This window comes from Colias croceus, chromosome 12, assembly GCF_905220415.1.
Source record: "Colias croceus chromosome 12, ilColCroc2.1".
Taxonomy (NCBI): domain Eukaryota; kingdom Metazoa; phylum Arthropoda; class Insecta; order Lepidoptera; family Pieridae; genus Colias; species Colias croceus.
Genome location: NC_059548.1, coordinates 891,574 through 950,546, shown reverse-complemented (window position 1 = coordinate 950,546; position 58,973 = coordinate 891,574). Strand labels below are relative to the sequence as shown.

The 58,973-nt window shown below is 33.8% G+C and overlaps 6 protein-coding genes across 8 annotated transcripts; 3 read left to right on the top strand and 3 right to left on the bottom strand.

Moving 5' to 3' along the window:
* Window positions 1-4,094: 4,094 nt before the first annotated feature.
* On the bottom strand, window positions 4,095-13,527 carry LOC123696169 (putative inorganic phosphate cotransporter). Its single transcript, XM_045642225.1, has 11 exons — window positions 13,453-13,527; window positions 10,294-10,433; window positions 9,445-9,624; window positions 8,870-9,008; window positions 8,330-8,547; window positions 7,169-7,318; window positions 6,599-6,731; window positions 6,058-6,182; window positions 5,361-5,483; window positions 4,950-5,088; window positions 4,095-4,258 (listed from the first exon to the last, which is right to left on the bottom strand). The coding sequence occupies exons 1-11, from the start codon at window positions 13,472-13,474 to the stop codon at window positions 4,170-4,172; spliced, it is 1,458 nt and encodes a 485-aa protein (XP_045498181.1). The 5' UTR covers window positions 13,475-13,527; the 3' UTR covers window positions 4,095-4,169.
* Window positions 13,528-14,031: 504 nt separating this feature from the next.
* Window positions 14,032-14,484, top strand: LOC123696196. Its single transcript, XM_045642256.1, has one exon. It carries the CDS (start codon window positions 14,032-14,034, stop codon window positions 14,482-14,484), a length of 453 nt encoding a protein of 150 aa, XP_045498212.1.
* Window positions 14,485-18,743: 4,259 nt separating this feature from the next.
* LOC123696149 (nose resistant to fluoxetine protein 6-like) lies at window positions 18,744-27,909 on the bottom strand. 2 transcript variants are annotated; one of them, XM_045642194.1, is made up of 14 exons: window positions 27,887-27,909; window positions 26,750-26,893; window positions 26,024-26,315; window positions 25,209-25,397; window positions 24,546-24,625; window positions 24,140-24,333; window positions 23,213-23,327; window positions 22,789-23,003; window positions 22,241-22,431; window positions 21,689-21,824; window positions 20,916-21,102; window positions 20,387-20,529; window positions 19,882-19,984; window positions 18,744-18,909 (listed from the first exon to the last, which is right to left on the bottom strand). In XM_045642194.1, exons 2-14 carry the CDS (start codon window positions 26,871-26,873, stop codon window positions 18,815-18,817), a joined length of 2,064 nt encoding a protein of 687 aa, XP_045498150.1. In that variant the 5' UTR covers window positions 26,874-26,893; window positions 27,887-27,909; the 3' UTR covers window positions 18,744-18,814. The 2 variants fall into 2 exon arrangements, with proteins under 2 accessions (XP_045498150.1, XP_045498149.1); XM_045642193.1 differs by lacking the exon at window positions 27,887-27,909 and adding an exon at window positions 27,080-27,121.
* Window positions 27,910-28,515: 606 nt separating this feature from the next.
* LOC123696195 lies at window positions 28,516-29,833 on the top strand. The gene is made up of 3 exons (XM_045642255.1): window positions 28,516-28,524; window positions 28,834-28,980; window positions 29,541-29,833. The coding sequence occupies exons 2-3, from the start codon at window positions 28,857-28,859 to the stop codon at window positions 29,831-29,833; spliced, it is 417 nt and encodes a 138-aa protein (XP_045498211.1). The 5' UTR covers window positions 28,516-28,524; window positions 28,834-28,856.
* A 1,397-nt stretch (window positions 29,834-31,230) lies between these two features.
* LOC123696151 (O-acyltransferase like protein-like) lies at window positions 31,231-36,294 on the top strand. Its single transcript, XM_045642198.1, has 9 exons — window positions 31,231-31,418; window positions 31,864-31,978; window positions 32,421-32,635; window positions 33,133-33,323; window positions 33,560-33,695; window positions 34,113-34,299; window positions 34,405-34,547; window positions 35,671-35,773; window positions 36,092-36,294. Exons 1-9 carry the CDS (start codon window positions 31,341-31,343, stop codon window positions 36,178-36,180), a joined length of 1,257 nt encoding a protein of 418 aa, XP_045498154.1. The 5' UTR covers window positions 31,231-31,340; the 3' UTR covers window positions 36,181-36,294.
* A 359-nt stretch (window positions 36,295-36,653) lies between these two features.
* On the bottom strand, window positions 36,654-54,499 carry LOC123696150 (nose resistant to fluoxetine protein 6-like). Of its 2 annotated transcripts, XM_045642196.1 has the most exons (14): window positions 54,338-54,499; window positions 53,517-53,793; window positions 51,613-51,795; window positions 51,105-51,184; window positions 50,527-50,720; window positions 50,001-50,115; window positions 48,584-48,749; window positions 48,387-48,435; window positions 47,069-47,259; window positions 46,159-46,294; window positions 38,897-39,083; window positions 38,560-38,702; window positions 37,976-38,078; window positions 36,654-37,342 (listed from the first exon to the last, which is right to left on the bottom strand). In XM_045642196.1, exons 1-14 carry the CDS (start codon window positions 54,459-54,461, stop codon window positions 37,272-37,274), a joined length of 2,019 nt encoding a protein of 672 aa, XP_045498152.1. In that variant the 5' UTR covers window positions 54,462-54,499; the 3' UTR covers window positions 36,654-37,271. The 2 variants fall into 2 exon arrangements, with proteins under 2 accessions (XP_045498152.1, XP_045498151.1); XM_045642195.1 differs by lacking the exon at window positions 48,387-48,435 and having other exon boundaries at window positions 48,535-48,749.
* Between the last annotated feature and the right edge of the window lie 4,474 nt (window positions 54,500-58,973).

Here is a 58,973-nt window from a genome sequence, read left to right as displayed (position 1 = left end):
TTTTGGTTTATTATGTCACATTTGTTTTACTAAATTAAAATGATGAAGAAAAGCAGTAATTAAGATAATTCCATACAAGTAAAAAATAAAAAACTCTTCAAATATTATAAATTGAGAAATACTGTAAAATAACTTTTAATTAATTAATTTACAATTTCCCTTCATAAAATACTTTAGCTAGGTGAACCATGTTGGAAAACTTTGTAAATAACCTGCGGTAATACTGCATTTTCCGGGATAAAGAGGAAGCTATTTTATTATCCGGGATCCATCGGTAATCTTTATTACTTCTTCTGAACCTTGTATAAACAATTTCATGAAATATTTTTGAATAGAAGTGGATAAAAATTGTTGTTTTGATAATTACGTTTTTATATATCTTTGAAATAATAGGTACTTAAGTACTTAAGTAGATGAACTTGGAAGACAGACAACAATAATAGCCAATTTTTTTTTTTAATTTTTTTTATTATTTCAATTAGCAAACCATTAATTGTACAGACCTATAGAATATAATATTATACTTAGTATCTTACAGACTAACACACATAATAAAAAAAATGTGTGCGTGTACATGTGTACACGTGTACACACGTAAGAAGTGAAACTTCTTTGACCTTATTTAAAAAAAAAAGACGGGTTGCACTCCGGAAGTGCCGGCAGAAGTGAAAACGCGCGTAGTAGAGAGGGGATAGCTGTCTACTCTCCATCCGTCTTACGCTTTTTCGATCAGGTCACGTGTCCTGACGAGAGTTTAAGATTTTATACCCATTACAGAAAAAGTGCTCAACGCCGCTAAAGAAGTTTTCACTTCAATAATTTACTACAAGCAACTTTACAGAAATACGTCGTACGTAGGGATAAGAAAGAGATGTCGCGTAACGGAAAAATGTCACGCGTAACGAAAAAATGTTACACTAAATTTTTTCCAACCCCGATAAAGAAGTTTCACTTCAATAATTTATAAGTCATAAGCAACTACACTAATAACAATTCACGGCACTGAATATTATATAGATATACAAATATTTGTATCGGGAAAACCACAAAAAAATATATTTGTGTAATGCTGCTAAATGTACATTATGCTGTTTACTGTTGTATTTTAAAAATGTGTATTTTATGGCGCCTAACGTCAAATTCACGGCAACGTAAATTAGCTTACCGCTCGCGGCTTCGCCCGCTTTGATTAAAACCTAATAAATCATATACTAAAACCTTCCTCTTGAATCACTCTATCTATTGAAAAAAAACTTCATTAAAGTCCGTTGCGTAGTTTTAAAGATTTAAGCATACCAAGGGACAAAGACAGAGAGAGTGACTTTATATTAAGTAGTGATTTTATGTTTCTGATGTTCTTTTCTATATATTTTGATATTCAGTCACAATATGTATTCATATGGCGTATTCATTGGTCAGTCGGTTGGATGGTCGGTTATGTAACAATATAACTTAATATTACAAGGTATGCTTGGTTGTTGAGTCAATCCTGCTACATTAATATTGCATTTAACCCGTTAACACAGTATATCAAAAAACACGAAAGCCAAAAGAATATTAAATTACATTCTGATAATTAATGAAATACAAATAAAATTACGCCCAGTTATGGTATAAATGGAGCAGTTATCAGAGTCAAACGGAATGATAAATTACGTAACTCGTTTACAGTTAAATAATAATTAATCAAGCAAAATAATGAATAGTTTTAATGCTTTCACGGAAGGTATCGCGGGATATTCCTTTGTAAGTGATGTAATTCAGTATGGTAAATATTTTAAAATGATTTAGTTTAACCCTTAATGATACAATATTATTAGACTCAACACGCGAGGCCGGGTTGAACATTAATTATTTGAATGTAATCAGAATGTACTGCGATTCTACACAGCTACCTAATTGATTTTGGTAGTTGATAACAAATCGAAGCAAGTCAACGACTATTAGCAATGTGAGGGTAGTTGGGCCGAACGTCGTATAAACAACGTCCGTGCCCCTAGGCACGATTCGTACGAATGCGCCACGATTCAAAGGAAAGCGGAATTTTATAGTATTCTACAGCGAAGCATGTTTTGACAGGAAATAGTGACAACTATTCATGCGCAAAATTATCTAACAATATGATAATATAATATATTTTATAACCCTCTTGTTTTTAGACAATAGATTTTTTCTTCTTTATTCGGAAAGCGGTCAAGCATAAATAACAGAATTTCATATATTTCATTAGATTTAGAATCACGTAGGCTTCAGTAAGTTCGGAAGGTTGGGTCCTGTCAGACCTGATTAAGGTATGTTAAATGTTTAAACTAAAGCCCTGGAAGAGATTTAAGAGAGGTTTCCTAAGAAAATGGGAATGTGAAACATATTGTGAAAAGGGCAATTTTTTCTTTTACATTACCTACCGAATTCCTAAACTAATATTCTGTATAAATATATTTATCAGATTGTAGGTTGTATTAAATACATTCAATACAAATATTATGTTCTTTAATTCATACCTATTAATGTTATTAATATAACTTTAATTTTGTAATAAAAATAGTGTCACATGTATAACAATTAATCATGAAAAGATATGCTGTTTACATATTACAAGACCATCTTTTTCAATGTGGTTAAAAATGCAAAAAAAAAATGGTTTTCGAACCCCCATTTCTATCAAATTTCTACTAATCGATAAAAAGTATTTATGTAAAAAAGCGTGTGTGTCGAACATACCTATCAGAAGTGAAACTTCTTTGGCAAAATTCAAAGATCCAAAATCGTCGCCTTAGTTCAAGAGGTGACGGTATTGCCATGACGCGACCTAGAAGTTTTACTCTCAAGAATAGAAAAAAATCGATCACGAGGCGGGACTCGAACCCGCATCCTTTCGCGCCATTCCGGGGCGGATGCCCCACCAACTCAGCCACTCGTGACTCGCCAGAGCGATCGAATTTATTCTATTCTTACCAAAATCGTCGCCTTAGTTCAAGAGGTGACGGTATTGCCATGACGCGACCTTGAAGTTTTACTCTCAACGCGCCTAAAGTAGTTACACTTCAAAAATTACCTTAGCCATGATTCAATTTATTGTCTAAATAGTTTTCAAAGAAAAGCCCGCATAGTTCCCAGATTTCCGGGATAGAACCTATCCTATGTCAAAGTTACTCTTATTAATTTACGTGTGCTTAATTTCATTGTAATCGGTTAAGTAAGTAGTATTTGCGTGAAAGAGCAAATATACACATCTACACAATATACACATACAATATACATTGTACATCCAGGCTCACAAACTTTCGCATTTATAATATTAGTAGGAAGGATTCAATTGATTTGTTAATGCATACATCTAGCAATTAATTCCCAATAATTAATTAATTTAAGGGCCGATTTTTCAATGCTTGGATAAAACTTATCCGTCCAATAAAGTATTACACGATAATATTAAAATGTCACGTAAACTGTCAAATACGGGCAATTAGAATACGTTTTTAAAATGGTAGTTTTATATATTATTCGACGAATAAGTTTTATCCAAGCATTGAAAAATCGGCCCTTAATTAACAATTACTGTTCTTGTTTGTTGATTGACAAAGTGATTATATTCATGAGACGTTTGACAACATTATATCCTTATCATGGATAATCCGGTATGATCTTGTGTAAACTACGGAATTAATTTACCTGTTCATGAATTATTAATAGATATTAACACTTTCAAGTAATTAATGTATATCACCTATTTTGTACACTTAGTTTATTATATAAGTTTTAATTCTAATACGCTTTAGATAACTTTAAGCTGTATCCCATTGTAGTTTGTAATTGTACACATTTTGTTGGGTTGCGATCTGCTCGTAAAATTGATGTGGCGCCTATGGACCCGGCAAGATCGTGGCCTGTTGTGTGTATTTAATTTGAATAAATAAATATAGTTTTGGTAAACAATTATTATAACCTCTTCCACAATTATTTAAGAAAAAAATATTTCTGTGTTATGTTTCTTTACTAAAAGTTGTATATAAGTAGTAAAGTAGTTATCTGTTTGAAATTGATTCCTACATCAATCTTTAGATAAACATAAATGTAAAATAAAAACATTTTTGCTTGCTAGGAAACATTTTTATTTTTATTCGTAAGTTTTTATATAAAATACAAAATAGTTTAATAAGCGCAAATCTTCAATTATCTTCTTGGGGTAGTTTTTCTTGTTCATGTTGTACTTTTGAGGCGTCTTCGTTGTTAATTTTTAATGCTGGCTTTATTTCCTCTGAAAAATAATAGAAAGTTACATCTTGAAACCTGGCTTGAAATTTAATATTTTAAATAAATTGGGATCTAATTCACGGCGCAATCTGTCTGGAAATAAGAAATCATAATACGACCCCAGTAAATGAATTGAATTGAATGATATCTCTGATTATAATAATTTGTAACGCTCAAATTTTAACACGCACAATATAAGAATACTATCATAATATAAAGTAGGTATAACTGTATAAAAAAGTTCCCTACTAATCGTAGATGTTGATGACATTTTATCTATACTTTAATATTATAAATCTAAAGAGTTTGTTTGTTTGTTTGAACGCGCTAACCTCAGGAACTACTGCTCCGATTTGAAAACTTATTTCGGTTTTAGATAGCCCATTTATCGATGAAGGCTATATAGGCTATATACCGGGTGTAATCGTTAAGTGTGCGCAGGCGATTATTCCGTAACTATTACAGATATCAAAAAACTTTAAACCGATATTGAAAGTACTATATACCTAAACAGTAAAATGATAATAATAACTTTTTAAAAATAAAACGAGAAATATCCAAAAATGTTACATGAAACGCTCCCACACTTAACGATTACACCTTGCATATCACGAGCGGAGCACTGCGGGTACAAGCGCAGGGCACAGCTAGTAATTGATATATTGATTTACGTCACCATGAGTCGAAAAACTTACCAGGATCTTTTTTGTCCAGGTAATGTGGATCGTCCCATTCCTGTCGGTCAGCGCTGATGAAGATCACATAGAGAGTATTAGTGACTATACTCAATACAGCCGCTGCTAAAAATACTATTTTCCAACGACTAACATCAGTCTGAAATAAATGAATTATCCTTGTTATAGGAACCGTAGAGGAGAAGTGAATTTTAAAAGATATTGTAAATAATTCTTGAATAAAATGTATTTAATACAAAAAGTCTGACACCAAATATTGTATTATAGGCTAAAAGTAAATTATAAATTTCGTAGTTTAAAAAAATATAAACTATTATGTATACATATATTACAGTATTTAATTATTAAACTAAGAATTTTCTATTAATCTTAACGTTCTTCATTCAAAAATAGGTAGCTAGTTATACTTACAGGGTCATTCCTTAAAATTAAACTTGTCACAATAGGAGTGCACACTGCACCCATAGCTGTAACAAAGTTTGTGAGAGCAAGCATAACTCCAGCGTAGTTCGGTGATAGATCTAAGTGGCTCATCTGTAAATTAAATCATAAACATAATATATACTGGCTATAAATAAAACTTTTGATACAATTAAAAAAAGGTAATTCATGAAGTTATACTTCTATGGCGCGATGGAGAAAAATGATGAGAGTGAATTTTTACGATGCGCGCGCACACCGACACCTAAATTTAACAGCATGAAGTTAGTTCTAGGTGGTATGAAAATTGATAACTATGTTCAAGTTGTATATTCTAGTATTTTTTCTATACGCCAAAGAAGATTTAGTTATAGTAGACGCCTATCAAACTGTAGGATATTATGATATTAATTATATATCTCTTATTATTTATTAGCTGTGCCCCGCGGTTCCACCCGCATTGCTCCGCTCCTGTTGGTCTTATTAGCCTATAGCCTTCCTTGATAAATGGGCTAACACCGAAACAATGTTTCATATCGGACCAGTAGTTTCTGAGATTATCGCGTTCAAATAAACAAACACTTCAGATTTATAATATTAATTAGTATAGATTAAATCTCAATAATGATTATGATACTAAAAATAAATACAATGAATTATAATATATTAAAATAAATAAAATTCTTACAACATAGCCAGCATTGGTGAAACCGCAAAGAGTAAGCGTCACTGTCAACATTACTAAAGCTAAAGTTTGACTATCCGGCCCAATATAGGATAATCCTATTAATCCTATAGTCACACCGGTTATACCTGGAAAAAAAATAAACACCAAAATAATTTGTATAATTGGCAATAAATTCAAAGACTTAAATCATTTTTATCGATCGTTATAAGATAATTTTTATCGCGTAAAAATGATTAAATTCTTTTATTTACAACTGAATGAAGCCGGCTACTCACGTACCTGCAGCAGAGGCAATATTGGAATTGCATCTTTAATTGGCTCCCTAATTATTGTGATTTGTATAGGCAAGCAATTTAGAGAACAGCTGAAATTGCTCCGACCGCCGCGCCGTGCAGCCGAGATTGTTCCAATATTGCCCCTGAGGCAGGTACGTGAGTAGCCGGCTTTACTAAACTCATATAAAATGAGTATTAACAATTGTATAAAATAATATAAAAATACCATACTCATGCATTTACTTAAAACATTACTTTTGACTTACTTATAGTATTGAATAATCGCCGCAAGGTAACTAATCTCAGGAATCCCTTATTGAACATTTTTTCACATGCTAACGTAGAAACTATGATACCAATTAACATGCCAATGTACGGGAGAGCGGACAGCGTTGCACTCTGAAAACGAAATCATTTATTCGTATGCAATTGTTTCGATAATAGTTGAGTCAGAAATGTTTGCTACGAAGCAGTAATCCTCGAGCTAAAATGAAGGAATTGGTACACTTTGACCACGAAACTTAAATAAATAAAAGTCCTATCAAACATTTTCATTTATTATGACAAAATAACAATATATTGGTAGGTACTGTAGTTTAGTTATGTTAATTAATTTAAAAACTTATAAAATTAGCGAAGATCAATTTTGAAATTGTAATTATAATATTTTCGAAACTGCAAGAACCATTACAATAGACCATAGCCTATAATATTGTTAAAACTAGAGGAGCTGTTTTTAAGTTTAGTTTTATTTATCGTCTATAAACCTATTGTTCCAAAAGATTGATACCCATAAAAATACAACAAAAATTAGGTAAAAAATAAGATAAACTTACATTAGTCAAACTGATTTTCAATCCCTTCTCCAAGTAGGTAGGCATGTCAACAAAAAACAGTATGTATACAATGGAACAACCAACATGAGCAGGCAAAACTGCCCAAAAAGCTTTAGTGGTCAGAATACGACGCCACGGTGTGTGGAAACTCTGAAAATTAGCATTATTTTAAAGGCTAAATGTGGGAAAGAAACAAGAATAAACACTACATACAAAATCCTAAAATAAAAACATAATATTATACATCCACGTTTCTATCATCAAAATCATTTTATACATAGTATCGAAATACTATAGCGTATTTAATCATTAATATGAATATTACGTAGAGCCGGCTATTCACGTACCTACAGCAGGGGCAATATTGGAATTGCACCCATAATGGGCTCCTTAACTGTGATATGTATAGGCAAGCAATTTAGAGAACAGCTGAAATTGCTCCAACCGCCGCGCCGTGCAACCGAGTTTGTTCCAATATTGCCCCTGCGACAGGTGCGTGAGTAGCCGGTTTTAATCAAAGTAAATATGATATGTTTGTGTATTCAATAATAATCATGTTATAATCCTATTGAATTCGTAGCGTTTGTATACAATACATCTATTCAAATTGGGATAGTTGTTATTCTATTCATTATCTATTATTTTATCGTGTTTTTATATAATTCTATCAATACTTTCTCTAGATAACAAAATACATGTACTTCATCCTTATTCATCACTACTAAAACTGAATTTGATAAAAAATCTGACCCAGGAATAAATTAGGGTGACCCACTCTTAGCACGGGGTAAAACAATAGTTTAATTATTACCAACATATCTAAAATCAGCCAATCCGTTTCGTTACAGATAGTTTAGTGTAATTATATTGTGACACAAGCATTTAATATAAACAGATTTAAAACAATCAACGCTTTTACGTCCTTCTAAATTTTCATTGTCAGAAGTCGAATGACATAAGGCATTCATTTGTCAAATTCACCTTCATTATAAATAATCACTACATAGTATAAAACCAATCATTTTCTCGCTATCAATATTATATCCTTAGGTACCTACGCTTGATTATATAAAATAGAATGAGAGAAGGTTCTTCAATATACTTTTTTAAATTTTACGCGCGAAGGCCCTACAAACACCTAGTAAAGTATAAAATACTCACTTTAGAAGTGGTCGTGTTTAGACCGCTCTCAATATATTCTTGCTCTCTAGCTGACATAAGACGATGCTGGCCCGGAGTACTTGCAGCAAAGAAGTGCCAAATCAAAGCATTCGCGAACATTATAGCAGATATTGTGTAGAATATCAACTTCCAGCCCATAGTTGATGCAGCTAATAAACCAGACAGAGGCATTGCTATGACGATGCCTATTTGGCTACCTGTTACAAAAGTAGTGTTGCTTATAGTAATATTCGACAATTGTTTATAAATAATATTTTGGTTTCTAGATAAATATAAATTATCATGAGCTGACTTTTATAGAAAAGGAAGCACCTTTTGTAAGTGTCATAATCCTCTCAATACATTTTTTTGACGAAAACAATGTTTTTATAGAATGAAATATAAGAAGACAGTTGACGGTCTATTGATATTAAAGAAGAAAGTTGAAAGGATGATTAAATAGGTAAATAAATAAATAAATATTATTATGTATAATATGAACAAAGATATTATTATGACCATATTGACGTATATTTTTACCTGCATATACAAACCCCGTGTAAGATGTCCTCTCATGTCCAGGCAGCCATCGCCCAAGCAACGTTTGACTTGCTGGGTATAAACAGGCTTGGCTCAAACCCATAATCATTCTGCAGGCACATACTATTTTCCAGCCACCCTGGAAGTAAAATAATGTATAAGTAATGTATTAAAGCATGTATAACAAACGACAGACAGTACTAGAGTTTATAGTACGTAGATAGATAAATAAAATGTTAATTCAAAAACACCAAAAAAAAAACAATGACAATGACAGAAAGTAGGTAGTGGTAGAAATGGTACATATTTGAAAACGGTTGTAGCTGGTTTTATGTTGATTTTAATATGATTCATAATAACTTGCAAGGAGCCAAGGAAGCCTATTTTTATGGAATTTTGACTTTACCATAAAATTGTTTTTAAAATCGGAAATACTTACAAATATTTTCAGCTTAGTAAATTTAGTAACCACAATTACCGGTATCATAATATAGCCTCAAGGGCACTCGTTCTTTACTCATATTTTAAGATACTTGAGTCTTTTTTTACCATTCCTAAACCTGAAGAACACTCACCACTTTAATAACCGAAGGTAGGAAACCACAAATGAAGCCATTGGTTAACAAAGCGACCATCAACACCAGTTTCCCGCCAAACCGCTTGGACAGGAGACCAGCTGGTATCTGCATGATCATGTAGCCCCAGAAAAACGAGGACAGTATGAGTCCTTGTGTCTTTTTGTCCCAATTGTATATCTGGAATTATTGGTTTAAGTTAATTGAGATTTGAGCTTGATCTAATAAAGATTTATTCTTATTGATATTAAAGTTAATAAACGTAGAACTTATATGCATGGCATCTAGGCGCTCGGTAAAGACGAGCCAAACGACGTGTCAAGGGCAATACCTTTTTTTTTTAAAGTGGGGAAATCTTCCAAAGATACTCACGGCGCCGGCCACGGCCCAAGGGCACTATCTACATTTTCGAAAACCGTTTTGCCAGATTTTTTACCCTTATAGCTCTGGTTTACACTAGATAAACTGATGAACAATACTTAATTTTATCTTAGATATAGATATAGAGATCATTAAGTTATAGCTTGTAGAGATAAGACGTGTAGAGTTGGATGCTTGTAAGCTTGGCTCTACATTAGATCTCAGATATCTTTTACAGTGTAAACGATTCTTGGAAACATTTTACATGAAAATATTCTTGTGAAATCGTTAAACGTAGTTGACTTGACCAAATACTTTATATCCTTGCGTATATTTAGGCTATTATAAAACTCTGATGTTTTTCCTCATTGGCCTCAAATACATTGATAAAACTGTTTATACAGCATTTATCAAAGAAAAGTTTTGATTTTAAATTAAATCTTTACTTTATGATATTTGTTTAGATCTAAAATGTAGCAGCAATCTTACCTCAACCTTGGAATCTTTTTGTCTGTTTGTATCCGTCATAGCCAGAACCGCTACGCCCATACTGCCCCGTGCGATAAACAACGTCATCATATTTATGCACATGCATAGAATTTGTAAATGTCGAATCCCAAATCCATACTCTGTTAAATAATAAAAATATTTTCTAAATTAGCGATGGTAAAAGGAATTTACGAAAACGTTTTGATTTTTTAACTCTCCTGGCCAAAAATATGAATAAAGAGCAAAGGAAATATAAATATATGGAAAAACCCCTTTTTTACTTTCATAGATATAAACATCTGCAGTGTGCACAATAATAATTAGATTTAAATTGAAAAATTCGGAAAGGTATTTTATTTATTCGACTTGTTACATGCTTTAAATGTTATATAATTATGTAACATATTAAAAAAAATATATATATCTTTATTGAGTACAAGAATTAATACAGTACAGTTACAGTGTGGCTCTGTCTTCCTAGCTAGGAAAATCCTGTGTTAAGGAAGACAGTTCCTTCCCAGAGAACATGTTCAGTACAAAACAAAGATTACATTAAAAAAAAAACAGAGAAAGTAAAAAAAAAAAACATATAATAAATACAGCTGCGCGTTTACAATTTTTTACAAGTATAGTGTGCGAGTTTGTTAGTGTGAGTGTGTGTGTGTGTGTGTTTGTTAATGTGTGTGCTTGTGCATGTGAGTGTTGTGTGTTTCTGCATGTTATATTATTAACATCTATCCATTATTAATTATGAGCTGCTCTATTTCATCATAGTCATAATTGTCAAGCCATTTAATGACCGCTTTTTTAAATAAGCTGTTATTTAAAGTCCTAACTTTTTGGGTCCTACTTATAATATTGTAAAACTTAGGGGCAGCAAAATGAAAAAATCTTTTAGCAAACCTACTATTAGTACGCGGCATAGGGAATCGGTCTCTTCTTTTATTAACACTCAGTAAGGCTGGAACTGTCTGTGTATGGTATCGTCGTAGGATTTCCTTTAAATATATTTTCCGTACGCTTAATAAGTTTGAATCCTTAAATAGATTTGTAGTGGGATATCTGAATGGTAATTTTAATGCTACTTTAATAATTGCCCTCTGAACTCGTTCGACATGAATAAGGTGGGACTTAGCCATGCCTCCCCATGCACATATGCAATAGTTTAAGAGGCTTTCTATTAGTGCCTTGTATGTTAGTAAAACGGTATTTTTATTTACTACTGCTCTTAGATTTTTAAATAGAATCCTTCGTAATCGCGTTACTAGATAAGAGGCCTGAACATCCCATTTTAAGTGACTGTCTACCTGTATACCTAAGTATTTGGTGTGCTCGACTCGAAGTAGTTTCTCGCAATTGCAAGTGGTCTACAATCTGGGAATCCTATTGCATGGGAAGGTATGAATTTTTATTTCAAAATCAGGTGAAGGAGAGAGAGAGGTGATATTATTAAAGAAAGAAAGAAAAAGTTTATTTACTGGCACACAGCCTCACAAGGACATTATGAAAACAATTTATACAATACTTATATGGGAATAAAAATACACGTTGAAGTGTGTTAGTCTGTGAAGCATGATGGGATAAAAAGGGAAATCACTCGGTGAACATGTGTGACGTAAAAAACAATTACAATGTCTAGGGTGTTCCTAATACCTACATCCTTTATAGTGAAAACTTACTATAAACACACTTTTTTATACATTTAGGAGGTAGAGCATAAAAATAAGTATTATATTAATAATATTTCTAGAATATAAGCACGTAAACTTAGTTTATGTTGTCATGTTTATGACAATTTCTCTCTTTTCCCACTTATTTCCTAATATACTTGCTTCGTATAAATAACACTATTATATCAGAACATAATATTATATGCTTTAATTGGACATCAAAAAAGATAAAAATAATAAAAGAAAAGTATTTCTCTTTCTATTATAAGAAGCACGTGCTAAAAGTTACTTCAAGCTTGTATAGTCAAACCTAGAAGACGATCAAAACGGAAAAAAATCAAATACGTTGGTTTAAACTGATTTAAAACGCAATTTATTCGACATGTATAACATTATATAAATGGATAACACAGCATTTATTATCATATAACAAATAATAATCATTGTTTGAAGAAAAATATTATTTACCTACTTATGTGATCTTATATTTATTACGTAACAATATGCGATAATGTTGAAATAGTACAGTCAAAATTATCTACTAAAATATTTTCATAGTCATCAACAATATTTAGTAGATAATTTTGTTGAGGTCTGATACATAGTGAATCATCACTACATAGTATAAAACAAAGTCGCTTTCTCTGTCCCTATGTCCCTTTGTATGCTTAAATGTTTCAAACTACGCAACGGATTTTGATGCGGTTTTTTTATAAGATAGAGTGATTCAAGAGGAAGGTTTAAGTATATAATATTCTATTAGGTTTTTTAGACAAAGCCGCGGGCGGTAAGCTAGTAATTAATAAAAAGAGCGTGTGTGCCGAGCATACGTGTCAGAAGTAAAATTTCTTGGGAAGATTCGAATCGTCCTTACTCCATGACGTGACGGTATTGCTATGACTCGACCTTAAATTGTATTCTAATCGCGCCCAAGGAAGTTTTACTTCAAAAGGAAATACGTGTATTATTTTGCAATTTGTAATTTATAAAGAATAGAAAAAATTCGATCATAAGTCGGGATTCGAATCCGTCATTTATACACATAAAATGGAAAACATACAAGAAAATTCGATTGCTCTGGTGGGATCACGGATGGCTGAATAGGTCAGGCGTTCGCCCAGGATTGGCGTGAAGGACGCGGGTTCGAAACCCGCCTCGTAAACAATTTTTTTCTATTCAATATAAATTTATATTTATTGAATTTAAATAGAAGTGTCGACAGTAATCAAACCATGTTATCCATACACATTACACATAATATATAATGTGTGACCGCAGGGCATTGCTAGTCAATTATAAATTTGTTATCATAGCACAGAAACATACAAACACACATAAAAACATCACTTGCTTTCTAACAAAATGGGTAAAAATAATCATACGTGATTATAGAAAATATTTTTAAAACCGAAATGGAACATGTAAAATTAATATTTTTATGGGATATTTAAAAATTAATTCAAGCCAAGCCTAAGTTTAAAATACTTACTTTGTACTTTCTCTTCGCTCATTTTATTTAATATCACAAATATCACTATAACGTGCTACTGTCTGCTTCTGATTGAATAATGTGTTAATATACAAAACCCGAGTTTAACAAACATCAAACAAATGTAATCCATATTACAATAAGATAAGGGTAGAAATTGTCTAGCGCAGTTGATTTAAGATAATTTCTAAACTAATAAGAATCAAGGAACTCTATTGTCAACAAGAAATATTACGTAAATGTGATATAATGATGTGTGATTAATTTAACTAAAATTTGCGACTCTGTCTGCGGGAGTTGTAAAACAATTTTCCTCATACAACTTTTTTATAGAATTCTACGTGATTCCTACTGAATGGAGGAAAAGCTTCCTAGTCCCATTTTTTAAAAACAAAGGTGACTTAAGATGGTGTAAAAACTATTGTGCCATGAAACTCATGTCACATACACTTAAGATATGGGTGAGAGTCATCAACAATCGACTCCTGCAGTTGGTTAATATCACCGAAAACCAATGTGGCTTCATGAAACAGAAATCAACTACACTGTGTGAAAATTTTATTGGAGAAGCATAGGGCAATGAAGAAAGACATCCATCATGCATTTATCATCTGGGAGTCCCTGCGGTCACAGAATGTTCCAGAGTATTATATCAACATAAGGTTACTACTTAAGGTAAGAAGTCCGGCAGGGTTGAGCAAGGAATTTGAGGTGGCAGTGGGTGTCCATCGAGGTTCGGCGTTGAGTCCGCTAATTTTCATCACACACGTCATCATAAATTATTTGACTACAAACTTGCAAAGAGAACCCCCCTGGGATTTGTTGTACGCAGACGATATTGTACTGATTAGAGATAGTGCCGAAGATCTCGAAGAAGCACTGGTGAATTGGAGACACGCCTTAGAGACCGCAGGTTTTAAGATCAATCGTCAAAAGACGGAATATAATATGCAGTACTGCTATGGCTCAAATAACCAAGATCGCACTATTCACATTCAAAATCACCCGCTTAACACTGGCTGGATGAAGTAGAAGGAACTGTCCGGCGTACTCTGTGACAACATGATGCCAGTGCGTGTGAAAGGCATACAAATCAGCGATCCGCCCAGCTCTCATTTATGGTAGTGAATGCTGGCCTATAAAACAGGCCCATTCGAAAAATACAAGCAGCGGAAATCAGGTTGCTCAGATGGGCTGGAGGTGTTACCCTTGCCGACAAAGTGAGAAACACTCATATCCGTGGTAGCTTCAAGATAAGACCAATTGAAGAGAAGCTGCCGGAAAGGCGTCTCCAATGATATGGCCACGTGATGAGAAGACCTGAAAAGCATAATATGACCAAGCGAGTCTTGGCCATAAATTCTGGACCGAAAAAGCGAGGTAGACCCCTACAAACTAAGATGTCTGTTATCAACAAAGACCTGAAGAAAGCTCAAGTAAATTATTCGAAACCCGGAAGCGATGTCTCTGGCGAAGAATGACGAGGAGAGCCGACCCCCAAGTGAACTGGAATAAGGCTAGGCACAGTAGTAGTAGTAGTCATAATATTATGGTACCTCGACACAATGGGCAGCGAGGTGAGTAAAGGCAATCAAGATAGTGTAGAGGGCCTTAATGTCTGTGATCGACCGTCATTGTAGATGTTTATTCATAATAATCGACGTAATGGCGGCAAACATAGACGATCATGGGCCAACGCTGCCCATTGTGTAGAATATATTCTTCTGTTTCACTATGTCTCCGGTTTAGTTATAAAACATTTTTTTACAATTATTACTTAAGCTAGAGGTTTGATACTTTAAAAGTAAATTGTTTTCGACTCATGGTACCTCGACACAATGGGCAGCGAGGCAAGTAAAGGCAATCACGAAAGTGTAGAGGGTCTAAAATATATCTATGATGGGGCGTCATTGTAGATGTTAATCGACGTAATGGCGACAAACATAGACGATCATTTGTTGGGCCATCGCTGCCCATTGTGTAGAATATATTCACCTGTTTCACTAAATTATTATGTCTATACTTTACATTATGCTACTAATATTGTATTTATTTTCTCTCGGGGCTCAGTGAAAAATGCCACGTTTTTTACGTCACAGATGTTCACCGAGTGATTTTCCCTTTTAATGGCATCATGCTTCACAGACCACACTTCAACGTGTATTTTTAATAGCATAATAAAAGTTTTGTATAAATTGTTTTCATAATGTCCTTGTGAGGCTATGTGCCATTATATAAACGTTTTCTTTCTTTCTTTCTCTCTAAATTCGTAATTGCTGTCCCACTCCTATTGGTAGAATGATCTTTCTCGTTACATTAACTATCCGACCTTCAATTCAAATTAGTAGGTACCTACTTTCTAAGACTAGCGTACCAACCAAGCAATCCAACAACAACTTTATAGTATTATCTTAATATATATAAATCTCGTGTCACAATGTTTGTCCTCAATGGACTCCTAAACCACTTAACCGTTTATAATAAAATTCGCACACCATGTGCAGTCCGATCCAACTTGAGATATAGGATAGTTTTTATGAAAAAAAAACGTAAACATGTACCACGGGCGAAGTCGGGGCGAACCGCTAGTATTTTGTATAGATATTTCCATACAAATACCACCCCCTATTTAACCCTCTTCAAGTACCTTCTAGTCCCTTTGAATATAATTCTCTATGACGTCACGGGTGACATTTCGACAGGCTGTTGTCTTGAAATTTAACGTAATAATACATAAATATTCTAAAGGATTAGGTAATTAAAATACTCAAAATTCACAATTAATAATTAGTTGTAAGCACATTATTAAAAAATGCAAAGTTAAATTTTTATAATACAAATAATTTTATCAGTTTAATTTTATATCCAAATATTGTTTGCAATAAATCCTCGGATTCTTTTCATAAGAAATACTTGCCAAATATTTAACCTGTAATCTTAATATATAAAAATCTCGTGTCACAATGTTTGTCCTCAATGGACTCCTAAACCACTTAACCGATTATAATAAAATTCGCACACCATGTGCAGTTCGATCCAACTTGAGAGATAGGATAGTTTAAATCTCAAATCGTTTTAGAGAAAGCGGGCGAAGCCGCGGGCGGTAAGCTAGTTATTTTATAAAAAAAAATCATCTGAAAAAATATATTCAATTAAAGGCTCCTTAAACGTATAACGACCTGGTACATTGTTTTGAATTTCAGAGCGCTATGTAAACAATTTTTTCCCAGTACTACCCTTGTTATCTCTCTCCATTTCTACTGCCTTGGTACATTGTTTTGGGTTACGGGACAGATTGTAAACAACGGGCGTGGCTTGTTCAGCTATCTCGTTCCTTTTTATCTATACTTAAATATTTCGTAATGTCCTTATTTGAAATACTTATAAAAAATAAAAATTACATTTTATAAAAAAAAAATTGGGACCCTAATAAGATAAGGACACGGTACTTAAATTATACTCGAAAACATCGGTTGAAAATAAACTTATTGGCTTATGAAACTATGATCTGATCTTGATCCTCACAATATAACATTTCTTATAAATTAATATTTTTCATCTATTATAACTATTATGTTAAACGTTATATATAATAATAAAACGTATCTGAATAACTATTATCACACGTCATAATTAACTATAGCACGTAAGTAGAAAGTATACAAAGTAAATGATGTTGTAGATAATTTCCCTTGAAATTTTTGTCAATTTTAATCAGAAGAGAAGTCACGTACTATATTCGCTATCTTTATTGAAACAACTACATAGACACAATTTATTTGAGTCTGCATTGCACACAGCCAAGTAAGGGGAGGTTTTGCAGTCTCCCTGTAATGCATGTTCGCCTGGTACTTGATGTTTTGATTTAGACTGCAACTACGAAATCACCCTGAAGCTCTCGTGAAATTTTTTTTATGTGTAACAAATTGTCATAAAAATTACTCAACCACTCTTTAAATATATTATCTTGTCTATTACAGTTGCATCTATGAAGAGTTTGTTTGTTTGTTCGAACGCACTAATCTCAGAAACTACTGGTCTGATTTGAAAAATTCTTTCGGTGTTAGATAATAGATAGCCCATTTATCGAGGAAGGCAATAGACTCTATTATTTCATCACGCTAAGACCAATAGAAGCGGAACACAGCAAGTTGTTTCATATTATGCATAGAAAATCTTTAATTAAATAAATAAATAAATATTTCATGCGATTTTTACACACGGCACTATCTGATCCCATAAATGAAATGAAATGGTTGATAAACAACATAATATTATTATGTAATTTTAAATAAATATAAACATAGATAATTATCACCCAGGCACGGAAAAAACAGAGATATTCATCACTGTTACTCACAATTTTTAAACCATATCATGTGATATTATTATACAAATCAAGAAATTTTGTGGTGATGAACAGAAAAAAAGCATCCTTCGTAATAACATCTGTCGTAGCATCATTCGTAGAGATTCTACACTCTCCTTGCAAAGTATTCTCGCCTAGTACCCGTTATTTTGATTTAAACTGCAACCATGACACTGACCTTACTAAAAAATTATCTGTGATTGCACAATATAATTTACAGATGAACAAATTTTAAGAAACTAGGTTCCGCCCGCGACTTCGCCCGCGCAGTCAAAGAAAAATCCGCATAGTTCTCGTGGGATTTCCGGGATTGCGTCATTTTTCCGGGATAAAAAGTAGCCTATGTCCTTTCTCGGGTATCAAAATATCTCCATACTAAATTTCATGAAAATTGGTTCAGTAGTTTAGGCGTGATTGAGTAACAGACAGACAGAGTTACTTTCGCATTTAAAATACTAGCTTTCCACCCGCGGCTTCGCCCGCGCAGTGAAATAAAAACCCGCATAGCTCCCGTTCCCGTGGGATTTCCGGGATAAAACCTATCCTATGTCCCGGGGTAAAAAGTAGCCTATGTCCTTTCTTGGGTATCAAAATATATCTATACCAAATTTCATGCAAATAGGTTCAGTAGCTAAGGCGTGCTTGAGTAACAGACAGACAGACAGAGTTACTTTCGCATTTATAATATTAGTATGGATTAGTATGGATGATAAATTTCGTTATTATCTTGTAGTGTGTCATAAAATTATTAAAACTAGTGGTCGCCTAGTGGTCAAATTTCGACCATAAACACAAAACATAATATTTGTTTGTATGTGTGTGTGTGTGTGTGTAACTTATTTGATGTATTAATTAATAATTAGTAAATGAAATAAAATACAATATTTTAAGTTTTATAATAACGATTTATTTCATCACATATATAACCCGAATTACATTGATGTATAACAATTAGAATCAATTAGAAGTATACATTATTATTATGAATAAATATTATTTATCAAAATGTTGTCTGCATTTATTTTCACTACTGAAATCTTCCTCTATAGCCGCGCTTTTCTGTTGATTCTTAACGGGTCGCTTTTGCACTGAAAAAAATATTTTACTAAATTATTTTATTTTCAATAATAAAACAATACATTTAATAATTCATACTTCAGAAAATGTAAATCGCATAAATTATAATTTGGTCCAACTTTAATTTTACCGTATACATAAAATTTTATAAATGAATCAATACATATTGCTTGATATTTAAATGAAATCAAGCTAAAATCAATTGACCGCCTCCTTGGTACAGTGGTTGACGCGTCAGCGTAAAACCGAGAGGTCCTGGGTTCGAACCCACCTCTCCTCTCCACCGGGAATCGATTCCCGGTGATCACCTACCTGTCCCTAAACAAAATTGATCAGTGAAACAGATGTACCTACTCATAATGCATCTGCCCCTTACCCCACCAGGGGACACGGGACTTTAAGCAAAAATCAAAATTCGTCCAATTTATTACTTTATTAAAAATCAAATACTCTATACAATATTGATTTTGTATTGATTTAACAAATTGTCTAGTTTCTATAGCACAGACTCTTGTGAATATTATTTACTAGCTTTCCGCCCGCGGCTTCGCTCGCGTTTTCAAAGTAAAACCCGCTTAGTTTCCGTTTCCGTTCCCGTGGGATTTCCGGGATAAAACCTATCCTATGTGTTTATCCAAGTTACACTCTATATGTGTGCTTAATTTCATTGTAATCGGTTCAGTAGAATTTGCGTGAAAGAGTAACAAACACACACACACACACACACACACACATTCTCACAAACTTTCGCATTTATAATATTATCACTACATAGTATAAAAAAAGTCGCTTTAAATGTCCTTAAGTCCCTTTGTATGCTTAAATCTTCAAAACTACGCAACGGATTTTGATGCGGTTTTTTTTAATAGATAGAGTGATTCAAGAGAAAGGTTTTGGTTATAACTTACTAGGTTTTAGATAAAGCGGGCGAAGCCGCGGGCAGAAAGCTAGTGATATAATAAAGCAGGATAGGATATACTCACTAAACAGAAGTTTAACCAAAGTGGATGCTGGAGCGTCAATAAGAACGCACATGATGAAACTTAAGAGTAAAGAAAGCAAAGTAATACCAGCTATTTCGTACATCTGTAAACAAATAACAAGGGATCTTAATACCAAGAGACTACAATTTCTAACCTATAAACATATGGGACTCTATTTAAAAATTAGTACTGTATCCCTTAGTATGTACTTGAATTAACTAAATAAGTAAAAATTTCATATCTAAAATTGACTCTATATTTGTACCGAACTATAATTCGTAATTATAATTATTAGGGTCGCGAGTCTTGTCTAATTTTTATTATTGTAGTGAAACTTCTTTACGCTCGTTGAGAGTAAAATTTCAAGTTTTCGTCAAGGCAATATTACGTCGAGTAAGGCTACGATTTTGGTATCTTTGAATCATGCCAAAGAAGTTTCACTTCTGAGACGTGTGCTCGGCAAACACGGTTTTTTATGCTTACGTAGAAAAAAACTACTACTCACTACTTCCAGCTCAGTGAAATACGGTAGCTTTACCAGAGAACTCTTAATGACAAGTAATATCTCTAAATGCACCAGATATACCGCGTACGACAAACGTGCCGGTAACTTCCATAGTGGTAACGACAGGAACCAGTTAATCGGTCCTGGAATAAAAAAAACATCATCATCATCACCATCATCATAAGCCCATATACGTTCCTACTGCTGGGACCGGGCCTCCTATGGATACAGCCAATAATCCACCACGCAGGAAAGTGCCGGTTGGCGGATGTCACGTAATATCGTCGAACTTTTGATTCTTCGACATGTCGGTTTCCTGACGATGTTTTCATTCACCGTTTGAGTTATTTATTTATTTATTTCAAATAAATAACTCGCTACAAACTCGTTATATACTATACTATTATAATAGGTTAAAATGATTGAAAACGTGTAAGTAGGGATTATTCTATTGGTTTAATTAAGATAGTGTTAACTTTTTCTTTCTGTGAGTCAAAATTTAGTTCATGGAAACTATACAATTGCTTACCACCATAACCATGAACACATGCCAATATCAGCCAACATAGTGAAATAGCCCATAATGCTCTCATCATAGAGTTTAGAAACGCATCAAACAAAGTGAATTCATATGGTATGCTGACTGTTTCATAGATACCGAAGACACAGTATGCCATGCTAGCGAACGCTGTTATCCAAAGGATTAAGACGTATTTCTACAAAAACAAAAAGATTATAAATTAATTTTGTGAATTTCAAATAGTTTCACGATGATTCACGAAGCTACGTCGATGTTGTGCAATAATTTTGTCAATCATATCACAAGGCAACTGAATATTATAATATACTAACATATACAGGACTAGGACTAGGAATAAATAGGAAATCTTTATTGTCACTTAATAGTGATGTCAGTTTAACTTTGTCAGCAGTAATCTGCTGACAAAGTTAAACTGACATGATTTAAAAGAGCACCTATGGATTTTCTTGCCGGTTCTTCTCCGTAGATACTGCCGAATCGGTGGTAAATGTTGAAAATATGTAATGACGTTTCAAAAGTGCTTCTATAGGAAGCAAGAAGCTTATATCTAACACAAGTATATATATATATAGTGACAAGTCAACGTTCATAGTGCAATCTCCAGTGTATTAGATATAAGCTTCTTGATAGGAAGCAAGAAGATAGGAAGTCTAATTGAATAAATAAATGTTTGAGTTTGACATAAATCAAACAAAATTCCAAAGTATGAATGAACTACGACCCTGAATATACTCACACATAATTTACTCTTTTTCACTTACCATAGGTAATTCTATCTTTGTTCCTCGATATAGTCTTAATAAATGACCAAATAATATACCGATTACAAACGGAGAGGCACGAGTGGCTGTGTTAAAGTAAAAGTCGTGGAAGAAGTTCACGAATGAATCTGTATAGCTGTAAAATAAATCAATTTATTAATATATATGAGATAATGAACCAAAGATAATAATTTAATGTTAATAATTGAAGGATTCGTTATAAATTAAAAATTTCGAGACATAAAAGACGGTATCATCCTATAACAACGCAACGGTGCGAAACAAATAATTTGTTATTTAATATTTTTATTCATAAAAGTATTATCCGGATTATACTGTTCATCTACATCTACACTAATATTATAAAGAGGAAAACTTTGTTTGTATTTATAGTTTTATTATATTTTAGAATCTGTAACAAATGATATTTGTGTAATGTTTATTAGCGAGATCTAAATTTGAGAATTAAAGAACAAATTAATACTAAAACACAACCAAATTTAAAAATACTATATGCGAGTAACACAACATTCCGAAAATTTAATTACTCACTAAACATTCATGAGAGCAGAAGGGAACTCATATTTGAACACATAAACTACGACTATAATCATAGATGCCAATCCAACTGTAGTAATTGCAATCCAGGCGACCAAAGACGAACCCAGAAGAAACACTATTACAAAAGGACTCAGCAAATATAGCTGAGTGTCCACTGTTATGTACCAAGATTGCAAGACGCACTGCGAAAAAAAAACAGATCAAAGACACACGTAGATTTAAGATGCAATTTAATTATTAATTTATTGGTGATGTTTCAAAACATTTTAGATTTAGTAAGCCGCTTACTTGCGCTATAATATGTATTAATGTTTGTTGATGTACCTTATTTGCTGATCTTCTGTATAGAGCAAATTAAAAGAAAGAGATAAGAAGTAGTAAGAATTGTCAATAAATGATAAAACTATGTTTAGATCGTCTAAAGGGTGATTTAAAACATGAAAATAATAAATGATTGACTTTATTAAAGCACCAGAAAATGTTGTAAAAAAGAATCAAAAAGTGGTAAAGTTAGATTACCATAATAACAAAAAACTCACAATTCCTAGTGGTCGATAGTAATTCTGTATATGCAATAATGTGGCCCACCAGCGTTGTCTGCAGAGTTCCGAAGCCATGCCCATTTTCTCCCAGTCAGGGCCATCAGAGATCCAGGTCATGATTGACATCTGGAGGAGGACTATTGTCGCCAAGATAGGGAAAACTCGCAGGATCCGATAGAGGTAGAATATGTGGATGTGCTTCAAGAATGGTTCTAGGTGAAAAGGTAAAAATGGCTTATAAAACATTATAAAGGAATTTATAAAGTTTTTAGATGTTCTACTCACAGTTGATAGATCAGCAATGAAATCACAAGTATGTAAGAGAAAACCATGGAATTGACTTGAACATTTTTTTAATACTAAAAATTCCATTTACGAACTCAAACTCAAACATTTAATTATTAGATAACACATCACTTACTTGCAGTTATATTGTTTGGTATAACGTATATGCATAATATACCACTGAGAGTAAAGAATGTATCCACAACGATAGGGCATGCAGATATCCATGTACTTGAGAAATATGACGTCCACTGAAAATAGAAATCTTTAGAATCCATACTGATATTATAAATGCGAAAGTAACTCTGTCTGCCTGTCTGTTACACAATCACGCCTTAACTACTGAACCAATTTGCATGGAATTTGGTATAGAGATATTTTGATACCCGAGAAAGGACAAAGGATAGGTTTTATCCCGGAAATCCCACGGGAACTATGCGGGTTTTTCTTTGACTACTCGGGCGATACGCGGGTGGAAAACTAGTTATTATGTAAACCTATTTTTTTAAACAGTTACCCTAATACTGCTACTAATAGTTCACGATGCTAATTGCTAACGCTTGCATGATAATATATTGATTGATATTTGGCCCATGATTTCAAATCTATCTGCTGTCTCGATGGAATCTTCTGATCACCAATATGTTATACCTAATCACCAAACGCTAAATTACAGGTAATGCCTGCAATCATTGAATGATTATGTTAGAATGGGCAGTTTCAGTTCAGTTTTATAAGATAAAAAAATGTGTGCGTGTACTAGTGTACACACGTAAGAAGTGAAACTTCTTTATGACCTTATTTTTCAAAAAATAATTTACTATATGCAACTTCTCAGAAATACATCGAATCACGCGTGGTAGGGATAAGATAAAGTTGGCGCGTAACGGAAAAATGTCACGTGTAACGAAAAAATGTTACACTAAATTTTTTTCCAACCCCGTTTTTTTTCCATTTTTTCACTTCAATTATCACGTAAAATCATATAAAATAAATAAATAAGCTCTTCGTGTTTCATGGGTGCTTTCCTTAGTCAGGCAAATTATCTTTTTCCGTGACTCACCTGAACAACATCAGACATATTGTGTGGTGGCGTCATGAACGTAAATATATAAGTGTGTCCACATATAACCCAAAACATAGATAACGTTCGAATCCCATCAACGCACTCCAAAGCATTCTTATGGGATTCGAAATTCACCAAGCGCCTCGTATTGGTATAGATTGAGAAACTAGTGAGTAATCTACTGACTTCTTCTGTAAATTTATGAAGGATATTATCAACTAAATTAATATCGATAAAATATTGATAGATATTAATTTATTTGTTACACAACTTTTTATTTCACTAAAATATATTATTAAGACAATACATTGGCAACAAAAAACAACTAATGTTTTAATTTCGATAGATAACAGAAAACAGGAAAAGATACACTTAAATAATTATTTAAAGTCGAAATACTTACTTTTCTTTCGAATGAATACTTGATACAAATCATAAGACGTACTCAGGAGAGTTAGAAGAAAAAGTGTACCAAACACGCCACTGTAAAGAAAATATTTATTAAAAATACAAATTACATTTTCATTTAAGTTTGAGATTTGCGCTTAGCGTTGTTGCGTAATTATTTCATTCGACTTCTGAGTGACAAAATTTTTACGCTCATATAAATTACTGGATGCCTTGCTCCTAAAGAAATAATAAATACAACAAGTAGTAACTATCTTAACCAACCAGTGCTAGAAAGCACACATCACAAAACAGCACCTGCCTAGCTTGTTCATTTTAATCTAACCAGTCTAATAAATATACAGAGGAGATAAAAAATGGTAATCTGACCATGTACAGAAATTTTACGTTAGAAATTATAAAATCTTTTAATAAAGAGCTTGATTTTTTTGATAGATTTAAATTTTTCTGATCGACATAACTTTGAAATGACGGTCATAATATTGTACAAGTTGATTATTAGACGACATGACGTGATTATGTCAGCACGCACTTGGCCAGCGTGGTTAATTATGGCCTGTACCCATATAGGAGGCCCATCTATAGTGGGTACATAATCAACTAATGATGATGATGATGAATAAGCTAAATGATGAGTAAATATGACTTCAAAACTTACAAAGCAATATAATCAGCAGTAACATAGGGTATGTCATTGGGAAGTCGGCAGAAACTCTCGACATACGTCACCTTTGGGAGTGGGAGGGGGGAATTAATGAAGTTTTCCACCTGTTTAACCGTGCATACCCTTGGAATACATAAGCCCAGTTTCAAAGTTGGCGAAAGTAATGTACTGCCTGCAGAATCCCTGGAAGTTCATAAATATAATTATTAACGATGCAGAAGTAAAATTAGGTAACATTCAAACACAATATAATATAGATAGTACCTACTTATAGTGTGTCTACAAGACTCAATAATGATGTTTTAAAACAATACAATAAAAGGTTGAGAAGCACTAGTAAGGAGAGTAGATTAAAGAGAGGATGGCTGGCTGTCAGAACAGCCGGTAACATTATTCTAGTTCAGTAAACAATCCATACTAATATTATAAATGCGAAAGTAACTCTATCTGTCTGTCTGTTACTCAATCACGCCATAACTACTGAACCAATTTGCATGAAATTTGGGATAGAGATATTTTGATACTCGAGAAAGGACATAGGCTACTTTTTACCCCGGGAAATAGGATAGGTTTTATCCTGGAAATCGGAACGGGAACGGGAGCTATGCGGGTTTTTCTTGGACTACGCGGGTGAAGCTGCGGGTGGAAAGCTAGTAATTAATATGATTACGACATTAATGCGGGGATGGATTCGATTCCGTAAGATACCGTTGTTTTATCTGTCATTTTCCTTAATGCTACTTTAAGACATGGTACGGGGACAGATGTCAACAGTGAAATATTATAATATCTTTAAATTATTTACTTACCTTATCGCAGGCGAATTCTCTACATTATCAAACAGAGATTTGAAATAAACTACCAACTGTTCAGGTAGCAGTTCCATTAGATCGTTAGTTGAGAATTTCGGCAGCATGCTTTTATAGTACATGTTCATTTTGCTTGATTTCTGTGTGAACGGTATGTTAATCATACAGAATTTCCCCTGTATGTGCATATCGCTAACAGACTGGTCTATATCAAGGCACTCGAAGTAGTCCCCATAATCAAAAACATTTAGGGATAGTAATCCACTTGGAATTTTTGCGCTCGCGTCTAGAACTGCAACAAGTGGGTATTTCAATTGTTTTGTTAATTTTATATCTAGGTATTTATGCTAGTTATCTATGTTGTTGAATGATGCCAAATGTTCGTATTATATTATTAATTGAAGAAATGAAGTTATTGAGCTAGTTACTTTAATAGTATCCCGTAGTTTACAAAATATAGACTTAAACATTCTATTGCTTAATAAGCAACTTGCTTATTGTGAGTAATTACCAATAGAAGTAACATAGGTAGGTCGCTTACGTATTTTTTACTCCTAAAGAACCCAAAATTAAACCAGTGATTTTTAAAAATAACAGGAATAAATAAGAGTAATAAAATCTCGTACATAATATTCAAAAGTTGAATATAAAATTTTGGAATATAAACATACGCAATACATCTAAAATTAATCAATTTCGAAATTAATCCTCTCAATAATTACTTACATTGCAAAACCAAAGAGCTGTTTGACAAATAATTCAATTGTTTATGACATTCTTTAGGATCCAGTACGCTTTCATATAGCTCCGTATCAAATACACTTTGAGGGTTTATTTGTATGACATCCATTTTTCTAGGTGTTAGAACATCTGTAAAAGATGGATTACGTCGGTTATGTATATTTTTAGGTATTATCCTTACTTTTCTATTCGAAAATAACTTTGTCTGTCTCTTCACGGCTAAGCCACTAAACCGATTGGAATGGAATTTAGTACAAAAATAGCTTCATACATGAGGAAGAACATAGGATAAGAATGGCAACAAAGCGGGTTTACCTTTGATTACGCAGACGAAGCCATGGGGAGAAAGCTAGTGAGATATAAACATTATAAACTTTATATGGTAATAGAGCAAATTGTATTTCATAAAAAGTAATTCTAGGATAAACAATTATATCAGATTAATATAATATATTATTATATTTGTGTGTATCTTAATTCCATAATACTCGGGTAACATTATAAGGAAGGTCCTTTGGAAGGCTTACGTGGGGACACGGATCCAAAACGCAGAGGCCCTTTATTTATTTATTTATTTAGAGAATTATTTTACGGTTTAAGACATTTATTTCTCAAAAAGATTACATTTGAATCACTTACAGAGAAATAATAATAAAAATTACAAACATATTTGCTCGCTTATCGATGTACGTAGTAAGTAGTTTGTTAACACAAATAGAATACAACAAGAAATAACAAAAAAATGGGCGGTAATTTTTATAAACATAATTTCAGACTACCCCAACGACATCCTAAAGATATAAGGCTTGTGTTCTAGGTAAAGATATGCTATTTTCATGAGGTATAAAATTAGTTTACTGTGTTGTACTTTATATTTATATTATTACTAGCTGCTCCACGCGGTTTCACCCCCGTGACTCCATCCATATTGGTCGTAGCGTGATGATATATAGCCTATAACCTTCCTCGATAAATGGGTTATCGAACACAGAAAAAAAATTTCAAATCGGACTAGCAGTTCCCGAGATTAGCGCGTTCAAACAAACAAACAAACTCTTCAGCTTTATAATATTAGTATAGATTCATTCAGAAGCAATATCATATTAAAAAATAATTAATTACCTGTGTGCCCTTCGAATATTATATTAGAAATGGGGAATAATTATTAAATAATTTTTACCGTTTTACGATTCACGAATCTATAAAGAAAACGTGATTAATATATAAATTAACAGTTTAGTTGCATTATATATCAGCCTACGGGTTTGCTCGCGTCTATTTAAAAAAAATATGCTTTTGTGTGTGTGTGTGTGTGTGTGTGTGTGTGTAGTTATTAAGAAGTATGAATGAACACTTGTAAATTTGCTCTAAAGCCGTTCTTTAAGAGATAGAAAATATTCATATTAGTTGAATTTGATATTTAAGTTTTTCAAATCTCTATATCTAAAAATGAATGCCTATTTCCCTTATTCAGGGCATCGGTGTAAACGGCTGGACCGATTTCGATAATTCTTATTTTGAGTTATTCGTTTTTACCAGCAGAAGGATCTTATGGAACAAATATCAAAAAAATAATTCTAAAATTAATAAAATGCGAAAACTTAACGATATTTTTCACGGGTTTAAATTTAAGCGACGACAAGACGTATGTCGGGTCAGCTTGTGCTTTATAAATATTATATTTTAGAGAATCATAAAAACACAATAATAATTTTTATAATTATTCTGCATTTCTAATAAAATATTCGAAGGGCACGCACGTAATGTATATTTTTTTTAATATAATATTGATTCTGAATATCTCTTATATAATTCCATAAACTGAGGAAACGCGATTTGCTCTACATCTATAATTATAAAGTTTACAATGTTTATATCTTACTAGCTTTCCGACCACGGCTTCGCCTGCGAGGTCAAAGATTGTTGCCGTTCTTCTTATGTCTCTATTATCGTCTCAAGCTTTATCTGTACCAAATATTTTCATCCCAAACAGTTCAGTGACTTAGCCGTGAAGAGGTCTGAAGGAGAGAGAAAAAATTTACATAACCTACGTAATATATCTTTTACAGATTATGTCCTAACACCTACAAAAATGGATGTCATAAAAATAAACCCTCAAAATGTATTTGATACGGAGCTATATGAAAGCGTACTGGATCCTAAAGAATGTCATAAGCAATTGAATTATTTGTCAAACAGCTCTTTGGTTTTGCAATGTAAGTAATAATGGAGATGATTAATTTTAGAAGTATCGCATATGTCTATTTTCCAAAATTCTACATTGAATTTCAGAATAGGCACGAGATTTTTTATTACTCTTATTTATTTCTGTTATTCTAAAAATCAATAGTTTCTTAAAAATAACGTAAACGGCCTACCCAAATAACTCTTATTAATTACTAACACTAAGCAAGTTACAGCAATATAATTTTTAAATACTGTCCATTTGCTCAATCCGGGATACTATTAACTACCTTAATAATTTAATTTCTTCAACCAATAAATAATACGAAAGGTACATTTGGACAGCAAAATAGATATATATCCAAAGATAACTACCATAAATCTTATAATATAAAAATGAATCCCAAAATGTAAGCGCATAACTTTAGAACAGCTGAACCGATTTCTTTAATTCTTTTTTTATTATATTCCTTGAAGTACGAGGATGGTTTTTATGTAGAGAAAACGTGAATATGTACCACAGGCGAAGCCGTGGCGGACCGCTAGTACGATATAAAATGAACAAAATGATTGAAATACCCACTTGTTGCAGTTCTAGACGCTAGCGCAAAAATTCCCAGTGGAGTACTAACTCTAAATGCTTTTGATTATGGGGACTACTACGAGTGCCTTGATATAGACCAGTCTGTTAGCGATATGCACATACAGGGGAAATACTGTGTAATAAATATACCATTTGAACAGAAATCGAGCAAATTTAACATGTACAAAAGCATGCTGCCGAAATTCTCAACTAACGATCTCATGGAACTGTTACCAGATCAGTTGATTATTTATTTCAAATCTCTTTTAGCTAATGTGGAAAATTCGCCTGCGGTAAAGTAAGTTATAAATAATTTAATGATATAATATAACACTTTGAGAATTGGCCGTGTGTCTAAAGCCTTCTTAACTCAAAGAGCAGTATTAAAGAAAAATGATAGAAAAGACATCATGGTAATCTCTCTGAATATTTAGAATCCTCAATTTAGGAATGATCTTCACTGTTATCTTATCTAAAAGTATATTACCTGTAGACAAGGCACTTTAGGTATTATCTACAGCATATTGTGTTTGCATGTTATGTAATTTTATTTTTAAATTGTAAATGACATATAATATAAATTATATTTACTTCCAGGGCATCTGCAGGCAGTACATTTCTGTCACCATCTGTGAAGCTGGGAGTATGTATTCCGAGGGTATGCACGGTTAAACAGGTGGAAAACTTTATTAATTCCCCCCTCCCACTCCCCAAGGTGACGTATGTCGAGGGTTTCTGCCGACTTCCCAACGACATACCCTATGTTACTGCTGATTATATAGCTTTGTAAGTTTTGAAATCATATTAAAAATCATTAGATTGTTCATCATCTTCATCATTAGTCGATAATGTGCCCACTGCAGGTATACGGGCCTGTTATGGCCATAATTCACCACGCTGGTCAAGTGCAGATAGACAGAAGTCACATGACGTTTACTAATCTATTCATCTCCTAATCTTAACTGGCCGGTTAACTTGGTTGGTAGTGGCCCTGCCTTCCAACCCAGAGGTCGTGGGTTCGATCCCCACCCGGGGCAAATACTTGTGTGATGAACATAGATGTTTGCTCTGTGTCTGGGTGCTAATTATCTATATAAGTATTTATTTAAAATTATATATATGTATGTTTATCAGCCCTCTGGTTTCCATAACACAAGTGAAAGCTTAGTATGGGATCAGATCGTGCCGTGTGTGAAAATTTTCCCGAAATATTTATTTATTTATTTATTTATCTACTCAACAGCTACTAATCGCATCGCATTTGTAAATATTAATTTATCAATATAGATTTAACAATTTCTAATATAAAATTTATTTTCAGTCTTATTGGTATTTTTTATAATCTTGAGATATAAATAGAAGATTTTGTTGAATTTCTTATTTCATTAGGAGCAAAGCTTCAGTAATTAACATGAGCGAAATAATTTGTCAACTTAGTTTGTCACTCAGTAGTTGGGTGAGATTTTCCAACAGCACTTGCGCAAACCTTATCATTTTAATCAACAAGTAATTGGTATTTTGAATAAATATTTTCTTTACAGTGGCGTGTTTGGTATACTTTTTCTTTTAACCCTCCTGAGTACGTCTTATGATTTGTATCAAGTATGTTTTGGTTAATGTAATGTCTTAAAATAATTTTGAGCAAAATGTGATCGATATTAATTTAGTTCATAACATCTTTCATATTTTACAGAAGAAGTCAGTAGATTACTCACTAGTTTCTCAATCTATACCAATACGAGGCGCTTGGTGAACTTCGAATCCCATAAGAATGCTTTGGAGTGCGTTGATGGGATTCGAGCGATATCTATGTTGTGGGTTATATGTGGACATACATATATATTTACGTTCATGACACCCGTACATAATATGTCTGATGTTATACAGGTAAGTCATGGATAAAGAAATAAACAATTTTTTATTATTTTTTTATTTTTATAAAGAGAATTTGCCTGACTACGGAAAGGACGCATTTTTGCGGTTGGTAGCTATAATATTATTATGTATCTTGAAATTGCAACAAACGAATTGATTTGAAATAATTTCTCACATCTATACTAAAATTATAAAGCTGAAGAATTTATTTGTTTGAATGCGCTAATTTCAGGAACTACTGACCCCATTTGAAAAATTATTTCGGTGTTAAATGCCCATTTATCGAGGAAGGCTATAGCCTATCATTACGCTAAAATCAACAGGAACGGAGCAATGCGGGTGAAACCGTGAGGCACAGCTAGAAATTTATATTATCAAAGAGTAGGTAATCAGCATCATGACGAATTACCAGGAAATAAACTGTTATAATACTAGGTTTAAATACTGCTTTTTTCAGTGGACATCATCTTTCTCAAGTACATGGATATCTGCGTGCCCTATCGTTGTGGACACATTCTTTACTCTCAGTGGTATATTATGCATATTCGTTATATCGGACAATATCACAGCAAGTAAGTTACCTTTAAAATTTCGACAATACATAACCTTCTACATTCAGTATACCTAATATATTATGGTAATTAAATTAAATTTCAAGCTAATTATGGTAAAGTGGTATTTATTGAAGTGAAACTTCTTTATCGTGGTTGGAAAAAAATTTAGTGTAACATTATTTCGTTACGCGTGACATTTTTCCGTTACGCGCCACCTTTTTCTTATCCCTACCACGCGTGATTCGACGTATTTCTGTAAAGTTGCATATAGTAAATTATTTTTTGAAAAATAAGGTCATAAAGAAGTTTCACTTCTTACGTGTGTACACTAGTACACGAACACATTTTTTTCTAATAATGAGCCTTGCTCAACCATTTTATCAATAAATGAGAATAAATCGTCTAAAACTTGATAAATATCATCGGAATACTTCAATAAAATAATTATCTTTTCATCTAGAACCATTCTTGAAGCACATCCACATATTCTACCTCTATCGGATTTTACGAGTGTTCCCTATCTTGGCGACAATGGTCCTCCTCCAGTCATCGATCTTGACCTGGATCTCTGACGGTCCAGAATGGGAAAAAATGGGCATGGCTACAGAATACTGTAGACAACGCTGGTGGTCCACCTTGCTGCATATACAGAATTACTACCGGCCTCTAGGAATCGTGAGTTTTCTGCGTTATTGCTTATCTAACCTTTTCTGACCTTTTGGAAGATCTTTATAATATTCTAACTAAAAATTTCCAACTTTTTATGTTCACTAATTTTGCACTTTCGAACCGGTAGAATATAGTTTTACCATTTACCAATACCTAATTCTTCTTATTCTTGGTACTATCAAATAAATTAAATTTTAAAAAAGGGCGTCGAGCAAGCTCTGCAGGAATTGGTACAGCTCGAATCGGCGAAGATACCACACTCCTACATAAGATACCCAAAGAAATGAATAATATGATACGAAGATCAAAAATATTACGCATGTTAAACAAAATTAAATAAATAAAAAAGTATTCTTTTTACTTCTAACTGGGTTAGTTTTGTCTGTATTAAAATAATATTTAAAACCATCTTCAGGGTACAATCCTTGAAGAACCAATAAATGTATGATTAAATTGCATCTTAAACTATACGTGTGCTTTGATCTATTTTTTCCTTCTTGCAGTGCATCTTCCAATCTTGGTACATAACAGTGGACACTCAGCTTTATATGCTGAGTCCTTTTGTAATAGTGTTTCTCCTGGGTTCGTCTTTGGTCGCGTGGATTGCTTTAACTGCAGTTGGATTGGCATCTATGACTATAGTTGCAGTTTATGTGGCCAAATATGAGTTCCCTTCTGCTCTCGTCAATGTTTTGTGAGTATGTTTCTTAGTTGATATATTATGTTTCTAGATTAAGAATGAATAAGATTTTAAATTTACTTTGTTTTAAAATGTAATCTGTTACTTATTCTAAAGTATTACATTCTTGTTTAGGACCGTCAATATAGGACTATACTATATTTATATCTAGGATTGTTTAATTAACAACACAGCCATTTTTCTTAATCACATATACATAATATCTAGACATTAATTGATTTATTTTTCAGCTATACAGATTCATTTGTGAACTTCTTCCACGACTTTTACTTTAACACTGCCACTCGCGCCTCTCCGTTTGTAATCGGTATATTTTTTGGTTATTTATTAAAAAAATATCGACGAAAAAAGATAAAAATATCTATGGTAAGTATAAAGGCCTTTTACACCTTTTTATTTTGAATCAAGCTGTTAGACGTGGTTAGCGAGTTAAATTAATTAATTTTATTGTTGTTTTTAATTTTCATCTTCATGCTTGTTAATCATGTTTTTAATTATTGTGTTAGATTCATATTAGTTGTAGACTTATATTTTTTTTTTGCAAAATTATTGTTACAAATAAAGCATTCCTATTTCTATGGGTAGTCCTAGTCTAATCCTATTTATATTTCTAATTAGTTGTTCAATAGGTTGAAAATTTTATAACAAACTTAATAGTTGTGTGTACTGTAAAGTTTAGAAGTTTCCTAGTGGAATGATTGAAAAAATATAACATAACATGGTAATAGTTACGCGAAACTTTTAATTAATTTAATTAAAATTATATACGTATTTTTTTTTTAGAAATACGTCATAGTTTTTTGGATAACAGCGTTCGCTAGCATGGCATACTGTGTCTTCGGTATCTATGAAACAGTCAGCATACCATATGAATTCACTTTGTTCGATGCGATTCTGAACTCTACAATGAAAGCACTATGGGCTACTTCACTGTGTTGGCTGATCTTGGCATGTGCTCACGATTATGGTGGTAAGCAATTACGGGCGGAGGTGTGGCTTGAGGCATAGCATGCAATAGCTTTACCGCGGCAGTCCCCGACTCCCCGAGTGACACACGTCGTTTTTTTTATTTCAGGACCAATAAACTGGTTCCTATCGTTACCGCTATGGAAGTTACCAGCACGATTGTCGTACGCGGTATATTTGGTGCATGTACAGATATTACTGGTCCTGAAGAGTTCTGTGATGAAGTTACCGTATTTCACTGATTTGGATGTGGTGAGTAAATAATTTTTAGTAGGTAATTTATATTATGTAGTAGATGGTTAATTCTTTTTTTCGGTATTGGGGTTAAAAATAATAAAAATCAAGCGCGGATCGGACTCGCGACCGGTTCCGTACAAATAAGCTAAAGAGCAACTAGTGTTTGATTTTACACGAGTAATTACAGACTTTTTTAACGGATTTTGAGACTGGAGTCTCCCCGTGACCACGCTTGCTGTGAAGTGTTCGAAACGTCGGGAAAATAATATAATGAATAAATCGCGTTTAAAATCCGTTAAAAAGTCTTTAATTTCTAAAGAGCAACTGTAAAAAAATATATTGGTTACCATCCAATGTATGACTTGTTCACCTCGATTTTTTGTTATTTGTTGATATAGCGATTTTCAAAATAAATTATCTCTTGATAAACAAATTTACAGCGAAATGTCATTTGGTGGTCCCGTTTTTACCCATTGGATACAGAATCCTAAAAACGTATATGCAGTTTATGCCCTTGCTATATTCATTACTAGCTTTCCGCCCGCGGCTTCGCCCGCGTTTTCAAAGAAAAACCCGTTCCCGTAGGATTTCCGGGTTCCTATGTCCTTTCTCGGGTATCAAAATAACTCTATACCAAATTTCATGCAAATTGGTTCAGTAGTTAAGGCGTCATTGAGTAACAGACAGACAGACAGAGTTACTTTCGCATTTATAATATTAGTATGGATTATAATTGGTTATTTTTAGATGTGAAATTTTTACTTTAGAATTAAAATTACATTGAGGGAATGAGTATAGTATGTATTATATCCTCTCTTATTTTTCATATTATGATATATTGTATTTTATTTATTCTCTTTTATCTTTATTTTCATTGCCATTTACTACTACATCTTTATCCTTTACCTTGGGCAGCCTGGGAGAGATCACTGATAAGCGATAAGGTTGCCTTATGTGCTATGAGTGTTTCCTTTTCTTTTTAATATATATGATATATTATGATTGTAAAATTTGTAATTGTACATAAAAATGTTAAATAAATAAATAAATATTCCGTTTTAGATTGAGTAGGTACTACATGCTTTTAGGTTAGAACTTGTATTCTCTTGGTATTAAGATAAATGTTATTTCTTTACAGATGTACGAAATAGCTGGTATTACTTTGCTTTCTTTACTCTTAAGTTTCTTCATGTGCGTTCTCATTGACGCTCCAGCATCCACTTTGGTGAAACTTTTGTTAAGTGAGTATAAATTATTAATATTATTCACGTTTTTAGAAGATGAAGACAGATATTATGTTATTTAGAAACTATTGTTTAAAATATTAGATTATTAAGAAACTAATAGATGAATTTTGATTTAAATTTTGAAAGGCTCATTTAAAAATCAAGCAATATTGACTCATTTGTAAAATTTGACCCACAAGGTAAAATTAAAATTGGGTCGATTAATCGATTTGTGTCCAATTTTAGAGATATTTCTGAGGCATAAGGTTATTATTGACATAATAATATTATTATTTTATTATTGACAAAAATAATTTCGAAATATTTTTTCAGTGCAAAAGCGTCCCATAGAGAATCAACAGAAAAGCGCGGCTATAGAAGAAGATTTCAGCAGTGAAAATAAATGCAGACATTTTCATTAATAATATTTATTTATTATAATAATTGATTAATTGTTTAATTGATTTTATTTGCGATTTCTTAATGTAACTAATATGGTAATGCATGAATATGTAATGAAATAAATCGTTAATATAATATTACAGAATCATTTTTTTTTTGTTTTACTAAATACCTCATACATCCTTGTATTCAAAAACCTATACTTATATTTTTAAATTAACATATCTTCACAATTTTAAAACAACAACACACGAACATGTTAAAAAATGTAAACTATTACAATTTTACTCACAATTATTAGTTTAATTTAACAACGATTAAAATAAAAAGGAATCTCTAAGGGCTGATTTTTCAATCCTTGGTTAAAACTTATTCATCGAATAACGTATAAAACTACCATTTCAAAAATATATTCTTATTGTTCGTATTTGACAGTTTACAGGTGACATTTAATGTTCGTGTACCTAATACTTTATTGGACGGATAAATTTTAACCAAGGATTGAAAAATCGGCGCTAAATGAAACAAAAATTTAGAAATTACCTGTTATTTTAGACGTACTTTACAATAATAAATATTCATTACAATTAAGTATGAGCCGTTCTTGAGAGTTGATTAAAAAGTAAAACCAGCTGATGTTAGAACTTAATACAAATTTCTTCATTCTAACAGAATTAGCGTAGTAGGTGATAGCAATAACTACCTTATTTACCTGTACAGCATTTACTTAATAAATAAATATACTAAAAAAAACACGCTTTAATAAGAAATTTGAACTAACGAAATCATAGTATATTCACTGATCCTTGGTAAGTGAACACACTTATCTACTACTTATATACTATGTAGCTTTGTTAAGCATGAATTAAATCCGTGCGTTTAAAGTGGGCTAAAATCGAGTCTAAAGAAATACTACACTAACATACAAACATACAAGTAACAAACATAAAGACGAAGCAATCAAAATGCTGTTAAAAATAAGTAAATGCCTCATACCACGAAACTACATGCTATAAACGACACTTTTCATACAAGTAACGATACTCAAGCGATATGAATTTAGCTCATTTCATAATACTTCTCGACTCTCACAGAAAAATTACATTGTTCGTTATAATTTTGTTTTACGTTCATTACAATCTATAGTAGAATCCTCTGATGAATCCTGTGGTCTCTTGTCAGCTGTAAAAATGTATTTGATATTAATAAAGCAGAAAGTCTATTGAAAATAAAGAATTCGTAAGTATATAAATATATTATTTATTAACAAAATAAAGTAATTTCTTCGATTAATTGTAAGTGTAAGACACACACTGCGGTCTATATTTGATGAGAAATTTGCTCCATACAGGGATCTCAAATTAGTATTGCGAAGTTTAGCAAAATATAAATTTATTTTACCTTTAAATAATAATGTTAAATTATACCACACCCCGGACACTCCATACAAAATTATCGTTTTGACAGTCACACTGTAGAGACTGCAAATGTGTGTGTTAACGCTTTATGGTTGGCACATATTTTGTGACTAGCGTAAAAAGAAATTCGTGTTTTTCTGATGAAATACATCCGTAAACAGCACATTATCTAACCATTTTCTACGAAAAACGATAATCACAAATCCAAAATTATAAAATTACTATAAGTCAATTTGATTAATGTTGTCAATCTTCGTTGCGTATCGTCCTTGCAGAAAAAAGACCATTTTTAGGCTGATCGTGCAGGGTGAGGTAAGTGTTTAATTTTGGCGGGAGGCGGAGAGTGTCCGTTCTGTAGCGTTTAGCTACTATTATGTATTCTGTGATTATACTGTACCAAAAGCGATTCTCATCAATCTATTGGCTGGAGCATCCACAAGTACACACAAAATGAAGGCCAGTGATATAGAAATAGCCACGTCTGATGAACACCGGAACATCTGAAATAAACATCTTCTTTATTATAATACTAGCTTTCCGCCTGCGGCTTCGCCCGCGTTTTCAAAGAAAAACCCGCATAGTTCCCGTTCCCATAGGGTTTCCTGGATAAAACCTAGCCTATATTACTCGTGGATAATGTAGCTTTCGAATGGTGAAAGAATTTTTAAAATCGGTCGAGTAGTTTATGAGCCTATTCATTACAACCAACAAACAAACAAAGTTTTCTTCTTTATAATATTAGTGTAGATAAGTATGAAATAAAAGTGAAGTCCCAAGTCCCCTAGTGGGGTAAGGGGCAGATGCATTATACATCTGTTTCACTGATCGATTTTCTTTAGGGACAAGTAGGTGATCAGCCTTCTGTGTCCTACCAGACCGAGACATTTTCTTTTCTTCATCTCCACCGGGAATCGGACCCATTGGTGTTACACAAGTGTTAAATAGATATTAGTGTAAAATAAAAAAAAATAAGTAACTTACCGTCTCCAAATCGGTGAAATATCTTGTTTTCTGTGCGCTCGTTACCTTTAATATCATCACCTCCAAATGCACCAAGTAGGCTGCGTATGATACTCTTGATGGAAACTTCCACATTGGTAAAGATAAAAACCAGTTTAAAGGCCCTATAATATAATAATATTGTTAGACATTTCTTTACAAACAATTAGGATACAGAAGTTGCAAAAGATCGAATTTAATAGTTTTAAAATATGGAAATTACTGAATCACGATACCGCTTACCCACGGCGGATACCGCTCTAATCTGAATAGGCCTATAAGATTTCTTTTATATTCGTATATATTAAATACTTCTTACCTCCATATCCATGGACGCACGCAAAAACAAGCCAGGCCACAGCCAGACCCCACAGAGGTCTCATGAAAGCATTCAACGTAATATCGAAGTAGTTGAACTCATACGTCATCTTCACGGTCTTGAATATCGCAATGATGCAAAACAGAATGGATCCTAAGGACATTATCCAACCGGTGATGACGTAGACCTGAAATTATTTTGAGGTTTTATGGAAAGGAAGGAATGAGGGTAGTATGGAAAATTTCTACATCTTCAAGCGTAGAGTGAACAGGTATATTCTAGGGAAGCGCGTACCATCAGACCACATTTCAGTTTATCAGGCGAGATTGTGGTCAAGCGCTTCCCTATCGACTATAATAAAAATCTACAGCTATTGAAGCCAAATATTTTCTACATAGGTGGAAACTTAAAATTATTAACGTTTTCAAATGTTATTTTTAATTTTATTTAGTCTGAATATCATATTATACTGGAAATTATTATACGGCCAGGAAAAGCAAGGAAAGTACATTAGTTGCAGTTATCAAAACATCGGGTACCAGGCTGGAATACTTTGCAAGGAGATTGTAAAACCTTCTTGCGCTATGAGGTATAAATTCGCAAACTCATGTAAAAATAATTAACAATATTACTTTATTTCAATAGATTGTTTATTATAGGAGCGAAGGTAAGTTGTATGCTCCTGGCAAAGTATACCCGCCTGGTACCCGATGTTTTGAGTTAAACTGAAACTATGATTCTGACCTTGCTTCGTCCCTGTTTATTTCCAGTATGAATGTCTGTCTAGTCATATGACTAATGCATACTTAAAATGCATAAAATCAAAAAATATATATTTTACACACACCACCATGTATTTGATATACGTGCATATTTTATATTATACGCGCTTTTGTTTGTCGTTAGCAAGGTGGTTTAAGAATTAATTAAAGATAATAATTAATTATTAATATTACTTAAGGTTAATAATATTTCAGGAAAAAATGTTATTTTATCATTTCTTTTATTTCGTTATTGTTTAGTCGTCATTAGACTGGCATATTTACTGGAACTACGGAAATACGAACTTAATTGCGATAGGAAAAGCAAGGTGGATATCATAGTCGCTGTTTAAATCAAAACATTGAGTACTAGGCGGGAATACTTTGCAAGGAGATTCTAGAACCTCGCTTTGCTACCACGGGCTACGAAATATATTTTAATAATTTTCTACAACCAATGTATTTGTATGTCAATGGTAAGTTTAAATGATTAATTGGAATGTAACATAAATATTACATAATAAATCTATACTTCTTTACTAATATTATAAAGCTGAAGAATTTTGAACGTGCTAATCCCGGGAACTACTTCTCCGATTTGAAAAATTCTTTCGGTGTTAGATAGCCCATTTATCGAGGAAGGTTATATAGGCTATTTTTATCATCACGCTACGACCAACAGGAGTGGAGCCGGATAGTATTATTATAAAAGAGGTTTATATTGTTTGTTAATTACACAACAAGAAATTAATTAATACATATTTACGTTTTAAAAGTTATCTATTTATTAATAAATAAAATATTTATAATTTTTTACAGGCTTCAAAGAGCGGTATTTAAAATACGTATCAATTAAAATAATTTGAACAAAATTGGCGAATCTTAATAAAAAATTGAAATTTTTTTTACGCATAAATTAGTTGAAACAATATAACTAGTCTGGTCATAAGTTCTGTCATCATGTTAGATTTTTTAATTTTTAATGTTTACCGCAAATTTCTTTCTCACGTGCGATTTTTGATTATTTGATGCGTTACAAAACGACACATTTTATTAGAATAACGTATTTGTTACAATGTAGTGGACGCAAAAAGAAGACATAGTCGCTGTTCTCGCTCTGCATCGTAGCGGTTACGCGCCAAGAGAAATTTTCAGTTTGCTTTAAAATTTACAAATAACGCAGATATTTTTTTATTACACTATAAAACGATTTAAGTAAGATTCAAGAGTAGAAGACAGGAATATAAGTGGTCTTTGTCGTACGATTTGGCCGACGGCAGTGATAAATGCAGTAAAGGTGCGAATAAGGAAAAGTCCGGTCCGAAATCGAAAACAGTTAGCACTGCAGATGGGCCTTAGCAGTACCACGGTTAAAAAGATGTTGAACAAGGACCTAGGACTATGGGCTTATTGTAGAAAAACATCGCATCTTCTTAACACACGCTTGAAGAAATTAAGACTGGATAAATGTCGCGCTTTACATAAACGATACGCGAGAAAAATGTATCGTGAAATCCTGTTTTCAGATGAAAAAAATTTTACAGTGGAGGAGTGCTGCAACAAACAGAATATCAAAGTGTATACCCACAGTAATGAAGAAGCTTGTCAACGTGAATCTCGAGTCCAACGCGGCCATCACCCCTTATCAGTAATGGTTTTCCGGCGAGTGTCTTATTTTAGCCTAACAGAGGTGTTTTTCTGTGAAAAGGGTGTGAAAATAAGTTCCAATGTTTACCAAAATACGGTCCTGACAAACCTCCTAAAACCTTCTTCTCAGAACATGTTAAAAAATCAACACTGGGTATTCCAGCAGGACTCAGCACCTACCCACAAAGCCAAGAGTATCCAAAACTGGCTAGCCGCCCGTCAGATTGACATCATTCGTCATGAAGATTGGTCATCTTCTAGCCCGGACCTGAATCTCAACCAATTTTGGAGTCACCCAAAGCATCCATTATTAAAGTAGCTGCTGAAATAAACATGGACATGGTGCGTGCTGCGATAGACAACTGGCCGCGGAGGTTGAAAGCTTGTATCGCAAAACATGGATGCTATTTTGAATTATTTTTATACGAAATTATTAAGTAATATGTAAGCTTCATTGCCACATATAAAACAATAAATATATAAAAGTAACTTTTTGTATATTTAATAAAACATATGTGACAGAACTTGTGACCAGACTAGGTATAATTTAAACAGTGGCTAACTTTTTATGACAATTGTTATATCTGGGGGCACGGCAGTGCCCCCGCCAAGTCGAGCAAAAAAAAAGCGGCACGGCCGTACCATCCTTTTCTCGAAGCAATTCGGGCCTTTTTCGACCCCCTTTAATTCGGTTGTGGATAAAGCAAGAAACCTGAATCTTCAGTAACTAATCCGGCATTGTATAAACACGGAATATTTAAAATTTCAGTCAATTTGAACCAGTAGTTTAAGAATGACAACTTGTTAAAGTTTCTAAATTTTGTCACTCACTGACTCACCGATCATCAAAAGTCCAAGGCACTTCTAGCAGACTTAGAAGCTTCATATTTGGAATACATATAGAGTTTAGTGTCTTAATCATGGGAAAACTTAAATATTTTGTAATTTCGGTCCAGTTTTCCAAATACACCAACTGCATCAATAACTTTGTAATCCCATATATTTATATGGGATTACAAAGTTATTGATGCAGTTGGTGGTTGGTGGTGGTTATAAATTTAATAGGTGTAGATAGGTATACCTACCATATGAGGCAAGGGAGGGGGTATAGGGTGGGTAAGGGTGTGTTTAGCCCATGAAACTGAACAACATTATTACTTGTAAAATGGTCGACGTAATGAAAAACACATGATTGGACATGTCTTGAAGTACGAAAATCTAATAAAACAATATATTATAATTTAAATCTGTTATATATAAATTGTTGGCGCGACTAGCCTCCTTACAGACAGACTGGCCTCTATTTTACTCTATGACTGACAAGCAAAATATACGCCAAAATGACAGAACAATGAAATGTGAATGCCTTCGAGCGAGCGGCAGCCGCATGCATACGTGCGAGCGCCCTCATGCTGTTCGGATGTGCCTCGAAACCTAACCTATAAGTTTGCGATTTTCATTTATAATTTCGATTGATAAATTACATTTACGACTAAAAGGCTTGCTCATTAGTTTACTGATATTATTTGCTTACGATTGGGATGTTGTTTGGTTAATTTTAAGGAACTTACATAAATACCTTAGTCTTCAAATATAATTACTTAATAGTGTCGGTCGAAATAACGAGACCAAAATTACGTTTAAGTATTAATTGTATTCTTACATCTTGCATATCTACCAGTACTAGTAGTCGCAATGGATTCGGAAATACTGTATGTGAATGACCATCCATGCCCACACCGGATTGTCCGTATACCTGGTGATGGTTCGTGTCTATTTCATTCTTTGTCATTCTCTATGTATGGGAATACTGAGTCGTCGTATGAGATTAGACTTGCTATAGTGGAGTATGTGGTAGCGCATTGGGACGAGTTCAAAGTGTATACGTGTGACGAGCACGGAGACCCCTACATTGACGCCGACCTGTACTCGACGGCAATGGTAAAAACAACTACCCAGACTTGTCAAAAATTGAGACATCAAAGCCTCCGAGAAAAGCCCATGGAGACAGGGAGTGGGCTTTGAGAAAAACTGTGGCTAAAGCTCAAGAAGTAGTACCGGAAAAGAAAAAGAGGAAGACTACATATAAAAATAAGAAAATATCATAAGACCTTTAACAAAATTCGTTAGAAGTAGATGGTATCAAAAAGAAAGGCTCTACAAAAAGAAGTGAGATCCCATCAAAAACATCCTGTAAAAAACCCAAGTCTCGCATCTCAGTCTTTCTACCGTCAAAAGTTGTGAGATCCATGTAATACCAAGTCGGTTAATCTATTTAGTGTCTACTTGAAGGACCTTCTGTCTTAAGTTATTACATAAGTTATTATCATGCCAATATTAAAAATATTTAACGTTTTAAACAAATAGATCGACTTGGACATCGCTTGATTTGATTATTAGTATGTATCACACTACACAGCACGACGGGCCAGCGACCAACAGGAACGAGAGTTTCAATCGCGTGAGGCGCGAGAGACTAAAGAATCTAATATAATATTGTAATATTCATTTTGTTTTCATGCGATGTCCAAGTCGATCTATTTGTTTAAAACGTTAAATATTTTTAATATTGGCATGATAATAACTTATGTAATAACTTAAGACAGAAGGTCCTTCAAGTAGACACTAAATAGATTAACCGACTTGGTATTAAATGGATCTCACAACTTTTGACGGTAGAAAGACTGAGATGCGAGACTTGGGTTTTTTACAGGATGTTTTTGATGGGATAGTAATTTCACGAGAGCTTCAGGGTGGTTTCCTAGTTGCACTCTAAATCAAAACATCAAGTACCAGGCGAACATGCATTACAGGGAGACTGCAAAGTGCTGAAAACCTTTCCTTAAATTGGCTGTGTGCAATCCAGACTCAATTATAATATTGTGTCTATGTAGTTGTATCGGAATTAAAATAGCGTAAACGCGTGTCTTCTCTTGTGATTAAAAATTGATAAGATTTTCAGCGGATGTACTTTTCCATATACTTACTTACTTACTACTTACATACTATTGCTATGGTGCAACTATAGTTATTCAGATACATTTTGAAAACGAAAATGCTTATTACATAGTTTGAATGGAAAATATTCATGTACAAAATTATTATAATATAGGGGGAACGAGATAATATTTTTAGAAAATTAGCCGTTTCTTGTCTTTTTATTAATCTACGTTTTCATGTAAAATTTATTGAGTGTCCTTTTTTTAATTTCATTTTTTTGTGCATTATGTTTTATCTTATTTTGAAATAAGGACATTACGAAATATTTTACTATATAGATTTAAAGGAAAGAGATAGTTGCACAAGCCACGCCCGTTGTTTACAAACTGTCCCGTAACCCAAAACAATGTACCAGGGCAGTAGAAGTGGGAAGAGATGTGGGGAAATATTGTTTACATAGCGTTCTGAAATTCAAAACAATGTACCAGGGTGCTATACATTTAAGGGGATTTTGTTGAATATTTTAACACGCGGGTTTTATTTTATTAAAATTGCTGAAGTTAAAAATATATTTGGGGCTCGCTCGCTCGTCGGGTCTTCCACGCAAGCCTTCACAGGCCTCGGGGTAACTGTTCGGGGCGACGGCCCCTTTCAGTGGTAGCAACGCCGCCTGCAACTACAGGCGGGGCACTGGGAGGGACCTAAGGTCCGAGGTGTCGAATCCGGGAGGTGTCCTGCTGCAGTGCGATCGAGCCCGCGTAGGTATCGCGGGCGATCTGCGAGCTGCAGCGGGAAAGAATGTCCGTGGGTGCTTCACCGCCGCTTGGCGAGGTCGAGCCCGCCGGCAGGGTGCCGGGGGGCGCCCATCAGCCAGCGGCGGGGAAGCGGTCGTGTCCTAGGAGACTAGGTCACGTGGTAGGCCTCTTATGTCCGGCGGTCGTCGATGGTATGGCGCGATGCCCTGCAAATGCTGGGATCGTGCTCCGTCGGCGCGCGCGAACATAGAGGAACTCAGGCGACGAACGAAGTCGTCCAGGCTCTCCATGCGCAGGTCCCTGGAGATGACCTGATTCCGTACGAAGCGTGGTGCTCCGGAGATGGTGCGGAGCGTTAGCGACTGCTGCGCTCGCAGAGACTTGCGGTCCGTCTCGTTGGTCAACGCGAACCACGCAGGGGCCGCATAGGTGAGTCGCGTGCGAACGTACGCCTTGTAGATGCACAGCTTCGTACGGAGAGGCAGGTGAGACGCCAGCATGGGGCGGAGTATGTTCCGCACGGCGCGCGTCTGGGCGACCACGTTTTTCACATGGGGCCGCATCGAGAGGGTCTTGTCTATGGTCACACCGAGGTACTTGGCCTTTGGTGACCACTCGACGTTCTCGCCCATGAGAGACACCGGGGGTGGTAAAATGCGCGCCCTACCGATGGAAATCGCCTGAGTTTTACCCACGTTGACCTTGAGTCTCCAGTCCTCCAGCCATGAGGGAAGTGCGTCCAGTGCTCGCTGCATCTTTACAGATGCATGTTTGGCGTTCAGCGAGGTGGTGATAAAAGCTGCGTCATCTGCGTACAGCGCCAAAATGGCACCGCCTTCGACTGGAATGTCGTCCGTATATCTGCTATAGCAGACGGGCGATAGGCAGCTTCCCTGGGGCACACCGGCTCGGATGGGGCGCTCGGTTATATTTGGGGCCATAATATTATTTTTATAAAAACCCAAGATTACATTGCAATTTTGTTACAAGATTTTTTCTGTTTTTCGTAAATGATATTAAAAATATTTCCATCTAATTTTCTTAAAGAATGTTAATTATGAATACAGAAATAAAACAGTTAAAAGATCATTTACACTAAATAATCATACACAGACTATGTCGATGACCTCCTGTTAAGGTATATTAATTACTTACTTACCTTATTAATTCGTATATTCCTCCCTCTATATAATCTCAGAATTTGTCCAATCATAATGCCAATAATAAAAGGCGCCGCTCGCACTGGGGTATGCGCATAATATTTTCCATAGTAATCATGATGAGTTTGGGAGTACCTAAATAGTATTAAGGTCGATTAATACCTATCTAACTCTTTAAAAGGTACCTAAGGTAAAAAACTGAGCATTAACTTATAACGGTGCATTTAGACCAAACGAACATAGAGCTAAAGCTAGAGCAGGAAAATTCTTTTGTGATCAACATTTAATACGAGTTTTCGTTTACACTTTTAGTGCAATTAGGTTGCCGGTAGAGATCGCTACCTAGCGATAAGGCCGCCCTTTGCTTTTGTTGTCTTTGTTATATTCAACACCTACCTAAGTATTTTTCATTCATTCATTCATTCAGTATTAGAACATTGTATATGGAATCTTTACGAACGCACTAAGAACAACGAAAGTAAGCTCTATGCCTGTTTACACAAAGAGAATTTGACATAGTGGGGTTAGAATGAACACTAAATGCACCAGGACATCGAACATTCATTGTAACACCTACGCTTAAAAAAATTTATCTAGTAAAAGCATAATTGCAAATCTTCTTCAGCCACCATGGTTTAATGTATTTTATTCTCAAAAACGCCATACTAGTACTACTATACTCCTATAGGTTGCTCATAACGTGAACGCTCAACAAATTATTTAGATTACCATTTTTCTATGATCTAATAATACTGAAAATAAACAAATAAACTCATTATCCTATCCTAAAACTATTATAATTATACTAATATTATTTAAATGAGTCTTGCTCATGTGATCGCTCAAAAATGATTAACATGGTACCATTTTTATATATTCTAATAATTCTGAAACTAAAAAAATACATACCAAACGTTTAACATCGCTGCTGGGAATTTATAAGTAAAACTATACACGACGGATGCTATAACAGAACCAAGTAAAGCTGACGTCATTACAGCCCAGGATATCCAGCCGGAGCCAAATAGAAATACTATTACAAATGGACTCAGAAAGTGAAGCTGTGTGTCCACTGCAACGTACCAGGAATGGATGAGACACTGGAAAGAAACAAGTGATAACTGCGTTAAAAACAACCGACTTCAAACTTGCACTTGCAAAATTTACAAATACCTACAGACAAAAATGCTCATAAAATAAAAACTACTGGGCCTATCTGAATAAAATTTTTTTGGGACCAATTCGACACCATCCCGCATCGAACAAAAAAAGAATCACGTAAATCGGTTCAGAAACCTCGGAGTAATCGGTGTACATACATAAAAAAAAAATATATACCGGCCGAATTGATAACCTCCTCCTTTTTTTGAAGTCGGTTAAAAAATAACAGAGGTAATAATAAGATATCACTACGTAGTATAAAAGTAGCTTTCTCTGTCCCTATGTTCCTTTATATGCATCTTTGAACCCTGTATTAGGTTAAAACTACGCAACGGATTTTAATGTAGTTGTTTTAATAGGTAGAGTATCTTCAGGGAATGATGGCTAGATTATCATTTGTGGGACAATGATAGCTTAATAAGCAAAAATAGTAGTCAATTTACATCATACATACATCATCAGCATACGTTCCCACTGCTGGGACACGGGCCTCCTATGAGGGTACAGGCCATAATCCACCACGCTGGCCAAGTGCGGGTTGGCGGATGACACATGTCGTCGAACTTTTTAACTCTTCGACATGTCGGTTTCCTCACGATGTTTTCCTTCACCGTTCGAGCAGTGGTGATGTTACAACATGCGCAGATAAATTGAAAAATCAATTTATTTCCTGCGCGCTCGCCTGGTCTCGAGCCACGGACTTATCGATTCGAAGTCCGAGGTCTCACCACTGAGTCACCACTGCTCTGAGCCACCACTGCTCAGTAGTCAATTTACTATTAGCAAAATAAGTGTTTTAAGACAGAAAAATAATTCAAAATAAGATGCCATGGATATAATCGTCTATTATTGGCAAAAGGGCGCGAATTCAAATCTCGCCTCGTAAACGATATTTTTCTCAAATTATCTTATTTACTTACATTTCTCGTCATAGTCAAATGGTTCTGTACGTGCAAGAGCGTGGCCCACCAATTCTCTTTACATTGCTGGGTTGAGTGGGCCATGCCTAGCCAGTTGGGACCATCAGCTATCCAGATAAGCGTCTTAAAACTTCTTATTTACTTACGTTTCTCGTCATAGTCAAATGGTTCTGCACATGCAAGAGCGTGGCCCACCAATTCTCCCTACATTGCTGGGTTGCGTGGGCCATGCCTATAGCCAGTTGGGACCATCAGCTATCCAGATAAGCGTCTTAAAAGGTCTTATTTACTTACGTTTCTCGTCATAGTCAAATGGTTCTGCACATGCAAGAGCGTGGCCCACCAATTCTCTCTACATTGCTGGGTTGCGTGGGCCATCCCTAAAAAGTTTGGACCATCAGCTACCCAGTTCAGGACAGACGCTTGGAGCAGGACAATCGTGGCGAGCAGGGGAAATAATCGTAGGTAGCGGTACGCGTAGAACTTGGGAAGACTTCTGATGAACTTTTCTGAAATAATTACGTCGATTTTGACCTTGTAATAACAGAGATGATGAAATAACTGGGTATATAACGTTTGTTAGAAAATGTGTTATTGTTGGTGATATTGAGGATTGCTTGTAAAATTATTATTAATATAATTTGAAAGCAAATACAAGATTGATAGATTTTTATTTATATTAAGAGTAAAATATGACCTTTAGATATTAAAATTTGCTACCAATAATCATGCTTCATTAATAAAATGCAATAATTATGAATAAAAAAATGTGTGCGTGTACTAGTGTACAGACGTAAGAAGTGAAACTTCTTTATGACCTATTTTTCAAAAAATAATTTACTATATGAAACTTTACAGAAATACGTCGAATCAAGCTTGGTAGGGATAAGAAAAAGATGGCGCGTAACGGAAGAATGTCACGCGTAACGAAAAAATGTTACACTAAATTTTTTTACAACCCCGATAAAGAAGTTTCACTTCAAAAAGAAATATTGCTCAATTCAGAGCCAATACTAATGTCGCAGAAAACTAAATTGAAGTCGATCATAACCTTAGTCATAACATAAAACCTATTATAATGCTTTATATTCCACATTTGCTCTTACCCTCAGTTACAAGACGTTGCGTTGAACATAACTATGCATCTGTGAGGGTACCCATGGGGCCTTCGTACTGGTCAAAATAACGTTATTCACATTTGACGTTATCTTGTGTGAAATATTACACAATATTGCGTCTAAGGCTTTGAAACAGTGCAAGAAGGTCCTTATCTCAATAGTCTATAGACTTAGGGTGTAAAGTGTCTTAGTTCTAGATGTTTTCATTTATAAATGCTTTATCATTTCTTATTTAATTTGTTCTCGTGCAAAATTACCACGTACGTTAGTACTACTTAGTACAAACTAACTAGGTAATTTCTTAAAGATAATTTTTTTTTTATTAATATTAATTGCTTAATAATTACAAGGTACAGACCGCGTTCTATCATCACTGGTCATTTATAATATACCTAAACATTAAACGCAAAATTTGTTGCAAATCTCAAATCTCGAGAACATCTGAACCGATTTGGTTTATTATTTTTTATAATATTCCTGAAAGTACGAGGATGGTTCTTATCGAGAGAACGCGTGAGAGAAGAAGATGTACCACGGACGAAGCTAGGGAGGACCGCTACGAATAATTTTAATGACGCTTACAACCTGAGGAAGCGGGCTCTAAGTTCTAACTAAATTAAATAGTTAAATGCGTAAACTTACTAGTTGTATAATCAACTGGCTTTCCATATATACAGAAGATTCCAGAAAGAAGAAAGTATGTGTCCACCATCATCGGGGCTGCGTGTATCCAAGAGCTTATCGGTTTAGTTGACCACTGAAAATATATACGCTTATAACAAATGAACACAACTCGTATACGAAATACCTCAGAATAATAATTATGTGCTTATAATACTGAATGAGAATGGTAATAAAATCTCACGTAAATATCTTCTTTAGGATTATTTTTATATCAAACTATACTATACAGTCATCCTGCGGCCTAAGCTTTTGGAATAAAACAAAACTATTGTAAAAAAGAGCTTGTGCCGAGCACACGTGTCAGAAGTGAAACTTCCTTAGCAAGATTCAAAGATACCAAAATCGTCGCCTTATTCCACGACGTGACGGTATTGCCATGACGCGACCTTGAAACTTTACTCTTAACGCGCTTAAAGAAGATTCACTTCAAAAAAATATTCATGTATTTCCTTATATCTAAACACAATATAAAACAAATCCATACCCGTATAGTATCTATTCCATTATGTATAGTCGGGAAGAACCCAACGATGTATGTATGTCCACATATCACCCATAACATGGATAGAGCTCGGATACCATCCACGCATTGTAATGTGGTACTATCACTACGGAAGTTCAGAAGACTCCTAGTGTTACTGTATATTGAGAAACTACTGAGCAAGCTGTTTGTTTTCACTGAAATAAGTTAATTTGTTAATAATTTCAGAAAAATAACAAAAAAATATCTCGAAACGTCTTGCAGATATTATTATGAATATAGAATGATATATAGCTATTTTAATTTTGACACAAAAAAGTCGGTCTAAACTCCAAAACAAATTAATTAAATGATGAAATTTTTTCAATAGTCAGAAGCTAGAGTATACAATATAATCATTTATGTAAGATTTATGTGTACTCTATTATTTCTATGTATTTGGTATATAAAAAGGACAAACCCAGCGAAATATATTAGTTATTAATTTTGTGTTGACAATGAACAAAATCAAATCAATTGTAGATTAAAAAGCTGGTATAAGTAGGTACTTAATGTAGAGGGAAAATTTTGAACAAACTTACTTCTTTTACGAACAAACACTTGATACAAATCGTAGCATGTACTCAATATAGTTAGAAGGAATAGAGTTCCAAAGACGCCCCTGTAAAATAATTTTAAATTACTTTAGTATATTAATTTATCCAATATTTTAAAAGTTATTTCTTATGCATATAATGGACATAAACCGATTTAGGCGGTCTGCCTTTTGTATAATAATATTATGTCCTTTGTAAGACTTATTTTGATTTAGTGAAGAGAAATTGTAATAAATATACTTAGTGGATCTAACTTTGTATTTACGACTTATTTATATTTTGATTTATTCCGAATTAACTAATAACAGCATAAATATTGCTGAATATAAGGCACAAAATGTAAGCAAAAGCGAGGTTTAAATAAATAAGTCGATTGAAATTCTTCAACTCTCAAGATTCCGTACTTACATTAAACCGTCAAAATTATTTACGTAGTTAACAAAACCAACTTTAATTTAATATCCCTCTCGTTTATTTATTAAAATTAACTCACGCAGCAACATAATCCGCGGTCACATACGGCTTGTCATTAGGCAGGCGACAGTACCCCTCTTTAAACGACAGATCTGGTAAAGGTAATGTTGTGTTTATAAAGTTGAACACATCCTGAGCGGTGCACGGTCGGGGCAAACAGACACCAAGGTTGAGCCTCGCGTTTGGATACCTGGCTAAAGTGCTGAAAATATTGTAAATAGATACATTTCGCACCTTCGGTAGAACAAGGGCATAATTGTCATAAATTGCCAAAATGACTTAAATATGCAGAAATGCTTTAAAAGGGCCCTTTCAACTGGAGGGACAAAGACATTCGTTTAATTCCTACAAAAAACAGCCAGATTGAAATAGTGGCGTTGTCATTTTGGCGCTATTTTGTTTCTCTCTTGGCGAGACAAAGTCTCATTGGTTAGTTGTGCCATCGGCGGGGACTGAGCTAGCTGTCACTTGGAGCGCTAACGTCGTTTATGTAAATATGCCCTATAATGTTTTTGATTTCTGGAACGACAAGGCCATATCTGTCACACTTATGCCTAGTTTACGATTTAAAAATTGGGAGGACAAAGTCGTTCAGACAATTGTGCCCTTGTCTGTCCAAGATTTGTTATACTCCATGGTCTTAAAAGTAACATTTTATTCCGATAATTGCTGTAGAGAGCAAAAAAACAAGTTAGTTTTTTAGAAATTTAAACGATAGGACTGCCAATCAAAATACACCAAACATACCCTCACACCCACAAATCTATCCTCAAAAACTTTCGAGTTTACATAATAAATAATAATATTAGTAAGATATTTATTCGTAAATAATTATTTTTCTTTTTCAAATTTGTTTTTGGAATGTATTATTTTGCTGTGAACACATTGCCTATAAAATCGATCATACATAAATTAGGGGACCCAGCATAAAGCCGATGCCGTCCATTCTGGAATGTAAAACGTGCAAAAAAAGCTGGCCCAATATCAATATGCACTCCGGCAGAATACATAAGCCTTATAAAAAATGCCACGAAAAAGGAGGAATTATTTAATGTCAAGGAATTGAATTATGATTCTTTCTTGTTCTGTTATCTTAATATAATATTATTCCAATTTTTAAAGCGATTCCAAAGAATTTTGCTAGGAAACATAATAGTTTCAGATTGTTGAAGATGTGTAATGGCTGATTAGTAAGTTTTGATCTCTATTTTTGTGATAAAGTACTGCGGCTTTCTAAAGTGTTTAAGAAAATAAAACATTTATCCAAAAAAACACGTTATTATCATTCCAAAATTATTAACTTAAAGCTTTAGATATGGCCATATTTACAAATTAATTTTCTTGTTGGTGGAACAAGGGCACAAATGTACACCTACTTAAGAAAAAAATATTATTAAAAAAAAACTAGCAGTTTTTAATATTTGTAAACGATACACCTAAAAGAATATCGTATATAGTTTATGTCATACAAAGCAGAACAACCATAAAAAAATTATTATCATAGCTAGACCACATTAAGTACTACAAATATCTTAAAATGGCTCTCCTGTAAAATTGCAAAAACTGTAATTGTGCCCTTGTTCTACCGAAGGTGCGATTTATTGGTCCCGTTGGGCGAGTAGAGACAATCACGATAATGGCCTAAATTGGCCAACATTTTAAATTTGTAATCGCCGTAATGGCGGCACACACGGACGATCATTTGTTGGGCCAACGCTCTTGATTGTGATGGCTTTGTGAGATAGAATGTGTTTTTAGCGCGTGTTAAATCGCTATGCTGATACCGCGCTATGAAGCCGGATTGTGTTATACTATGCGGTTACATGTTTGAAAACATGTAAGTGAAATCAGAAGTTAAATAAGTTAAATCAGAGCCTATTTAATTATTCCTAATATTCCTTAAATCTATTAAAACACACTCACTTATTCACTTTAGCGTCTTGAGCTATATTGGCGAACTGAAGAACCAAATTGTTAATCATCTTCGTACCGGGCATTGGAAATTTGGTAATCATTGACTTAGAAGGCATGGTTTCCATAAGGTTATTTTGGACGAAAGGTACGCCAACCATACAGTACTTCCCTTGAAGGTGAACATCGTCAATGGTGTGGTCTATTGCAAGGCACTCGAAGTAATCGCCGTATTCGTGAAGGTTCAAGGTTAATATACCGCTCGGAAGTTTAGCAGAAGCATCCAAAACTAAAAATGAAATAATCTCACGTTTATAAAATATAGTAAAGTAGCAACACACCACGCAATAGTAATACTAAATAAAATTAAAAAAAGACGTGTGGTACTCGGGGACTGCCGCGGTAAAGCTATTGCATAGCATGCCTTCAAGCCACACCTCCGCCCGTCGGAGTGGGGAGCGTGAGGTTTTTTCGTTACGGAATTTCTCGATTCGGTCCCCGCGCTCAAGGCCCGCGATAGAAGCTATGCAATAGCTTAATAAATAAATAATACGTGGAATCTGGAATTAATCCTGCTATTAAAAACGCATCAAAATCCGTTAAATAGTTTTAAAGATCTCAATATACTTATGTATCCGAGGCGGAAAGCGACTTTTAAATGTTTTTTATACAAAATTTTACGATGGGTCCTCTTCACAATAGGCAGCGTTTGGCGATCAACACATTGTACGTTTATTCTTCTCGTCGTAATGGCGGCAAACATCGACGATAAGTTGTTGGGCCAACGCTCTCGATTGTGAAGAGCGCCAATTATAGGTATACTTAGTACTTACACGGTATAGCCCAAGTACTATTCGACAATGTCATCAATTGTTTTTGACACTCCGCTGGGTCCAAAACTCGTTCATATAAAGCAGAATCAAATGCTTTCTTAAAATTCTTCTTATAGCTGATCATTTTTCATTCATTCAGATTATAAGTAGGTATGAAATTTTGACCTGAAACAATTGTAAAAAATGTAATAAGTTTTGTTAAACTGTACCGTTTAACGAAGGTTTAACTGTTTAAAATGACCCGATTATCTTAAGACCATCTTATTGCATTATCTTAAATAGACTTGGTTTAAAACCAGACTATAAATAATGGTTTAACTTTAGTTCAGAGCTTTAAACTTGTCATTATCATATGACCTTGTCCTTTGTATAACGCTATAACATGTTTTATAATACGACTTATCTTTGCCATGGTTTTAATATGTTTTAAACCCGGTTTGCAGTTAGTCCATATTTTGTACGAAGTGTTTTAAACGACGTTTAACACATTAACAGTTAAACTTTCCGCGAATAAAAACGTAATAGATAGAAAATTATTTTCAGTATTAATTTTCGCAGGCAATTACCAAAGTTGGGCAACTCAGTTAGGGAGACACTTAGCTGGAAAATGTATAGGATTGGGTTAAAAGCTTGTTAAAACTTTAGTTGTTATTTCGTACCGCTCGTTAAGAAACCACGTTAGAATAAGGAGTTAATTTTATTCAGGAACTTTGCACCTTTGTCTATTCAAGACTGAGTATGCAAAGAATTTGAACTACTTTCTTCTGTTGTGCTTAAATCTAAATGGCTCTATGTCTATGTCTTTAAAATATTTTACACTAGCTTTCCACCCGCAGCTTCGCCCGCGTTGCTCAAAAACCTAATAAATTATATACTAAAACCTTCTTGGAGGATCACTCTATCTATTAAAAAAAAATCCGTTGCATAGTTTTAAATATTTAAACATACAGGACAGAGAAAGCGACTTTTTTATACTACGAGTGATTTAAAAATTTTCATCTACCCAATGCGATATTCAATATTATATATATTCAAAATATTATACTATTATGTGCATTAATACAACAAATAAAAATTAAGATTATATCGACTCGTCCTACGCCATTTTTTACAAAAGAGCAAAAACCAAATATCATAATAATATTATAATATACAAACGCTACGCGAATTAAATGTGTCATACTAATTTTCACCAAAAACTTAATATTTTTCTTTAGATAAAAAACGACGTGTGTCACTCGGGGACTGCCGCGGTAAAGCTATTGTTTGCTATGCCTTGAAGCCACACCTCCGCCCGTCGGAGTGGGGAGCGTGAGGTTTTTTCGTTACCTACGGAATTTCTCGATTCGGTCCCCGCGCTCAAACCCGCGATAGAAGCTTACAATATTTCTCAAACATCAAAACTAACGGTCCCCCTGTGGTTTATTTTTGTACTTAAAATAATTTATGTTCGGTATCGCTTCGGGCCAAAATAACTTTCTTCAAAACTTCACAATATTATGTACATAATGTTAGTTTTTGCTAAAACATAAGCGAATAACGTAAAATTTAATTTTACACATTCCTTTGCTATTTTCAAAATTTAAATTTCACATAGCTTGAAAATTATTTAAAGTTAATAAAATAATACTAAAACCAAAACTAAAAAATTACCTGCCGATCACGAATCCAGCGTGCAATGTGAATAAAATTTAATAAGGCTTAAAAATCGTATAAAATATTTTATGAACCACGATTCTTGTTTAACACGATTGTAGTAGTTGTTATGTTAGGTTATTAATTAATATTTTATATTAATATAGTAAAACTATCTCGTTTTTATAACAATAATGTTCCTGAAGGAAATGAATATTATTCCTACATAGATACTTATGTCTAAAAAATTCTCAATATTTAATATTTATTATTTTATTAATACAAGGCTACATTATTTCTGATTTACATACGCACAAAAACTAATGATACGAAACTTCTGTGAACATTACATTTCTTTAGCAATTAGAATGTCGTCTTTGTTGAAAAAAAAACAGATACCTTTTTTGTTCAGTATTAGGCAAGTCAAATGACTAATGACTATAGCTTCGCCTGAGGGAAAGCGACAAGCGTGGCCTAGGATGGAACATGGACCTAAGATATGCCTATTCACTTTTCTTTTAAATAGCTCTAAAACACTGTTAATAGTAGCAATATTTTTTTAAATGTTGCCCCTAAAGTCTCAAGTCCGGCCCTGTACCACCAGAACTGTCGAAACAACGTTAGATTGACTGTCTGTACGCCCCACGCGTGCTTTTGTTTTTGAGATATTTCGGTTATCATTGTATGTTTGTAAGCACCTTCATTATCGCAGTTTATATTCGTACATTATTCGTGTAACGATGTGTATTGTTAACAGCTCTAAGATTGCGTTATTACTCAAAAACATGTATCTTTTGTTATGAATGTGTGCAATAAAATACTCGTCGTAGCTATACTAATATTATAAAGCTAAAGAGTTTGTTTGTTTGAACGCGCTAATCTCAGGAACTACTTGTCCGATTTGGAAAATTCGTTAGATAGCCCATTTATCGAGAAAGGCCATAGGCTATATTATATCATTACGCTAAGACCAACAGGAGCGGAGCAATGCGGGTAGCGTAGCTAGTGGTTAATAAAGTTAAGGGTTAATATGAAATAGCTTTACGTACACGTCTTCCGCCTTGTAAAACTTAAGAAAATAATATAACAAAACTTTCGTAAAGAATTATCTACTAAAATATAAACACCGCATCAAAATTCATATCGTAGTTTTCAAGATCTAAGCATACATAGGGACAGACATAGGGAAGCCATAAGTATTATAATATTATGTAGATAGTGAATGAAGAAAACTATGCTGTAATAGTAGTAACATGCATTGGTAGAATTCCAAAAAAATTTGGAAAATCCAAAAGTGCACGCCTCATAATCTCATCCTTTACAATAAAATTGATTATTTATAAAGAGTACACTATAAATATAAAAAAGAAATAAAATAAAACAGTTGGAAAAGTAAAGAAAGCGGTACCGTAATAATTGAGCTATTTTTCTTGTGGCCCCACCTAGATGTGAAACTGCGCAGGTTTAAGGGACTGACTACCAACTTATTTTTTTAAACCTTGGCTTATAGTATAAAGAATCGAGTTTAAGTATAATGGTGAATTTTGAGTACACTTTAAATATAAAAAAAAAAATAAAGAATATATAATATAGATATACTAAAATTATGGAGAACAGTCGATATTTTTTTTTGTTTATTTAATAACAATTAAACCACATCGAATCAGAACCCTGAAAAATGAAAGGGTTCTATTCCTGAGCATACTCAAGCGTAAGAGAAAAAAAAAGACTCGATTAGTAAAGTACTTCGGTCGCTATCGTGTTAACAAGAAAATCCTCCGCACATACAGACACACGGACGTCCAAGACAGAACTTTTTTAAACTGTTTTTTAACTAGTTTAAATAACAAAAATATCATGAATGTTAAAAATAGTGTTTTTTCTTAATATGTGTGTGTATGTATTATCTTACAAGTGCTTATGCTTCTCTATATGTACTGTATGATACATAAAGACATTTTAAGTTTGAAAAATCAGATGTTTTGCGCGAAGTGACAGTAGTACCCACCTCAACGTTTCGCTTATGAGGCGTGCAATATACAAAACACAGTCTTATAAATACCCTAATGAGACAAAATATGTTTTCTATTATTTTTTATTGGTATTCCGTAATTAAATACCTATTAAATTCTAAAGTAGGCTTTATAATCAAATTGCGAAAATAATGGCAGTGACACAATGAGTTAAAAATAATACAATTCGAACCACACTGAAATAATAATATATACCCACTCTATTTCAGTACTTAAGTGAAAATAATGAACACATCTCCATTTTGATTTACAATACGTGACACAAGTTCTAAAACAAATAGTAAAAATTGTTTAAACGAACCAAAAAGTGCATTGGTAGAATAAGAGCCTTCTTTTCTTTATCACACCAGTGAAGAGGGACTGATTACGTCAAATAACATTTTATTTATATAACTACCTACTTAAAAATCTACTTGATAGGTACCTACAAATTTTATTTTCTGACGAGGAAAATATTAACATAAATATTAACATAATTAGAAAATACATTTCTATATTTGTCATCACAACCTCAGTGTATCACAACCTGCTGTATCATACCAAAGGGATCATGTATCTCAAAGCTGCTCTCAATACATCCGAGACACCCAGGACAAACTACGTGTGTCTATTTTCATCGATAAGACGATAACAAACAAACATTATAGCATACATGATACAATGGTAGATATTATAATAATCTAGCTTTCCGCCTACGGCTTGTGATTCGACCTTGGTACATTGGTTAACGCGTCCTGGGTTCGATTCCCGGTGGAGACGAAGAAAAGTAATATGAGCGTGTGTATAAAGTGAAAATGCACACGTGACAGAAGTGAAAATTCTTTGGTAAGATTAAAAATCGTCGCCTTATTCCATGACGAGGCGGATTATCCATGACGCGACCTTAAAAGTTTCATTTTCTACTGTCTTGAAAACGTGCGCTCCGGAGTTGGCACCAATACTAACGCGCCTGTTTCGACTCTCATATA

Excerpts from the sequence above, each read along its gene's own strand:
- LOC123696151 (XM_045642198.1), top strand. The coding sequence starts at position 31,341 with ATGTTGTGGGTTATATGTGGACATACATATATATTTACGTTCATGACA. Across the intron at positions 31,979-32,420 it reads ATCGGACAATATCACAGCAA|AACCATTCTTGAAGCACATC; the intron begins GTAAGTTACCTT and ends CTTTTCATCTAG. Across the intron at positions 32,636-33,132 it reads ACTACCGGCCTCTAGGAATC|TGCATCTTCCAATCTTGGTA; the intron begins GTGAGTTTTCTG and ends TCCTTCTTGCAG.
- LOC123696196 (XM_045642256.1), top strand. The coding sequence starts at position 14,032 with ATGAAGAAAGACATCCATCATGCATTTATCATCTGGGAGTCCCTGCGG.
- LOC123696150 (XM_045642195.1), bottom strand. The coding sequence starts at position 54,461 with ATGATCAGCTATAAGAAGAATTTTAAGAAAGCATTTGATTCTGCTTTA. Across the intron at positions 53,794-54,337 it reads TAGTACTTGGGCTATACCGT|TTTTGGATGCTTCTGCTAAA; the intron begins GTAAGTACTAAG and ends TTTCATTTTTAG. Across the intron at positions 46,295-47,068 it reads GCAGCGATGTTAAACGTTTG|GTACTCCCAAACTCATCATG; the intron begins GTATGTATTTTT and ends AATACTATTTAG.
- LOC123696149 (XM_045642194.1), bottom strand. The coding sequence starts at position 26,873 with ATGGATGTCATACAAATAAACCCTCAAAGTGTATTTGATACGGAGCTA. Across the intron at positions 26,316-26,749 it reads CAGCTCTTTGGTTTTGCAAT|TTCTAGACGCGAGCGCAAAA; the intron begins GTAAGTAATTAT and ends CACTTGTTGCAG. Across the intron at positions 23,004-23,212 it reads ACCAAACAATATAACTGCAA|AACCATTCTTGAAGCACATC; the intron begins GTAAGTGATGTG and ends CTTTTCACCTAG.
- LOC123696195 (XM_045642255.1), top strand. The coding sequence starts at position 28,857 with ATGGATGTCATAAAAATAAACCCTCAAAATGTATTTGATACGGAGCTA. Across the intron at positions 28,981-29,540 it reads CAGCTCTTTGGTTTTGCAAT|TTCTAGACGCTAGCGCAAAA; the intron begins GTAAGTAATAAT and ends CACTTGTTGCAG.
- LOC123696169 (XM_045642225.1), bottom strand. The coding sequence starts at position 13,474 with ATGAGCGAAGAGAAAGTACAAA. Across the intron at positions 10,434-13,452 it reads GAGCGAAGAGAAAGTACAAA|AGTATGGATTTGGGATTCGA; the intron begins GTAAGTATTTTA and ends ATTATTTAACAG. Across the intron at positions 8,548-8,869 it reads CACGGGGTTTGTATATGCAG|GTAGCCAAATAGGCATCGTC; the intron begins GTAAAAATATAC and ends CTTTTGTAACAG.